This window comes from Siniperca chuatsi, linkage group LG3, assembly GCF_020085105.1.
Source record: "Siniperca chuatsi isolate FFG_IHB_CAS linkage group LG3, ASM2008510v1, whole genome shotgun sequence".
NCBI classification, from domain to species: domain Eukaryota; kingdom Metazoa; phylum Chordata; class Actinopteri; order Centrarchiformes; family Sinipercidae; genus Siniperca; species Siniperca chuatsi.
This window is the reverse complement of record NC_058044.1, coordinates 32,045,435-32,096,627: the sequence shown is the minus strand read 5'-3', so window position 1 is coordinate 32,096,627 and position 51,193 is coordinate 32,045,435. Positions and strand designations below refer to the sequence as shown.

The following is a 51,193-nucleotide window of genomic DNA, read 5'->3' as shown; positions in this document are numbered from 1 at the left end:
AATTCGCTCTTACACCCGGACCTGATGGTTTGCTGAACCTCGGCATGGTCTGCTCAACGCGAATCCACTGACAAAAGGACAAAATGTTTAGGCCTTAACATAAGCGCCTCCATTTCTCTTAAGATTCCAGGTTAGCAAACAGCTATCCAAGAGTAAAACAATCTCTCTTTCCACCCGCCTCTCGGACCGGAGACTAGAGGTACAAAGTGGCTAAGTGCAGAGAAGCTAACTTTGAGGAGAACAACAGATGGAGCAACCAGTTCCTCCATCTGCACAAACGGACTGCACAGCAAGGACTTTTCTTCAATTGGAACCAAAATTCTTCCCCGCCTGGTGGGGCTAGGTTTTAAAAAAAAAATCGTTTTTCCGATTAAAATCTTTTAAAATCCGAGATCGATCTTTTAATATATGCCTTTTCCCATGGATGCGTGAAGCTTTAATCGTGTTAGGGCTTGCGCTGGAATGAAGCGCTTGTGCAGAGAGAGAGAAAAACCCTGTGCATGGGTTTTGTTTCTATGACAAGCAGATTGACATTAGCTAGGTAGCTAAAAAGAGAAAATAAACACCCAGGTCAGAAAGTGGTGTTTACCCATATTTTTTTGATGTATGAGGCTGGAAAACTTGAAAGGAAATGGCGTTCCAACAAGCTGGAAGACTCTCGCTTAGTTTGGCAAGATAGTCTTAAAACATATAGGAAAGCCCTCTGTAATGCCAGAGCAGCCTACTACTCATCATTAATAGAGGAAAATAAAAACAACCCCAGGTTTCTTTTGACTACTGTAGATAAGCTGACAGAGAGTCACAGCTTTATTGAGCCATGTACTGTATTTCTATAGCCCTCAGTAGTAACAATTATATGAGCTTCTTTAATGACAAAATTTTAACTATCAGAGAAAAATTCATCACGTCCTGCCCACAACCGGTACCTATTTATCTTCAAACACAGGAACCTTAGAAACAGCTGTAAAACCTGACTTACATTTAGACTGCTTTGCTCCTATCGACCTCCTTCAACCAACTTCAACCCCAATTCCAACTGCTGCTGGAAGAAGTTTTACTCTTACTTAGTACTTCTTTACTGGATATGATCAATCTGTCTTTATTAACAGGCTATGTACCATAGTCCTTTAAAGTAGCTGTAATTAAACTTCTTAAAAAGTCCCCTCTTGATCCAGGGGTTTCAGTCAACTATACACCTATATCTAACCTTCCCTTTCTTTCTAAGAGCCTTGAGAAAGCAGTCGCCAATAGTTGTGTGACTTTCTAACAATAGTTTATTTGAGGATTTTCAGTCAGGATTTAGAGTGCATCATAGCACAGAGACAGCACTGGTGTAAATTACAAATGACCTTTAAATTGCAACAGACAGTGGGCTTGTCTCTGTACTTGTTGTTAGATCTTAGTGCCGCATTCGACACCATTGACCATCACATCCTATTACAGAGACTGGAACATTCAATAGGCATTAAAGGAATCGCACTAAGCTGGTTTAAATCCTATCTATCAGATCGATCTCGGTTTGTACATGTTAATGGTGAGTCCTCCGTGCATGCCAAAGTTAGTCACAGAGTTCCACAAGGTTCTGTGCTTGGACCGATTCTATTCACCTTATATATGCTTCCTTTAGGCAATATTATTAGGAAACACTCCATAAACTTTCATTGTTATGCAGATGATACCCAATTATATCTATCAAGCCAGATGAACCTAACCAGTTAGCTAAACTTCAAGCATACCTTAAGGACATAAAGACCTGGATGACCTGCAATTTTCTGATGTTAAACAAAAAATTTAAAAATTATTTTAAAACTGAAGTTATTGTACTTGGCCCCAAACACCTCTGAGACACATTATCTAAAGATATAGTTGCTCGAGATGGCATTGCCCTGGCCTCCAGCACCACCGTAAGGAACCTCAGAGTTATCTTTGACCAGGATCTATCCTTTAAAAAACTTCAGGGACTGCCTTCTTTCACCTACGTAACATTGCAAAAATCAGGCACATCCTGTCTCAAAATTATGCAGAAAAACTAGTGCATGCATTTGTTACTTCTAGGTTGGACTATTGCAATTCCTTATTATCAGGCTGCCCGAATAAGTCCCCTCCAGATGATCCAGAATGCTGCAGCACATGTACTGACAAGAACTAGGAAGAGAGATCATATTTCTCCAATATTAGCTTCTCTGCACTGGCTTCCTGTAAAATCCAGAATAGAATTTAAAATCCTTCTCCTCACCTGCAAAGCTCTTAATGGTCAGGCACCACTGTATCTTAAGGAGCTCATAATACCTTATTACCCCATTAGAACACTGCACTCCCAGGATGAAGGGTTACTTGTGGTTCCTAGAGTCTCCGAAAGTAGAATGGGAGCCAGAGCCTTTAGCTATCAAGCACCTCTCCTGTGGAATCAGGTCCCAGTTTGGGTTCAGGAGGCAGACATCATCTCCTCATTTAAGAGTAGGCTTAAGACTTTCCTCTTTGATCAAGCTTATAGTTAGGGCTGGCTTGGGTGAGTCCTGAACCATCCCTTGGTTATGCTGCTATATGCCTAGACCGCCGGGAGACTTCCCATAATGCACTTCTCTCCTCCTCTCGTTCTCCGTCTGTATGTTACTAACTGGACATCTCTCACATAGTTGGGTGCTTTCTTGTCTCTCTCCTCTCTCCTTCTGTCACTTTCAGCAGGTATTTCTACCTCCGGAGCTGCAGAGACTGGATCTTTGGTTGTGGCCCACCTGCTGCCCCTGTGTTCCTGCTCGACAGGTGCTACTACAGTTGTTGTTATTGGCTCTGTTACTATTATTGTCATTATTATTCCTATGGTGGAATTTTCATTGTACCCCTCTCTCTCTCTCGCGCTCTCTCAGCAGCGGATGGCCGCCCGATAACTTCTGTTATGAATTGGCATTATATAAATTAATAAATAAATAAATTGAAATTGGAATGTAGCCGGTTTCCCCCAAGCTGCAGTGGGACCCCAGCCACCAGTGTTAGTTGCTCCTCTCCAGGATCAGAAGGTGCACCAAGGGTGCAATACTAGAATACTTGGGGAAACTTTACAGATTTGGCTGCTTTCACGTGTTGTACTGCTAGCTTGATGAACTCTTTCTCTGAGCTAAAAACAGCACATAGATGCGCCGAACGTAAGGAGAAGGAAGTTCACACACAGTGTGTATATGTTAATGTATAACCACACGGTATTAAAGCGTGAATAACCCTAAAATTCTACCATTTTATTAGTCGAGTGAAAATCTGCCATTCAGGTATATAGGTTCACCTGACTGACTAAGCAGTAATCAAACAAACAATCTATGCACAATCTTTCTAACAATCTACCTTTTTTTCTTATAACGTGGAAATAACAGCACAACATTTAGAAATGCAATACTTTTTTTTTAATATTTATACATTTATTTATAATGTAATGGTTGGAGAAACACTGGGGCGATTGAGTGGAAATATCAGCTCTGTTATAGGTGATTTAAAGGGTCAATTCTTAATGTAAACATTAATATTTTTAATAATGCACCAAGTTAGAGGGTTCCTTGTACAATTTACAGCATTAGTTCTCTGAGAATCTCTTTCATATCCAAGCAAAATTGGTATTGTTACTAACATATCCCTAACGGAATCAATATTGAATCAAATCAAATTGAATCGTAAATTGAATCGAAACCTTGTGAATCGGAATCGAAACAATTCGGGAAATCAGTGAAGATATCTAGCTCTACCGCCTGGCTCATCCACATGGCCAGCTAACAGCAGCACGCCAAAGCTCTTCTTCCTTCACGGACTGGTATAGACTGGTAATGTTTTTTTCGTGAAGTGGGTGTGCGTATGTGCTTGTGGGTACTATATGGACTCAGTAGGGCATGGACAATATTGTGCTTTGCCCTTATTCCACTAGCAATAGAAGCCTATACGAAAAAGAACGTTAGTTACGTAGCTCAATTTATACACAAGGTGAGACCAAGGTGGAATCCATGTAGTAAGCGGGCGTGGACTAAAAGTCTTCAGTGCTGCCCGAGCAAGGGATAAACCCACCAGCGATAGCCTCAGAGGGCTATCCAAGTCCAAGTATGACACGATCCTGGGTTGGGTTTTAAACCACTGTGATTGGAAGAGAATAGTGAAACGCCCACCTATACTCATAGAATCTGGAGTTACGGTTCGTAACTAACGTTCAGTGTGTTGTCTAGTGAATTTAGTCATTCGTAAGGCTTATGCTCCTTCCTGACTGCCAAAGACTAAAAAATCTGTGAAAGTTGGTGGAAACAAAGTTTGTGTGGTTTGTCCAGTTTTGTAGGTTTCAGCTAGTCTTCAAGTTTGCCCCAAGCTTAAGAGTTTCCATTTTCCATATAGGAGCACTTGATAAGCAGATAGGATCATGTGAGATGCCTAAGACAGATACATTCCTGCTCAATATTTTAAATCATTTAAAAAATAACAAGGTTTAAATCACATCATCACATCACTTCTATAATCCATTTGAATGTCCCTGTTCGCACTTGACAACAGAATACAAATGCCATACCCCAATAAAATTTATTTTCAATTCAATTTTATTTATATAGCTTTTTTTATTCGGGCAGCCTGATAATAAGGAATTGCAATAGTCCAGCCTAGAAGTAGCAAAGGCATGGACTAGTTTTTCTGCATCATTTTGCGACACGATGTGCCTGATTTTTGCAATGTTAAGTAGGTGAAAGGCAGTCCTTGAAGTTTGTTTTATGTGAGAGTTAACGGATAAATCCTGATCAAAGATAACTCAGAGGTTCCTTACAGTGTTGCTGGAGGCCAGGGCAATGCCATCTAGAGTAACTATATCTTTAGATAATGTGTTAATAAAGTGAATAAGGTGTTTGGGGCCAAGTACAATAACTTCAGTTTAATATCAGAAAATTGCAGGTCATCCAGGTTTTTATGTCCTTATGGCATGCTTGAATGTTAGATAACTGGTTAGTTTCATCTGGCTTGATCGATAGCTACCGGCTTGACATCTTTCTGTTAATGCTGGTCATGTGCATTTTGAATAATAACCTGTTTACAGGCCAGAAAAGGCTGACAAACCTCACAGAAAAAAATAGATCAATAATATATCAGCAGTCAGCAAGGTTAGCTGCCTTTCAGTGTAATAATACCTTGTTTGTCGGAATTTATTATACTCTGTAAGACAAAACTTCAACAGTACTGTACGGATAGATTACTGGAGAACTGTGAATAGAATTCACTTATTATTAATCCAAAGAAGGCACAAGAAATCATTCTTGGTCTTCCAGTGAACTCTATCCTCCATCCGTTACTGTCCATAACACACAGATTGAACAAGTTTCCTCCTATAAATATTTAGGCATCTATGTGGCTGCTGCTTTATCATGGAGTACACATATAGATTATATCTGTAGCTGAGTACAACAACACATTTACTTTCTTAGGAGACTGAGTTCTGAGTTCCTGATTTCTTATTTTTTTGCATGTTTGTCACACTTAAATGTTTCAGATCATCAAACAAATTTAAATATTAGTCAAAGATAACACAAGTAAACACAAGTTTTTAAATGAAGGTTGTTATTATTAAGGAAAAACAAAATCCAAACCTACATGGCCCTGTGTGAAAAAGTGATTGCCCCCTAATCCTATAACTGGTTGGGCCACCCTTAGCAGCAACAACTGCAATCAAGTGTTTGAGATAACTTGCAATGAGTCTTTTACAGCGCTGTGGAGGAATTTTGGCCCACTCATCTTTGCAGAATTGTTGTAATTCAGCCACATTGGAGGGTTTTCGAGCCCAAGTTCGCTTCAGCTTGAGGTCACAAACAGATGGCAAAAGTTCAACTTTTGTCTCGTCAGTCCACAGTATTTTCCCAAAAGTCTTGGGGGATCATCAAAATGTTTTCTGGCAAAAATGAGACAAGCCTTAATGTTCATTTTGCTCAGCAGTGGTTTTTGTCTTGGAACTCTGCCATGCAGGCCATTTTTGCCCAGTCTCTTTCTTATGGTGGAGTCATGAACACTGACCTTAACTGAGGCAAGTGAGGCCTGCAGTTCTTTGATCTACGCTTCTTAATTAGGCTACTCTTGTTAAGCTAAAGCATCAGCCCTCATACCGCAAAGCGTCTTCGCTGAGCAGGGCGCAGGGCAGGTGTTTCTCTGGAGGGGAGAGGAGAAGCAGTGCCATTTCTCTGGGGCACTCGGTGGGCGATTGGTCCTGGTAAGCATCTGGGTTAGCTGATGGGTGCCTTGGTCCTGGAACAAAATGAAGACTTTGGAGTGGCCTAGTGGAGATAAGTTGAGCAAACTGTTTGCGAATGTTTATTCAACATCTGTTGCATAATAGCCAAACCTTATATGGATTCAGATGTGAGGCTGAAGAAGAAGAACAAAATAAAGACTTTGGAGTGGCCTAGTCAAAGTCCTGACCTGAATCCTATTGAGATGCTGTGGCATCACCTTTAAAAGGCAGTTCATGCTCGAAAACCCTCCAATGTGGCTGAATTACAACAATTCTGCAAAGATGAGTGGGCCAAAATTCCTCCACAGCGCTGTAAAAGACTCATTGCAAGTTATCACAAACGCTTTATTGCAGTTGTTGCTGCTAAGTGTGGCCCAAACAGTTATTAAGTTTAGGGGGCAATCACTTTTTCCCACAGGGCCATGTAGGTTTGGATTTTGTTTTTCCTTAATAATAACGACCTTCATTTAAAAACTACATTTTGTGTTTACTTTTGTTATCTTTGGCTAATATTTAAATTTGTTTGATGATCTGAAACATTTAAGTGTGACAAACATGCAAAATATATAAGGAAATCAGGAAGGGAGCAAACACTTTTCCACACCACTGTATGTGAAACTCTGTACATCTTGGGACGCAAGACAAATTTCAGAAATTATTGTGATAAAGTGAAATCAAATCAAAACTGACATGACTTATTTGTACCTAAATACTATAAATTCAAAGAAGCAATGGCAAACCTGCAGTAAACCTGTTTCCTGTGTTAGGATATGATCATCTTACATAACTCTTTCTGGCTCTGTTTCCTGTGATGAATGACCCACACACAAAAAAAATCTGGAGTGATCAGAGTAGATGTGAAAGTCAACAACCAACTGAATGTTACTGAATTTGTGTCATTTTTAAGAAACAGAATGAGAAAGTATATCACATGATTTGTCATTTATACGTGATCTGGAAGTATTAATACTACGTAAATCCAATGGGACACTAAGGTAAGATATCCGGTACAATCCACAACTGCTTTTACATAGAAAATCAGACTTGTTAGTCATCTGTTTTTTGACTGAATTTACCCTGTCATGAAATTTGTACTGTTACTGGTTTAAGAGTGTTATCTGTGTCTGTGTAGGTAAATGCAGCCCTGTTAAGCCTCGCTTTTGCATAATGTAGACTGAGGCACACATTTCTATCCATTTTACTGGCTAACCACCATTAGCAACTTTATCACTCCACTGGTCAAGCTAGATATGTAAAGATAACTATTTGCAAGCCCAAGTGGTGAGTATTTAATAATAATAATAATAATAATAATAATAATAATAATAATAATGATGATGATGATGATAATAATAATAATAAATTATATAGCACAGTACTTTACAAAGCAAAATAAAACTGGTAGACAAACAATGATAATGTCACAGCCTGTCATGTCCTCACCAGCCCATAATCACCCACACCTGTTCCTAATTACACTCCTGCCCTTAATCAGCCCCAATCACACCCAGGATAAATTCAGTCCACTCTCAGTGTCCAACCTCGTTTATGGATAGGACTCCATGCACCGGACCGTTCCTGTGTCTCTCCAGTTCCCCGTGTGTCCTCCGTGTCATCGCCAGTCCTCAGTGGCTTCTCCATTCCTCCTTGGTCTCTCCGGTCTCCTGTGGCTTCCCTCCGGTAACTTCCCCAGATCCACTCTACCTATCTCCACACTCTCCACTGCTGGCTGTCATCTTAATTAAAAACATTCCCATCCATCTCGGTGTCCTCTGCCTGTTAGTCCGTTACAGATAAAACAATAAAACAGTATAGCAGTTATTTGTTAAAAAAGGTGATTTTTTGCAGAGCATGCTTCAATTTTAACAGATGCCAAAGTATATTTCATAACAATTTAAATGACATTGTAATATCTCGAAGAGACCATTATTTAAAAAGGAATAAAACAATTATCTGTATTAATTTAAACATGTTAAATAAAGAGTCTGCTAAATCCCAATACTGTCCTGTGTGTAAAAAAGCTAAATATATTTTTACAGCCATCAGAAATCTTGTGAGAACAGGTTAGTTGTTGTCCATGTATGAGTTGGTGGAAAAGACTAGCAATAAACTAGGTTAATCTGATTGACAAGTTGCTCATATTTGATCAAATCAGGGAAGCCACTGGGAGGATCCTTTCCATAACATTTTACTACTGGCAATGGGTCAGCCACAGTTAGACAAATATGTGGAGTAGCAGGTAAACAAAATGTCTCTGAAAAATTTTATAGTGAATAAAATTAGTACCATTTTAGATGGGATACATTAAGGATGTCACATGTGGGTAGACCGAGAGACACAGAAAGAGGTAGAGGTGTGTTTCAAACTGCACTAATTAACTTGTGTTAATCAGCTGTGACTCCCCAGAGATCCAAGGTTGTGACTTCTGGCTGAATGAGTTAATTTCATAGACATAGTAAAAATAGCACTACACCCCCACCCCCCATTAGACTTAAGCGCTGCATTTGTTTTATTGGAATGTCTCAAACACTGGTTTGGCATCTCTGGTTCTGTTTTAAAGTGGTTTTTATTCCTACTTATTAGATAGATCTTTTAGTGTAGCCATTGGCAACTCACGGTCATCCTCTGTGAAGATGACCTGCAGGGCACTTCAGGTGTCTGTCCTCACTCTACATGTTACCCCTGGGGCATGTCATCAGAGGCATAATGTCAGCTTCCATTCCTACGCAGATGACACTCAATTGCATCTCTCCTTTAACCCCAATGATTTTTATCACATTAATACACTCAACAACTTCATCCTTGACCTTAAATACTGGATGGCCCACAACTTCTTGAAGCTAAATATATGACTGAGGTAATTATTATTGGACCTGGCACAGCTAACACTCATGCTTCACAACATCTGGGCTCAATGTCCCAAAATATAGCCCAAAACTACAAAAATCGTCAACCTCAGCATGAACAAGCATGTTAATACAGATGTCCTTGTTTTCTGCAGGTCAGGAGAATCTCCAAGATCAGTTCATTTCTATCCAGCAGAAATCTAGAGACTTTCATACATGCTTTTAATAACAGAGGAACCGAAGGCACACAGAACATGTTGAAAATGTCGATATCCAGCAACTCTGAAAGAAAGAAGCCTGCTAAAAAAAGGAGCCTGTTCACAGTCAGCTTGCTGAATTGTACCCCCTGATCATGACTGCTTTAGCCGCCCTAGGGATTGTGGTCGAGGTGGGTGCCTTGTTACTGTCTATAGGAAGCATTTAAAGTGTAACTGTCAAAGCCTATCATGTCCTCACCAGCCGGCAACCACATACACATCGCACTCCTCACCTGAGTACTAATCCAAAACACCTGTCACCTATCACACACCTGCACGTAATCAGCACTCCACTCCCCTATACAACCCCAGCCATCGCCTCAGTCAGTGTCCGGTCTCGTTAGTAATAGGACAGATCTCTGCCTCCAACCTATTCTACGTTAGACTCCTACCTCGCTTCATCAAAACATCCTCCCGGTCCCCGAGCTCCCGGTCCCGTGCTTCTCCAATCTCCCGTGTGTGGTTTCTACAGTCCCAGATCTCCAGTTCTGCTAATCAAAGGACGGTATCAGTATCATTTCCACACTGTCAGTTTGCATCTTGTACAATAAATCCTTCTGTCTCATCTTGGTGTCTCCGGCCTGCTCTGTCCGTAACAGTAACCTTATAGCTTGCAATGATTTTTTTTTTTCTCCTTTGAAGTGCTCATGTTTAAACTTGGTCGCCCTCCCCCGGTCACATTTGCTATTATTTATCGCCCCCCTAAACCAGCTGGCTCCTTCTTGTTGGAACTCCGAGTTTTTATCCAGTCTTGTGTTAAATTATGATAGAATTCTTCTTTGTGGTGATTTTAATATTCATGTTGATGACTCCTCTAATGCCCTTGCTGCTGATTTTATTTTTTTTATTTATTTTTTTTAAATATCACTAACTCTTAACTTTCAACATGTGTTTGGCCAAACTCATTCCCGTGGCCACACCTCAGACCTAGTCTTTAGTCTAGGCCTGAAAACCCCATCTGTGGAAATCAGGGACATGTTTGTATCTGATCACCTATGCATTGTTTTAACTGTGAATTAGAGGCTGCTAGTACTGTCTTATCCCGCTCTAAGTACACACGCGTCCTTAATGAGCATAGTGTCTCAAATTTCTGTGCAGTGTGTTTCCCGATTCCTCCAACACCAACGATTTGGTTGATTATTTTAACTACCTGTGTTCTTCAACCTTAGATCTCATAGCTCCTCTGAAAAATAGACCAAACTTAAGGACTAGAAAACAGCCATGGTTAAATAGCAGTATTCAAAGCTGTAAAAAGAAATGCAGAAGAGCACAACGCAGATGGAAGAAATCAGGTCTCCAGGTCCACTTTGTGGCCATGAAAGAGTTATTACGCCTTTATAATAGGATGGTGAAGGATGCAAGAACATACCATTTCTCTGCACTTATTTCTGCCCATCAGCACAACCCCAGATTCCTGTTTAAGACTGTGGATTAGTTAGTTAACCCTACCTCTCCTTGTGCCCCTGCTGATTGTGAAAAGTTTCTTTTGCACTTTCCTGGAAAGGTGGAGTTAATAAGATCTGATATCACCCCCAATCCTGCCTTTTTAGATGTGGATCACCCGCTCAGGGATTCTTTGAGCAATTTTTCTGCTTTTACGCTGCCTGAACTCGTAGACATCGTGTCGCTTACGAGAGTGTCCTCCAGCCCTCTGGACAAAATCCCAACTAGGTTTTTATTGGAAGTTATGGATTGTATTGTGCCCCTTTTACAAATGATTTTTGACAGCTCGCTGTCTGGTTCTCATCTTATCTGTCCAATAGGAAATTCTGTGTCAGCATTAATAACTTCATGTAATCCTTTTCCCATATCAAATACGGTGTGCCTCAAGGTTCAATTCTGGGACCAATACTGTTCTCCTTATACATGCTTCCTTTGGGTGATGTAATCCACAGACATAGTATTTCTTTTCATTGTTATGCGGATGACACACAGTTGTACCTCCCTGTCAAGCCCACTGACCTTAGTATGCTGAGTTCTCTGCAGGACTGCCTGTCTCCAATAAAAAATTGGATGTCAATAAATTTTCTTCAGCTCAACTCAAATAAAACTGAAATCCTTGTTATTGGGCCCCAAGATATCACTAAACAAATACTGCCATCTACTGGTAACCTGTCACAACATATCAAGCCTGTTGCAATAAATCTCGGTGTCCTTTTTGATAGCAATTTGTTTTGAGCAACATATCACTAAGCTTGTCCAATCATGTTTTTATCACCTCAAACATTGCAAAAATTCGATCTATTTTAAATTTTAGTGATGCAGAAACTCTTGTACATGCTTTTATCTCCTCACACCTTGATTATTGTAACAGCCTGTTCACTTGTCTTAATCAAAAAACTTTGACACGACTGCAGACTGTAAAGAATTCAGCTGCTAGGCTGTTAACCAGGACCAAGAAGTATGACCACATAACACCTGTTTTAGCTTCTTTACATTGGCTCCCTATTTGTTTTAGGATTGATTTTCAGATCTTATTGATTACTTTTAAGGCTCTTCATGGCCTGGCTCCAGACTATATTTTAGACCTTGTAATCCCTTATGAACCTTCACGTAGTTTGAGATCTTCGGGCAGAGGTCTCCTGTCTGTTCCTGAGTCCAGGTTGAAAACTAAGGGGGACAGAGCTTTTGCTATCAGGGTCCCGAGGCACTGGAACAACTTGCCTGAAGAAATTAAGTTGTCAGAGTCTTCGTTTAAGTCTCTTCTCAAAACACATTTTTATCTGAAAGCATATCCTGATTTTATCTGAACTGGCTGTTTATTTTATTGCTTTTGTCTATTTCTTTATATTTCGCCATTCACTGTGGTATTTTATTTCTCTTGTTGTGAAGCACTTTGTACTTTGTACTTTGTTTTGATAAGTACTCTATAAATAAGGTTTTATTATTATTATTATTATTCATTATTATGATTTGAGCAACAAAACCATTAACCAGTTTGTTGCTGTCCTGGCAGCAGCCCCATCACCCGAATAAAATGTAAGCATTGTACATTTCTGCAAACCACAGATGTTGAATCTCTAAATTTTAATAAATAGAATATGTATCATATCAACATTTGAATGAAACATATCAACATTTCTGGAAAGTTAGGTAGTTAAGATAACTTTTAAGAGCCAACTTTCATACTTTGAGAAGGAAGTGCGGATGGTGGCGAGATTGGTAGTCACATGGCTCGAGTTGCAAAACCAGCATCGACCACAGTTTGAGACCACTGCTTCCTGTTTCAACTGACAAAACTGGCTGTTTTTAGTGAGTCATCATTTTTTTAGTGTGTCGTCTGGATATTTGTAGCCATTTTTGTGGCCAAAAAAAAGTATTTTAACCAAAATCACGATCTTTTCCTGAGCCTAACTAAGTGGTTTTTGTGCCTAAACCTGACCTGACCTTAACCACAGCATTTGAAACGTACAGATTCAACTTTTGAAATAATGTACAGATTCAATGTATCGGTGGTTTGCAGAAAAGTAAAATGGCAACATTTTACTCTGGCGATTGGGTTGCCTGGCAGACCATGCTATATTTCTGGTCTATTTGAAGCCAAGGTTGAAGGAAATCTTTACTTTCTTTGAAAACTACTTCACATACCTAAAACCTAAGTCACAGGAAAGGGAGACAGCTGAAAACAAACAAAAAGTTTCTGAGTACTTGAGAAAATACATGCACATATTTAGTAGTTCTGGAGAAGGAAAGCATCTGAAAAAGCCAGCAACACCAATCTGTCTGTAAGGAGATAGTTATTTGGAAATAAAATGAGCAGACTCATTTGTTGGACTTCTGCAGTGCTTCAATGACAAAGGCTGGATGGAAATGGAGCTCATTCTCAATCACCATCTCTGGCTGAGTGGTGCAGCATGGAACAAGCCAGAGGTCCAGAGGAAGAAAAGTCAGAAAATGGTGACATTTTTATTAACTATGGTGGTAACCTAAAAATGCTAGTGTGTCCAGTTTACCTGGGTCATATTAGAAGCGGATACAGCTGGGAGAAAGTAGCTTTCTACTTTGGAGTCACCATGGAAGGTCCTGTGGCCTATAATATTCAGTATGAAAATGAGCAATGAGCACCTTTAACTTGCAAATGTAAACAGTAGTTTACGTGCACACATTTACATAAAGAGAGGATGGACCAAATAATATTGCCACATTAAAAATACCAAGGAAACTGCTAAATTATGAGCTCATTTTATAGTACAATGTACACCCTGAGATGAAAACACTGGATCTTGCAGATTAAAACCCCACATTCATAATCTTCTAGACCAAATGTCATTAGGTGTTGTGCTCTTTGAAGTGCCTTCTTCGGGATGTATTGTCTGGCTTTAGTGGTATATTGCCCACCACTGAAGGTGATCACCAGCTAAGAGGCTGAAAGGAACACTCAACATTGTGGGTTGACCTGCAGTTACCCTGGCTGCCTTCTTTTCACTGAGTCCAGATGATTTGGGATTGTAACCCTTTAAAACAGTCTGTTATTACAGAGTAAAGGAACATTAAGCAATGCTTAGTTTGTATCAGACATACTGTTTCTTTGATAATTTTTTATGACAAAACATTAACAGTTTTACTAAAAGCGAGTCTAGGTCTTAATTTATGGTGTTATGACTCTACTCAGAGTCACGATTTGTTTAATGTGTTTCATGTTCATTTTTAAAGTGTTAAGGTGCACAGAGGCTGGACCCAAAAACACGACTAGCACAGAGGAGTTGAAGTAGTTAGTTTCGGTTTATTGTAAAACACAAGGAGTAACCAGGTGTGTGGAAGTAGTCGCCGTGAGCAGGTGGACTGGGCGAAGACAGCGGGCTGGAAAGAGACCGGTGAGAGCAGGTCTGCGGAGCAGTGGAGGATCCGTGGTGAGATCTTTCTGGAAAGCCGGTGAGTAGCTTGGAGGCAGGTGAGAGGAATGAACCTGAACACTGGGAGTCAGAGAGCTAGTCAGGGGTTCAGAAAACATGCAGGCAAATCTTTCATGGAGGCACGTCAGAGGCCGCGGCGTGGTGGCACTAAGGTCCACAGACCATCTGGCGAAGACAGGTGAGAAGAGCCGGGTAGATATACTGCCAGGTGATGAGTGTGGATGGAGAGCAGGTGAGCAGCAGCAGATGAGTAACAGGTGTGTCAGTCTCTGATTGGAAGTTCACTGGAGGCCACGCCCCGCTAGCGCGCACACTCACGCACTTACACACACACACACGAGGGGAACCAACAAGGGACAAACAGACAGAGACACTAGGAATGGCACAGCTGTCTTATTGTTGAATATTTATAGAGCTGACATACTGTGATATTGAAATCAAATTCTTAGGTGTATACATTTGATGTCATGATGATATGATGTACTGTTAAATACAGGAGATCTTTTTGTCAATGCCTTTATGTCTTAAAAGTGAAATATTAATGACAAACTGAATGGGTTCTTGAGCATGAGATCTTTACCAGCATCTCAAATTTACATCATACAAACTATTCTATCAGGTTATAGCCATTGACTCGCTGTATACGGTTGTAAGCTAAGGTACGTTTACAGAACACACTGCAAACAAATTAACACCTGCACTGCTACTTATGAGTTTATCAGGAACTATGTTATTTAGACACTGTTCAAGAAATAGTTTTTGCATTGAGGCATTCTGATCTGATGAAGAATGTTATTCCAGTGTTCCATCCTAAAAGCTGTTTAACAAGTCAGTCTCTGCATCAGCCAGCTTTTAGAGGTTTGTTGTCAATATTATGTCAATGCAAAAAGGTATGGTTCACTGGTTTTGTGTTTCTAGAGTCTCCCTGATTGAACTGAGGGTTGAGTACTTGAATATGTCCTAATCTCAAAATGAGATTCCACTCTGATATTACGTTAATGTAATTGTTGGCATAATGTATAATGTATTCAACAACAGACAAAGTTAGCATTTCTGGCTAAGAAAGTCAAACATCTAGCACCTAAATAGCCAATATTTTTCTCAGGAGTTGATGGAGACCAAATAAGCTAAAAGGAGAATGAATATTGGACTTATATTAATCAGGTGACCAGAAAGACAACGAAATGACGGTAATGTTGCCCTGTGTCTGTTGGATGTATAAACGGGCAAGTGTTTGCTAACACGTAAAAAATAAAATATAATAATAAGGGCTCTGGGTTTGGGAGCTTGTTGTGTTGTTCCTCAACAAATGATGAAACTTTGAATGAGATAATGTGCAGTTAAATACTGTTTAGACACCCAGCTGTAAACATTTCAAAGTTGTGGTGGACAGTGAGCTGGAGGAAAATTTATTTGAGTGTCTTTCAGTGTGTAGCGGTTTGACCAAGTTTAAACCAGTAAACCAAAGTCAGTATCAAACCCCACAAAGGACACATGCATTCATACACATTGCCCCGGTTAGTTTTTCATAACACAAACGAATTTATCAATAATTTGCGAGGCGAGGTGGCAAAAAACAATCAATTCAAAGAAAGTTAGCCGCACGTTCAGTTCAGTTTTTTTAATGTTGTATTAGAGCAAGATAAAGAAAAACAGAGTTATAGTTCAGTTTTTAAAGAAAAACAAAACTCAACTTCGGGATTTCCGGGTTAACAACGAAACTCAAAACAAGGAAGTATTCCCAACTTCACTTCACTTCAGTTCATTCACAAACAAAAAAACCACACCCCCCCAAAACTTTGTCAAGAAGGAAAAGAGACACCACTAGTCACCAGGCCTACGCCGACTCACAGTTTACAAGGGATTATCAAACGGCTGTCAGGTCTCCAGAGACGTTTATTTGTCGGATCCTCGACAGATGCCTGGGATGATGGGATGAGGTGATTTGCCAGGTTCACGGGGATAAACACGCAAAGCGGGTAATCACAGCCATACCACTGACAGGACAGGTGGGTGTGTGGTGATCAGTAGGTGTCATATTCAGTCTAGAGTAAACCATTGCATTAAAGAGTATGATATACAAGTGAACATAAAAGGGATAAGTGGTGATTCAATAGTTAGGAGATATCTGTTTTTACAGTAGTGTCACGGAAAAATAATAATAATTAAACTTAATTTATAGAGCACTTATCAATACAAAGTAAAAAGTGCTTCACAACAAGAGAAATAAAATACCACAGTGAATTAAAATTAAAAGTATTACATCATTTTGACAGAATTCATCATAATTTTGATCATTCTCCAACAACACACTGAGACTGGGTGTAGAATTGACCACATCTAATCATCTGTTTTGCTCATTGTGTAAAAAATCAAGAAAGACATACTGGTGTTCATGCAGAGCTTCTTCATGGTACAGAAACTGAATGAATTTTTGTTATGTTAACTGTGAGCATGCTAACATGCTAAATGTTACATGATAAACCGCGTGTTAATGTCCAGTAGTAACATACATGTTAACCATGGATGATGAAAGTGAGCTGGATACAGCAAGACAACTTGATGAGTGGGTACCGTCTTGAATTCCAGTATGCAGTTCTCATAATACATCCATGATGTTAACATGCTATCTGTGGCCATGTATTATATGCCGTTAACATGCTAATGGTAGCTGTGCTTTGAGGTTCAGCTAAGGCTTTTTATCCATCAAATTATTTTGATTTCTCACGTGTAATAAGTATTACAGCCTCACGATGCTGCTAGCGCAAACTTTAGGATTCTGAATATTAGAACAGAAATATTGGCTACTGCTGACTTCAGTAGACTTCAGTATTGACATTGTCCCATAAAACAGTCACATCAGTCACATCCTAGCTTAAAATAACCCAAGTTAACACATGGCCTACTCAGTATCTACTCTATTGCAATGAAGGAATGAAGTGCAGCTATGATTAAATCTGTTCTAGAGGTATGTTTGTCCATCTCAGTCTTCTTCCAACATACATGGAAGCATGTGGAAGCATTCCTCCTTAGTAAAGATTTGTTGCTTCATTTCATTCTGTCATTGCAACAGGGCAAATGATTAGTGGAGCCTCATTCCTTCCTGATTTATTAGTACAGGGGCTGAAGAACGGATGAATGGTGTCAGAAAAAGTATCTGTGAATGTATAGATGAGAACTCTGGCCTCCACGTTGTAGAAGGACAGCAGTCCCTTATCATAGTCCACATAGATTCCAATCCGGGAGGGTCTGAGGTTGACTGTCAGGTTGGTTGTGGGTTCTGTTCGGAAGGCGTAGTCGGTCCGATCCCGCAGGCTGAGGAACCAGTAGCCATGGGCAGGGCTTATGGTGATTTTGCCCTTCCGATTGACGGACCAGCTGGCCACTCCCAGGTCCCAGTCAGTCTTTCCTCCCACCTCCACCTGGAAAATGTCAGTGTGCAAAGAGTTCAGACTTGCCACATATTAGGATGAGGTCAATATGTTGATTTGCCAGTATATGAGGTTTATATTGCATTAAATTTGGACATCACATAGTCAGGTTATGCACTTGTGATGGAATTTCCTCCCTTTGACCAAAGCTACATTAATAACAGCAAATTTGAATCTGTTCATTTAATTGTTTAGTTTAGTGTTTAGAGCACTACAAGTCAAATCATTGACAAAAAGAATAGAAAAAGAAATAGAGAGAATAGAGAGAGTAAAATGTCAAAAAACAAAAATAGAACTCCTCTTTGAATGAGGGCTATTTTATGAATGATAGAAATTGCCTGTGATTATTATCTATTATTATCAGATTATCTGATCTAATGTAATCTTAACTCTTGCCTATGGAAAAGCCTATGTCCTTTATAATAATACATATTACCTGTTCATGATAGACTTGCTGTATGTTTGTGTGCATTTCACTCTGTTGTAATTTGTACCTACATACATGTATTTTCCCAGTCTGACAGCAGATGGGTACTTTTGACTACGACCAAGTCAGGGAACAGTGACTGAAAACACTTGAGTGTTTGTGAATTCACAGCCATTGTGAATCATCTGGCCTTCCCTCCTGATTTACCAGCAAAGCAAATACTGATGAACATACGCTGAGTAACAAAAATTTTGAAAATCAGATTTGTTTTTTATACAAACAGTACAATTTCCCAAATGTTTGTATGATTTTTTTTAAGCCATATATTATTTCATATTCTACTTTTCTGTTTAAAGGCCTACTGCTTCTGTGATAGATACAGCAATGCAAAAATGCAATAGGGCAAATAAAATGTGCCAACAGCCTACAGATTAGCCTACCATGCCATCTTGCTATTGGCCGCTCCTTTTTTGTCACGTTGTCGCCATCTGTTGAACTGGATCAATGGAGCTGGTAATGGGGCTAATATTGTGGTAATGGATAGGTCTGTCCTACAGAGGCTACTGTACTACGGCTACATGAAAACAGGAAGTTGAATAAAATCAGAGCTCAAAGTACTGCAGTGTGTCCCCCTGGTATTGATAACACAAATATTAGGCCTAATTTAATACTTTATTTCTTAAAAGAGTGGATTAGAGTTGCTAAGAGTCTCTGCTTCTCTAACAATAAGCTACAATTATTGACAGTGTGAGAAATACAAACAGGGACAGCCCCCCTCTGTGAGGTCTTGATTGGCTACTCAGCCAATCACTCATGAATCCTATTGTTTAATTGGTCCGTCTGCGTCCTTTTTACACCCATTTACTTGTATTAGATGGTGAGATCAGGAGGAAGCTAGTGTTGAATTAGTGTGTATTGCATGGCTGGGACATTAGGAAAGAGAACACAAAATCAACACATTTTTGTGGTTAATTTCACACCGCATAACTTCATCTGAAGTAATATTAAAATGCATAAGAAGAGAAAAAGAATTAATTTGCTCATTCCAAAGCTTTCAGACTCTGAATTAAGCATTGCGGCTGGTGAGGCACTGTACGTGTGCCCTCCATTGACCAGACGCCACTGCCATTGACATGTACACACCTTCACAGTGTCCAACCTACCTCCCAGTAATGCCGCCCTGAGTTGAAGCCCTGGCGGGCCAGCACACACACCACCCGGTCAAAGCGTTCTGGGTTGTCTGGTACCAGCTGATGGCGGTCACCACAGTGCACCTGCTTCCCATCTGCTGAAATGATGATACGTGGGTGGGCTGTGTTGGGGTCTAAAGTGATGTCGGCTGACGGATTGAGAGAGAGTGATGGTTGGGGATTAATGGATGGTGGAACCAATGAAAATAACACTGCATATGACAACTGAGTGAAAATGACAACAAACTATAAAGGCAGAATTGTTTTTTAAAACCCTTACCTGCATATTCTTGAACCCTCCTTATCTCTGCAAAGAAAAGAGAATATATTTACTTTTTTATTTATTTTGCCATTTTTATTGATTCATTGAATTTAACAGGATCAAACTTGAAATAAACATCATTTTGTGCCATTAGCTTAGAATCTTACTTGGGTTGGGCCTGGGTACAGATTGGTCCAACGGGGATCGCTGGCCTGTTAATTAGGGAAAAGAACATCTCTTTTAAACTATTGTTAAGATCTTGTATTCTTCTGATATAATTATATTAGAAAGAGTACAGTCTAGATCTGCTCTGTAGGAAAAGTGCAATGAGATAACTTATGTATGAAATGGCGCGATATAAATAAAATTGAATTGAATTGAATTCTGCCTTTATCAGTGAACATACGATCATCAAAGCTCTGAAAGGCAAAAGACGTAGTAAAGCTTCTAGAACAAAAATACATGGGGTCTTTTTTGTCCTTTGACACTGTAACAGAAATGAAGATACTGTTACAGTACAGTTGGTCCATTTGGTTGTGAAGGCTTAGCAGAAAAGTTTGTAAAGACACAAAATTTAAGAAAAATTCATCTTTGGTCTTGATCATAGTAGAGTTTTAGTTGCTGTTTTAGTTCTTAGACGATAGAATGTTTCCGTTAAATTCAACATCTTTTCTTGACTATCCAGCTTGACTCTAGGTCTGAATGAAGACTTACAGACTTCTGGCAGTTTCCGCATCTCTTCCTGAAAGCGCTCCAGCGTTTGATTGACAGTCCTGAGAATCACCCCTGAGGTCAGCTCAGACACCACAGAGACACTGGACCAGTCTTTAGTTTGTTGAGGGGTGGACAGGGCAAGGAACATCTGGAGAGCGAGAAAGTGTCAAAAACAGATGTGTTTTTAGAGATTGTCCAACTGGTGAACATAGTGATGAGGAACATTATATCCAAATTTCTCTATCTGCTGGTCTGTAAACAGGCCTGTAAACAGAGAGTAATAAGAGTCCAGCTGAGACAAGACAAGGGTATAAATAATTGACTCTAAAACATGATCAGGGCTCTGGAAATGTATTATTATTATTATTAATACGCTTATAATACACAATTGAGAATGACTTCCGGATGGGAGCCGAAACGTCTTGATTCTGAAAACAGTGTCCAGATGACTACGACTGAAACCTTTTCTACGATATTATTATTAATGTGACTCCTGGGTGAACCAAGGGCCTCATGTATAAACGGTGCGCACGTATTAAAAGGTTGCGTATGCTGGTTTTCATGACATGAGAATGCACAGCCCGTCCAGCAAACTCTTGTCTGGCTCTGTCAGTTGGCAACGGCAAACTACTGTACTGTACTATGTCTATGAAGTAGTCTATGAAAAACCATAATTATGTCTGCTGATACACCATAATAGTCTGATCATTTATGTGGATAATGTTTAACATCAGAAAAGCCAAAACCCAACTGGCATCATCATTTCCAATTTATAGTTCCCCCAACACTGCTCCATAACTTGTCCTAAATATGAGGGTGTCAAATGAATGAAAAAAGCCACTCAGGAAATAGATACAGGCACCCCTCTCCAAATCCTCTATATTGCTGTGATGGTTTGTGCGCCCTCCGGCTCGCTTAAAGTAGGTCTGGCTTATTGAGTGCAATGAAAACCTAGTGAAACTAATTTCCCACAGATGACATACCTTACTCACTGTGCCAAAACCAAGATCGCCAGGAAACAGGAAACTCGAGCTTTTATCTGTTTATGTGGCATGGAGATGTTAACACGCGTCAGGGACTGTACAGTCGCCGAGGCGCACACATCCATCTGCCCTGGGAAGAAAACGCAGCGTCGTTGGGCAAATGCACTTGGAATAAGTCAAGTGTGATGCGTAGGGCGGCTGTGGCTTAATGTGGCCAATCTTCGGTGCCAATCGATCAGCGGTTCGATCCCCAGCTTCCCCCAGCCCGCATGTTGTGTTGGGCAAGATACTGAACGCCACATTGCTCCCGAAGGCTCTGCCATCAGTGTATGAATGTATGTGAATGGCGTGAATGCGTAAAGCGCTTTGAGTGGTCAGAAGACTAGAAAGGCGCTATATAATATAATATATATACAGTCCATTTACCATTTACCATAATTGATCCTGTGGATGATGTGTAGTTACGTCAAGAAGGTGTAGGCGATTAGGTGTGGCCTACAAAAGGATGCGTAAACATGATGGGGCCTACTTGATAAGCAATGGCTGCTTTGGCGCTGCTGGAGGACATCACAAATGGCAGAGTTCGGAGGGCGAGTGTGTTCAGGCACCACACGGATTTATTGGCCCAAGATGATGACTGGCTTATGAGCTGATTCAGATTCCCGTCCCAAGCTTTCCAAAGGGAGCTGGCTGACTGGTCGGGCCTATCACGGCAGGTAAATCTCTCTGTGTTTGGCAGTACACCAGAGTTTTAAAATCTGGTGTCTGTGGCGACATTCCCACGCTGGCGCACCGATAATGATGCGTTTTACGCCAACCAGCAATGATTGGTTTGCTGAGCCATATGGAGAGCTCTGCGATCCACCATAAAGAAAATGGTCCATTGGAAAGAATGTTTACTATTGAGAATTGTTTATTGTTTATTATTATTGTATAGTTTGTGTTAATATGCTTTGGCAATGTTGTATTGTATGCAGTCATGACAATAAAGCCACTTGAATTGAAATTAACAGCGATGATGCAACTCTCTCTCTCTACATGGCTCTGGAGTAACCATCGCGATGGAGTAGGCTAAAGCAACTGGGAGTATGGCGGAGCCTATTGCGGAAAAACCCAAGAAGCGTCCAAGAAAAGTGTCTGATGCTCCAGATAAAAAAAGGAACTCGCCATTCAGAGGAAGGATTACGGTCAAAAAAAGAAAGCGATCGACTGCGAGGACAAACACAGATAACCATTGGTGTAGCTTTAGCTTTTCCTTGTTGGAGAGCCCTGAGAGACGGGACTGAGGACAGACACAGATGTCGCGTCACTGCTCTTGGACAGGTTAGTATTTGCAAGTAGGCTATGTAGCTATTACATTCTCTCTACCTAAATAATGGATTATTGTCTTGGAACTGTAGAAAATGTCTCTGTATCTTTGTATCTCCCTGCCGTGGAGACGCTGGTCTCACATTCACGGTCCCCCTCTCCTCCTCCTCCTGAGTCGGGTTGGCTTGTGGTGATGTGTCCCTGGTGCCAGTTTCCACATTACAATCTGTGACAATAAATGGCATTACATTGTGTAAGTCAGTGTGTCCAGCCTGATTGTGGTAAACTGGACACTGTGACACTGACAGATGACAGATGTGACAGATGTATGGTTTGTTGTAATTGGTCTGTAAAATTCAGCTGCAAGGTTTGAGTCACGGTGCGTTTCAAGTACTTGCCAGGAGTAACAACACGCATATCTGAGTCACCCTCACGTGCTGGCAGGATGCCAAATAGTTGTCGGAGTTGTCTCCGACAACTGCAGCAGCCCTTTCTTCATGTGGCGTCAGCTCCGGCTTTCCTGCGCCCCCACCCGTGGCGGCGACACCCTGCCGATGCGCTGCGACTCGTCTTTTGACAACCACTTTGATGTCTGAACATTTTTAAAATTTCTGCCACATGTCCTCCACCTCAGGCCTCCACCTCAGTGATGAGCACCTCGATCTCGCATTCGTTGAAGTTTTTCTTTTTCGTGTGTTTTGCAGCAGGATTGGCCATTGTTATTTGGACAGTAGGTGACAGGAGGGGCATATTTATAGTCATTTACATAGGGAGGAGCCACGGTTTTATACGTGTGGAGATTTCTGTGCTTGCGTACATTTTGTGAGTACACCATCTTTCATTATGAAAGCTGCGCAGTCTTTTATACATGAGGCCTCAGGTCAGAGAGGATGCGCAGTTCAATGGGCATCATTAGATAGAAAGATAAAGTGTGTCTGCGTGTGTGTGTGTGTGTGTGTGTGTGTGTGTGTGTGTGTGTGTGTGCCTGTGAACCAAATAGCCCCAGGAACTAAAGTCAGAAACTAACTCAAGAACTAAAAGAAAAAAAAATTCCTGTTTGCATTTCCATTGCTTCCTAAGAATCTTGAAAATGAGTTATTATATACAAGAACGGTGACAACTTTGAGTAGAATTTTTTGCTTGCAATAAACAACAGTCATCGTGATGGTGCGATGTTTGAATGGATGTTCGAAAAAAGCTGTGTAGACGTGGAGTTGGAAAATGGAAACACCACAATGGCAAGACGCAGTGACAATCTGTATGTTTTGCGATTATCTTACTGCTTAGTATGTAAAACTTAAGAACATTACAAAAAATTCTCACCACAAGACGCTAGTGATAACCAGTGTTTGCTTTCTACAGTCTAAATGCATGGTTCCCAACCATCTGAACATTTGCAAGAATACAATATGATTTGGCAAATAATAATAATAAATATTATTAATTTGTAATTTCCTGGACGTTGGCATGGTCTCTGTGTGCTGCATCTTTCCTTATCACTCTATGTCGCGCACCAAAACAACTGGATTCTAATTTTCCTTAATAAAGGGATATGAGGAGGCATTTACAAGCAAATGTATTTATTTGAATAAAGTACACAATTTTTTTAAATTATTTCTGCTTCAAACTGTATTTATTTAATAAATATGTAATTATTTATATTTTAAACTACTTTAAATGGTATAAATGTATGAACGGTATGAACACATCTTTAAATAGAAGGGGACTTGGAGAGCGGAGACCTTAGTCCAGTGGGGTCCTCCCCCAAGGAAATTTGATGTTATTCGACTAATAAGTATTCATTTTCACATAACTTTAGACAATTATTATGACAGTATTTATTAAAAAACACACAGGTTGTAGATTTTCACATTACACTCTGACTTTAGCAAGAAAATAAGTGAAACTGATGAATTAAGCCTAATGTCCTGAAGTAATCCGTCACATTTTGAGTGATCGCACTGTGTGCCATTAAAAATAATAATCACATTATAACATTGGTTAAGCAAGGCTTATAGTGAAGGGATTTGATAGGATTGTATGTTTATCTTATCCATACCCTCATCGGCCCGGCTCTTATCATTACTAAAGAAATGTTGTTTTTTTAATTATAATTTTTAATAATGCACAAATTCAGAACAGGATCAGAATTGATTTCTATTTTAAATATAACTAAATATTGTTTCTTGAACAGCATCAGTAAAGTTCACAACAGAAAGTCACTATATACACTCAATAATATTTCACTGGAAACAAATCTAAAATGTCAGTCAAATAACTAGCAGAATTTGCCACATTTTAAGATTCTTGACAAACTAATATAAACTGTTCGACTACATACCATGGTTGTATAAAGAGAACATACAGATAGGTTTCGTTTTAGTTCATCCTCTGCTGCTCTGCTGTAGGCTGTGTGTGTGTGTGTGTGTGTGTGTGTGTGTGTGTGTGTGTGTGTAGGAGCTGAGCCTGCCCTCAGTCAAACACGCAGAGGAGAGGGCAGAGAGAAGCTAAAGCCTGGGACACAGTGTCCCTGGCGCGAGGGTCTGCGGGCCAAAAATCCCATCATCGGGCCTTTTGCGTAGGGCTGCAAGCTGTCGCGGAGCTTGGTCGTGCACCTCTGAATTTTTGGAACTAGGTGTGCGCCCTGGACCCTGATCATTTCAACATGGACACTGAAGCTAGCTGAGCAGGTTTTCCTCTACAAACACATCTACCACCCTTCTTTGAGAGATCACAGGGACAGCCACATGACTCTCAATTCAAGGAGAGAGATCGCCACCACACTGGCAAAAGATAAGTCATTTTGAAGGAAAGTGTAGAAAAGTATGAGGAACCGCCACGTTGGATAATGACATTCTTCCGATAACACTCATTGGCTTCTTGCTTATTCAAAGTATACTGCAACGAACAACGTGCCGAGCATAGATGCCTCTGCGCATGCTCGCAGCTGTGCGGAGGCCTGCACCAGGCGTCTCACGCAAGTATAAACAACGCTTAACGTTACTGCGTCACCTTCCTCATCCAACTCCTCTTCACCGTCGCTTGGGCTGAATTTTGTAATACTTTTTATTCACACACGTGCTCCTAAATACATTTTACGGTTCGCACATATTTATTTTTAGTTGCAAATGCGAGTGCAACGCTCGTACTGTCGAGCTCTGTATAATATACAAAAGTTTGACTTTTATTATTTTGACCAGGGTGCCATGACCTCAGCTGGAAACAATGTAGTGGGGAAACTCTGGTCTTAATGAATGTTGTAAACATGTTGTATCAGAACTTCCAAGAGCTTATTGACAGAAGAATGTGTGAGTATTGGAGCAGGGGCTTTTGGGGGTCAGTAAATCCAGCCGAGGAACCAAAACTGGAATTAGGTTCCTGCGGTTAAAATGTAAGTAAAAGTCCGGAGTTTGTAAAAAAGTTCCCAGGTTCCTGAAAAGCTGAGCACTGACTTTTAAATGTACACATTCATTTCTGAACACTCCCATGATCGCTGCTGCCAATACGTTTCTACTTTTAATGACTGAACTTAAAATTAATTTGTGGATTTCCTGGTGGATTAATTATTGGATGCATAACAAGTGGACATCTGCATATTTATCAGGTCTGTATTTTTGTATTATCTTGTCTCATTCTACCCATCCATTCATCTGTACCTTGAGAAAGTGTATGTAGTCTTCAGACAGAGCCAGCTGGCTCAGTGCTGTTCTCCTCTTTTTTAGCTCCGCTATCTCCTCCTCCAGCTCTCTCAGCAGGCTCTGAGCTCTGCGCTCAGCCGCTCGCCAACTCATCTCTATCACCTAACGGGAAAAATGTATGCCATGCAGCTTAGTAAATATACCTTATAATGCTGATTTCCATTAACAATCAGAGGACTTGTCTACTTTCATTTCAATTAAACAGAAACCGAAAATGCCTTGAGTTTTTGTTATACGTTTCTCTCCATACATCCTGTGTCAGTGTTATTTACCTCCAAGACTTCAGCTTGGCAGCGCTCCACACTGGAGATCAGCTTGGAAAACACACAAACAGTTCCATCTGTCTCTCTCTCAGCAGCAACCTAAATAAAAGACAAACAGCAATAGATGTGAGATGTTTAAAGGCACCCACTGGAAATGTGTCAAGTCGGCTACTTTTATAAGCTCATGAGCAAACTGTGGGGCAGGCTGGAGGATATTATACTGGCCAAGTGTGGGACAAACCACTAATAAAGAGTGCTAAGTAAGACAGTAAGTAAAGTTTATATAATATAAAAAAAGACCATGAAAACAGTAAAACAACAATAAAACATAGGCAGTAGCACCATAAGAAACAATCAAAAAATAAAACTACAAACATAAGCAACAACAGATAAAGCAGAGAATAGGACAGAGAGACCGCAGAGCGTTAGTCTGTGACTTAGTCACCACTTCAAAGGCACGATCACCTTTTGTTTTCAGTCGAGTGTGAGGGACGACCAGTGAGCCCTGGTCAGAAGACCTGAGCGACCTACTGGTTATGTAAGGGTGAATGGTTCTGAAACCAGATTGGAATTTATCTAAAATGTTGTGTTCTGTCAAGACGGCAGTGAGCTGTTTGGCAACAACTTTTTCTACATTTTTTAAATAAAAGGTTTCTTAGATATAGGCCTTTAGTTTTTGGGAAGGGATGGATCAAGGTTAGTTTTTTTCAGAAGAGGCTGAACAACTGCATGTTTAAAATAAGCTGGGACACGACCAGATTTCAGGGAGCTATTTATTATAGAGACCAGGCCTGGGCCAATAGAACCAAGTACATTTTTGAGCATGGAAGTTGGCAAAATGTCTACAGGACTTGACAAAGGTACTTCCCACCAGATCAATGAGGTCTTGCAGGGAAACAGTCCAAAACTGATGGCCGAGGTGGATAAGCAGAAAAGGGAGTGGACAAGGGGATGGTGCTAGCCCTGACATCTCTAATCTTATCCACAAAGTTACTGCAGTCATGATTTGAAAAGACAGGCACATCAGGAGGTGCAGAAGTGACAATATTGTCGATGGTGTCCAACAGGACTTTAGGGTTGCGTTTGCTGGAGGAAATTAGGTTTGCAAAGTAAGAAGCCCTCGCATCCTTAACCATGTTGTTAAACTCAGCTAAGAGGTCTTTGTAATAAAGACTGAATATGGAGCTTGGTGGCTCTCCACAGTTGCTATACTTTCCAACATTTACGCTGGAAACAACGAATAGTGTCATTTAACCAGGGGGATGGATTGACGGAGGGAACAAGCCTCACTTTGCTAGGAGCCACTTTATCCAAAGGAGTGGAGCAAAGTGTATTAAAGGAGTGGAGCAGACAAGCACCGTGCTTGTTTCAAACGCTGCGGAAAATTTCTCAGCTGAGAGGCCATTTATGATGTGAGAGCAACTTACACGTTTAAAAGACAATGGGATTATAAATGCCTTCCAACACTTACCATATTGATGATCATGTATGATTATGGTGTAGTTTCTTTCTCTCTTTGTCTCTCATGTGAAGAATAATCCTTAGTCGTAACAGGTCTTATGCACAGTGTAGTGCACTCCCAGATAAATCTGGATTTTGACATTATCTGTTTTTTTAATACATCTGTCCTAAGTGAGCCTGATCTCTCCAGTTGTCAGGATGGACAGTAGTGATGTGTCTGTTGCGAATGAGTCGGCTCCCGTCTCAGAGCCGATTTCTTTTTTTCTTTCTTTTGTAAATTAATACAAGACAGAATAATAGGATGATCCTATAACGTATTTGTTAAATATGATCCAGAAATGTTAGACTTTAGCCAAGCATGGTGAGACTTTTGTATGTTGCGCCGGTCGAATTATAAAGTGCAGTGGTACTAAATGAAGTCTTTTAGGAGCTCTTATCGCAGAGCTAAGCCAAATGATCTGGCTCACTAAAAAGAGCCGCAATTCCCATCACTGATAGACACTCTGGTGTGAATTAGACTGCTAATTCTCAGATGTGTCCACAGTCTTAAACCAGGACTGAATGCGAAGAATGATCCACCTTGGTAAAGACTGAAAACCCACCTGTATCTCTCGTAAGGAGTTGTGTATTTCCTCCATTTTCCTCTCTTTCTCACAGATGAGATCCTTCAGCTCAACCTCTGCAATACCTAACTGGGACTGGAGAAGATAGAAAACACACGTTTGTTTAGGATTACCCTAACTGTCTCTAGAAGTAATAACCACCTTATCCTAACCCTGAAGCATGTCACTATGCTAACACAAGTGTGTGGGATACACAAGCATTTATAGATTAGCATTTCCATGGCTGCAAAAAAGAGAGCATGAGATAGACAGTAACATCCTTATGTTTTAAATGGAACCATTTTCTTGTTCCACAATTTGTTTACAAAGAGAGAAAATACATTTGTCAAGATTTTGGCAGTTGCGTCTTTAACAGTGTTTTAATATATTGCCCCTATCTGTCAAATTTTGGACTGCACATTTTGCTACGCATGAGCGTGAACACCTCTTGTGTTGCTATTTGCATTATTGCACATGTTCCATATATAACATGCCTTACCAGAGGAGGCTGATGTAGGGGCCACTTTAGTTTTTGAGAGGCAAGAGGGAGATCAAAATATAAAAAAGAGTAATTGGTTGAAATAAACTATTACCAAATCTCAGTATCATTTATAAAATAATTTTTCCATCTTCTTTGGAAAAAATCCATTATTGAACTTCTGATTAAAATGCTTCAACAGCGACACCTGCAGGGCAGAGGGGAAAGGACAGTCTGTGTGAAGTGGGGGTGAGGGGCAGAGGAGGACGGGCTCTCTTGTATCAATTTAATGTACTTCATTTTTTTCATGCTAATCTGTTATTGGCCAAAACACAAAAATGATGCTCCAAGGGAGGACGTCCTCCCTAACCAATCAACAACCAGAATACAATATTGGCATGGCATTGGTCAATTATAATTTCCAAGTAAAGCAATAGATAGATTCATACAGTAGCAGCATATTAGAAAATAAATAACGTGCTCATACTTTTAAAGACACCACTAAGAAATTTGATTTTATTTAGGCCTTTTCAACAGAAATTGAAATTTCTGAAACAAATTGAAACAACTTTTTTTCCCCTTTTTTTAATCAAGCAGTAGCTAGCTAGCTACTTGTGTTAGCCAACGCAACAGTTAGCTTGTTGCAGCACCCTGAAGGACTGTTAAGCTAACGATGAGAATGGATTTGGACTGGGGGGCGCGTCAGCGGCAGGATGCCGACGGGGAGCGCAGCTCTGGGCCTCACTGCCTCAGCTGTCCGGGCTGGACCTACGCAGCCCGACGTACTGCTGCACTCCCCTCCCCCAGGACTGGATCCCGGAATAGGTGATGGACTGCTGCACGGGAGGATGTAGGATGCTGCTAGTTGGATTATTGCTACATTTGCGAGTGCTTATGTTAACCGGCCACGTTTGATTGTAGATAAATGAGACAACCATCGTGAAAATCGGTGCAGCCAGTTAGACAACTCTCCCTAACTGACTGACTGACATTTTTGACTGACACACACACACACACACACACAAATACCTTCTTGATGTGCCACTCCCTCTTAGCAGGGATGACAGCGTGTCCTCGGTGCTCTGCTGTATCCACACAGACGCTGCAGACGCAGGTGTTATCAGTACGACAGAAGAACTCTAGACCTCTCAGGTGGATGGGACACAGAGGCAGATTGGGGGAAGAGTCACTGGGACCACTCAGAGTGTACCTGTCGTAACATTCATTGAAGTTGCTGTCAGTTTTGCCGATATCACCGCTATTATTCAAATACAACAGTGCTTCAGCCATGTACATTTAGTACATGAAAGCATTTATGTTTGCTACTCTGAATACATGGATAATCTTAGCTGTTTTCACTGGAACAACACATTCACTGTGTGTATGTTTTTATTGGATATGGTAATAAAAAAAATTAAAAAAAACGGATATCAACACTCCTTAAAGGAGCATTAATGAGTTTTTTTAGACTTGGGGGCAGAACTGAAGAACTGGGTTTGTCACTACCAGTGACCACTTTCACATTACACGTATTCATTTGACCCATTGTTCATGTGAAAATAGTGATTAGAGGAGCTTTAAAGCTCAACATTTACTCATGTCATGAACCTAAACAAACATATCAATTTACTTCTTATATATTTAAGATTATGCTTAGGCTCTCGTACAAAAATTCAGGTCAGAGCCTAGACACCAAACATTAATGCTTTATTCTACATTTACATAATAATCTGTTCCACATGAGTTGGCTGAATTTAATATCTTTGGGTTTTGGACTGTTGGTCGGACAAAACAAAACATCTAAAGATGTCAATTGGGATGGGCATTTAATTTCTTCTTTTTGACATTTCACAGACTAAATGATTAATTAATTAATAATTAGCAGATATATCAATGATATTTATATAATTGTTAGTTGCAGCCCTACTCTGAATTAATACTGTTACGGTTAAAACAACAACAACAACAAAAAATTAAAGCTTAACGACATCAATGTGAAATTTACAGTTCTCAAACCCAAATTAAATCCCGAATATATTTGGTGGCCTCAAACCATCTAATTGAAAGAGCTATGCCAAAAATGACACCATGCATAGTGAAATGAATGAAACTAAAATTAAATTTGTTCAGAAATATTTTGGGTGACCTTTAAAGACCCTATGTGTAGGATTTGAAAGTTTCTAACTTTGGTGACTCCTAGTAGTAGTACAAACAATAAAATAAAAATGTGTTAGTTTCACAAGATCAGGAAATTCAGGCTTGGTTGGAACATTTACTCTGTTGGCCATGAGGTAATCATTTAAATGTTAAATATGTTAACAAACTCAAAATTAAAATAAAAAAAATCACTATTTGTCCAATACTTTGGACCAGAGATAGAAAAAGTGACCAAAATTAAATTTGTTGTGGATATTGATGGTCCCCACAGGATGAATCTGGATGTTTTTCTTTACTCCTTGACCTTTCTATCCGTGCCACCATCAGGCCAAAGTCTCCACTTAAATATCAAAACCTAATGTACTGATAGTCATTACATTTATTGCTCACATTCATGTTCCCCATGAGCAGGGGATGAATCCTTTTTATTCAATGACCCCATGACCTTTCCTCTAGCGCCACCCTCAGAACAAATGTTATTTTTACCCCCATTGGTAAGGTAAGGTTTGAAAATTTGAAAAATCACCCCTATGTTGTTGGTTCTGTCGGGCAATTTCATACTGCGTCTAGGGACCACTGGGAAGTCCTGCTCCCACATTCCACTTTTCCTTGTTTGCTTGTTGTTATTTGGCAAACCCAACATTAATACCATAAATTCCCAAATTTTTCAGCATAAAAAAAATGTGTGGTTCATTTATGGCATTATTATGCTACATTTACTCACTGACATTTCTTATCCTTTTTTTTTGGAGCGTTACATATGAGGTTGAATCAAATCCATTTTAATGTAGTCTAAGGAGTGTAGTCTGGTACCTGCGGGGAGGCGAGTAGGGTGGAGGCGGGTAATGTTGCTCATTGTTCTGAGCCTGGAAGGACAGGTGAGCATTGACTGGGCTGGGGCTTTGGGGGCAAGGGTCATTGGGATGGGGGAGGGTGGCGTAAGGCATCCCGGAAGTCTGCAGCCGCTGAAAACGAGTCATCATCTCAGCAAAGACACTCTCCGGCATCTCCCCCGGCCTCTGGGGCGGAGACAGGGCTGAGTGATAATGATGGTGAGGATGCGAGTTGGGATCCTCCACTCCTCCAGCTCTTCCATCCATTGGAATTCTAGTGTTGGCCATCTGCTTGAATTGTTCGGTGATTTCCTTCAGGGTTCGGTTGATTTGGAGCTCTGGTCGCTTGTGGAAGGACTCCTTGCAGAGGGGACACTGGTAGAACTTGGCGCCCCTTCCTCCTCCTCTTCCTCCATCCCAGTAGGAGGAGATGCAGTCCTGGCAGAAGCTGTGGCCACATGGTGTTGACACTGGGTTGTTGAACACCTCCAGACAGATCGAGCAGGTGAACTGGTCTTCAGACAGAAAGGTAGCAGGCAGCGCCATAGCCATCCAGTGTTAAGCTGTACAAGAGATAGTGTTGCCATTAAAAAGAAATACGTTTCAGGCATACCTATACCTTAAAGGGACAGTTTACTACTACCAAAATCAAAAATACATAGTTTTCCTCTTACCTGTAGTGCTATATATCCATCTAGATTGTAACTTTTCATGCATTTTTCAACTATTTTCTACTCATTCATAGTTTCTGCGAAAACTCCGTTCAAACCTTAATATGTTCCACATCTTTCATACAGTAACGATATTATTCAACTTTTAAAGCGAGCCATTCAATTTAGCGTCAGCTTTTCAACAAACCTTAAAATATTCCACATCTTTCATACGTTATTATTTGAAAACAGCAAGGTCTCTTTCCAGAAATCATGACCCGGTTTACTCAGAAAACCACGGACCTTGTTGTGAGCAGTTTCATGTATGTGAGCAGTTTTTTCAAATGTATTATTTGGCACTTTGAGCACCACAAACCGAGTGCCAAAAAAAGGCAGACATCTCCGCGGCTGATATCACCAAAACTCGGCAACTCACACCAAAACAATATAGCCCCTGCTTCTGTATGCACTCCGGTGTAAAATGTGCTGTACACACCCAAAAAGACTCGGGACAGGTCGAGGCAAGTCTCCAAAAATAAAATCCATCCGCCTGTCTGTGACATTTTTCTCTTTTGGAAGGCTGTGCAGTGATGTGCTTGGTGCACTACAGAACATATTTCGACACATTCAAAACATATTTTCACGATATGGGACCCCCCCCCCCAGCATTTTAATATTCTGACTTTATTATCAGAACTCTGACTTTAAAGGTCCAATGTGTAACATTTAGGAGTTATTGGCAGAAATGGAAAATAATATTCATAAGTATGTTTTCATTTTCCTGAAAATAAGAATCGTTATGTTTTCGTTACCTTAGAATGAGCCGTTTTTATCTACAGAGGGAGGGGGTCCCCTTTCCAACATGTTGCACTGCCATGTTTCTACAGGAGCCCAGAACGGACAAACCAATCACTGGCTCTAGACAGACCCTTTTGCGTTTTTCGCGAGTTTTGCGGCCACCGTAGTTTCTCCTACATGCTTGGAAGGGGAGGCTGAGGAGAGCGGTTTAATTTTCAGATGTGGCCCTAATCCTCTTCCATACATATCGATTACACAAATTCATTATTCTCTTTTGATTCTGCACTTTATACTTGTTTATGTACAATCTTTAAAGGCACAGTTCACCCCAAAATCAAAAAAATATATTTTTCCTCTTACCTGTACTGCGATTTAGCCATCTAGATTGTTTTGGTGTGAGTTGCTGAGTTTTGGAGTCTGCATTTTTTGAATATAATGGAACTGTATGGCACTCGGCTTGTGGTGCTCAAAGTGCCAAAAAAATATATTTGAAAAAATGTCTCTTTCCAGAAATCATGACCTGGTACTCAAGATAATCCACAGACCTTGTTTTGAGCAGTTTCATGTAGGAACTATTGTCTTTCTACCAATAGATTATTCATCTTTTGCCCCATCTGCCCGTCTGTTCACCTGTCTATCCGTATGTCTAATTGTTTGTTCTCTGTCTGTCCATCTGTCCGTCCGTCTGCCCGTTTGTCTGTCTGTGAATACCTCTCCCTGTCTGTCCATGTTTGAAAAATTCACTAACGGTTTGGAGGGAGAGGGTGGTAGGGGATCAAGGGGTAGGAGTAGCGACTTCACCTATGTTTGTAATATGTGCAAAAAACTTCAATACCTCAATTAAAAAAGACATAAGAAAAAGAAATATGTAATTAAGGATTATAAAACCATAATGATAGACATACTATATTCTTGATGCCCAATCTTTTTGTCATCTGCAAATTTTTGTGTTTTGGTTGTGAAAGATATGAATCTACATAAAACTTGTTGCATACAATGTAAATTTTCCATACTTGCAGGTATTGTAAGAAACAACTCAAACAGGTTTCTATGGTAATTTGAAATACTGCGCATTGTCATTCAGCAATACAAGTACACATCATGTACCAGGTAACACTGTGCTAACTGGCCTGTTTACTGTGCCTTATCAGAGAAACGGAGTAGGAGTTATCCTGAAAGAGGAGTTTGTGAGGAATGTTCTAGAGGTGAAAAGAGTATCAGACAGGTTGATGAGTCTGAAGCTGGGAATTTAATGGGTGATGTTCAATGTTGTGAGTGGTTATGCCCCACAGCTAGGATGTGAGAGAAGGAGAAATTCTGGAGTGAGTTAGATAAACAAAGAGCATATGAGGACTTGTATGCTAGGTTGGACACAAAGAGGGAGAGGTGGATTTGTACAGGTTGGCCAGATAAAGAGATAGAGATGGGAAGGATGTGCAGCAGGTTAGGGTGATTAAAGATAAGGATGGAAATGTATTGACAGGTGCCAGGAGTGTGATGGGAAGATGGAAGGAGTACTTTGAAGAGTTGATGAATGAGGAAAATGAAAGGGAACGAAGAGTAGAAGAGGTAACTGGTGTGGAGCAGGAAGTAGCAAAGATTAGCAAGAGTGAAGTGAGGAGGACGTTGAAGAGGATGAAGAGTGGAAAGGCAGTTGGTCCTGATGACATACCTGTGGAGGTATGGAAGTGTCTAGGAGAGGTGGCAGTAGAGTTTCTGACTAGTTTGTTTAACAAGATCTTGGAGAGTGAGAGGATGCCCGAGGAATGGAGGAGAAGTGTACTGGTGCCAATTTTTAAGAACAAGGGAGATGTGCAGAGCTGTGGCAACTACAGAGGAATAAAGCTGATGAGCCATACAATGAAGTTGTGGGAAAGAGTAGTGGAAGCTAGGCTAAGGGCAGAGGTGAGCATTTGTGAGCAGCAGTATGGTTTCATGCCTAGAAAGAGTACAACAGATGCAGTATTTGCTTTGAGGATGCTGATGGAGAAGTACAGAGAAGGTCATAGGGAGTTGCATTGTGTCTTCGTAGATTTAGAGAAAGCGTATGACAGGGTGCCGAGAGAGGAGCTGTGGTATTGTGTGAGGAAGTCTGGAGTGGCAGAGAAGTATGTTAGAGTGGTGCAGGACATGTATGAGAGCTGTAAGACTGTGGTGAGGTGTGCTGTAGGTGTGACAGAGGACTTCAAGGTGGAGGTGGGTCTGCATCAAGGATCGGCTCTGAGCCCCTTCTTGTTTGCTCTGGTGATGGACAGGCTGACAGATGAGGTTAGACAGGAATCTCCATGGACTATAATGTTTGCGGATGACATTGTGATTTGTAGTGAGAGCAGGGAGCAGGTGGAGGAAAATCTAGAGAGATGGAGGTCTGCTCTGGAAAACAGAGGAATGAAGCTCAGCCGCAGTAAGACAGAATACATGTGTGTCAATGAGAGGGACCCAGGTGGAACGGTGAGGTTACAGGGAGCAGAGGTGAAGAAGGTGCAGGACTTTAAGTACTTAGGGTCAACGGTTCAGAGCAATGGAGACTGTGGAAAAGAGGTGAAGAGGCGAGTGCAAGCAGGTTGGAACGGGTGGAGAAAAGTGTCAGGTGTGTTGTGTGATAAAAGAGTATCAGCAAGAATGAAAGGAAAGGTGTTGGAGACGGCGGTGAGACCAGCGATGTTGTACAGCTTAGAGACAGCGGCGCTGAAGGAAAGACAAGAGGCAGAGCTGGAGGTAGCAGAGCTTAAGATGTTGAGGTTCTCTTTGGGAGTGACGAGGACGGACAGGATCAGGAATGAGGACATCAGAGAGACAGCTCATGTTAGATGTTTCGGAGATAAAGTCAGAGAGGACAGATTGAGGTGGTTTGGACATGTTCAGAGGAGAGACTGTGAATATATTGGTAGAAGGATGCTGAGGTTGGAGCTGCCAGGCAGGAGGTCTAGAGGAAGACCAAAGAGGAGATTTATGGATGTAGTGAGAGAGGACATGAAGTTAATTGGTGTGAGTGAAGAGGACGCAGAGGACAGGGTTAGACATGAGTCGCTCAGACGACCCCTGAAAGGGAACAGCTGAAAGGAAAAGAAGAAGACTGTGCCTTATCAGAGGAACTTTGCAGACTTGTACAATCCATCCTCAAGACAGGATAAACTGTTGTGTAGTGTCTTGGCATCTACGAGGCCTTTAGTCCAGTTAACTGGACGTTATAAACAGGTTAATATTTCATCTTCTTCACTTGTACCCTTTAGCAACACACCTGCGCTGTTTTGTAGTAGTGTTTTGAGTCTGAATGCCCTATTAGAAGAGGATTCATCAAGTGAAGGAAAATCAGTTCATCCAAATCATTTTTTCAACTCTAGTGGTATCTAACATGCAGATAGTTTTGGTTTCACTTGTCCAGGTTTTGAGATAACCTTCTTTGAGATTTCTACCTTCACCCCAATACAATGGATGTCAATGGAATTTAGCTTGTGGTGCTCAACTGCAAACTGCCTAAATTGAAGGAAAGTGATGCACCCACAACATACACAGCAGCACTGTTAGAAACATTGGACTCCTGTCAGTATGTGAGTCTGTCTGAATGAGCGTGTGCCTCCTGCACTTAAACACTTACACACTAACATACACACTGAAAGAATACAGGTGAGTAGTTTCACAAGATCAGGAAATTCAGGCTTGGCTGGAACATTTAGATTCCATCTGTTGTCCATAAGGTCATCAGTAAAGTGTTAAATATGGCAACAAACTCAAAACCTGCAAGTCATCCACATTTCCTCTTCTCGTGTTCTTTGTTCTGCACTCAGAAATATTAGGTACCAGACAGTCTGGCGATATTTTATATTTTTCTTGCTGACCTTACTTTTCTAACAGACCAAAACCAACAATGATCCTAACAACAAGTATTGTCTGTGTATTCAAAGCCTGATGTATCTTCTTCCTCTGTGAGAGAGGCACAATGCAAAGACCACATAGAATTTTTTTTTATTTTTTGTGAATTTGTTGACAATAAGAAAGATACAGAATGACAGCCTGATCCTATAACATTGGCTAAATACAACACAACAGGTGTGTCACTATGTCTTTTTTACAGAAATACTCTTCAGAAGAACTTCAGTTACTAAACTGTAACTTGTGTAGAGGGAGAACTTCAGGGGAAATTCTGCTGAGAACAAAAATCAGTTGTTCCAAGGTCTATGTCTCCACCAAGGTATAAGGGACTCTCTCCCTAGGTTTTTGAGATATTTTGCTAAAATTAGAGTATTAAAGTAAAAGCAAAATGTTGCTCCACCACCAGCTACAATGTAAACAGGCCCCTAACGCTATTGACATAAGACAACATTTTACCACAGTGCCTGGTGCCTACCCCTGTATTATTCTTTCTCGTCACGTTTACATTACATTCATTTAGCAGACACTTTTGTTCAAAGCAAGTGTATTCAACCTCTATCGGAACAAGAGATAGGCTCGTAATGGGTATAATTTGTGATTTCTGCACTTTCACTGAAACCTATCTCCACTTATCCACCAACACCCATTAAATGGATTTTCGCATTATTTCACACACTACTCACAATCATATGCTTCTAATAATAAAACAATGATCTAACGCTAACAGTACTTAGCTGGACACATCACAAACACCGTGGTCAGCTCGAACCTTTTAACACCTGTGTGACACATGGACGTGTCTCCTGATAATGATGGAGCATTAAGTACCACTATTTACATACACTTACAATTGTCTGTTATCTTGCATACTTACTTTGAGATAACACAGTGTTGAAAGCCTTTTTGCTTATTGCAGGTGTACAACAGGCTGTTTAGTGCAGTGGCATTGACCGGATACTATCCAGAACTTCATAATATGGTAAGAGACAACACATGAGACACACAGATTCCTACTGAATGAGAGAGGAAGGCGTGTTTCTACCTTACCTTGGTTAAATATGCCTTACCTGTTCTGAGGATTGAAGTGATTTCAGAGAAGAGATTATTTCTGTCAGTGGCAGTAAACAGAAGCAATGTATTTCCAAGACTTTCTCAGTGCCGACTGTCATTCTCCCTCTCGACAGTCATTTCTCCTGTTAATCCTTGTGTCTGCTTGTCAGTTGTCGCCTTCCTGTTCTTTTTCCTTCCCTCCTTCTGTCATTGTGTTGTTAACCCCTCCCTCCTAACCGCAAAGTTTATCCCATCCAACCTGCTCAACAGGTGCAGCTGTGCAGGTATGCCTTTTTAAAACAATCTCTACCTCTCCCTCTCTCCCATACTTCTATAGCACACCGACACTCCTCTCTGCTCTTGACTTAAATAATTCATAAACAAACTTTACATGTGAAATGATGCAATTAAAGAATGTATTGTTAAAAAATCAAATGTGCCAAATAAGTCTTTGAATAAATAGGATTTAAAAAAAGCTTTTTATTTGTGTTTTTCTATTTACTAATGTATCTTTTTATTCTATTCCATCCATCATTTTCTCTTATTTTAACATTTACAGTGTCATCCTCACGCTCCACACTGATACACACAGGTGTTTTACCTTATTTTGCCTAATTAGACCTCTTCTCAGGACTGCATGGGTGACTAACAGTGTGTAAGATTATTAATAATACTAATACTATTAATGTGAACATCTGAAATTTACTGTGGTCACTGTGGTTGCCACATTTTGAGACACTGCTGTGGAGTAAAGTAGTATTGTTTATTAGAATTTGAGACAAAACACAAACTGTAAACTGTAATCTGATCTCGTAAAACGGGTTTGGGCGGACAGAGCACTTGTATAATTTTGGTCAGTGATAGAGGTTTGTGTCTGTTTTAGTTTTGTGTGTCTTTCACAGAGCAGTGGAGTGGTTTGAAGATCTGCAGTATCATCTCTGATCGCCACCTTCAGATTCCGAAGTGACTCAGAGAGCAAAAGCTGGAAATGAAGCACTTCTATGATGTGTGGCATGTTGCCAAAGGTACAATATCAGCTATTTTTTAAGCCAATTTTTGATGTTTTGTGACATAATAATTTACACATGGCTGTTCTCGCCCGTAACTCTTCATTTATATTAAAGGTGTCTCAAAGAAACTAGAGGCACTGTCAAAGGAGCGTGACTGCAGCAAGGTGAAAAACTGGCAGAAAAGTATGATTAATCAGATGTACTGGTCTGCCACCACCTCTGCCACAGGACAGGAGGCTGATGCAAAGTGGACATCTCTGATAAATCACGTCCAGGATGTCCACAGCCACAGAAATGTCCTGTTACCACAATGTCAGCATGCTGCACTGTTCAGTCTTCCAAGTGGTTCAAGTCTGGTAAGTTTGCATACATTTTTATACATTATTTAAGTCAATGAAATTATTTTAGGACTGTGCAAATTTCTTTCCATTTGGTAATACAGAGCTGTAGTCATCACTGACCTTGCCTACATACTTTGCATTTATTGCATAGTTTATACTTCTTTCTGGAGCGGAACCGCGTTTCCAATTCACTAAGCCTCGCCTCCAATGCTACAAATAAACTACATTTATTACGTGTACCATTATCACTAAAGGAGGCAGAGGAATAGCTAAACATTAGACACACCGAGCAGGAGAGAGCAGGAGAGGGGGAGGGGGAGAGAAGCCATCGCTAGCTGCTAAGCTAAAGAACGGTAGCTAGCAAAACTGAATAGCATGTAAACTGTGGGATTGGCGAGAAAGTCGTTAAAAGAAGGAGAGAGCTATGAGTGCTTGAGCAGAACTAGTGTATGTTTAAATGTATGGCAGATAGTCGCTATAACAAAATTAACTGTGATGAGCTAGAGCAGCAAATATACGCTACTAGTAACACACAAACACCGGTGACTGGAAATGAGACAATATGCTGGTCACAAATGGAAACATACAAATAAATGTACATGATACAAAGTGTCTGGCCTGCGGTAACCTGTATAGACACAAAGTGTGCAGGAAAATGTTTGTGTTGCTTGGCAACAGTCCAGTCCCCATTCAGTTGCGGAACTATTTGTGTTGGCGGAGCCAAATAAATGACTAAATAAACAAACACATCATAATCCGATATTGCTTATTACTGAATTCCAGCTCCTCCGCTCCGGCTGTCAGTTTGTGGCCCCAAGTGGAAAACAAAACAATATAGAAATGCTTTTGTACCTGCAGCTGTTGTGCTGCTAAACAAAGCTAGCACAAGATGGTGTACTTCAACCACAAATGGAACTTTTTTGACTGAGTTGGTGGGCCTGTGTGTGTAGAAGCACTTTGTCATGATTTTCTTAGGAGTTCTTATATTTCGATTCTATTTATGATACTGGTTTTAATGTATTTAGTTTTGAATCTGTATCACTGTGATGTCTTGTTTCTAAATCTGGAATGCTGAATCTCCTGTATGCACAACAAGTTTACCCTCAGGTACAAATAAAGAGACTTTGACCTTCTCCCACTGAAGCTCATCACAATTACGTGTAAAGAAACAGAAGAACCATTGACACTAAATGGTCATGCAAATAATGATTAATGCCAGTACTGTGTCATTTAAACTACGATTACACACTAGACAACCAAATGTTTTGTGACTTGTGGGATGTTCAGATGGTATAATGCTCTCTGGTGTAAGCTAAAATGCCCACCCATCTTAATTGTTCAATATATTGAGCTATAGTACACAAATGTTAACAGCTCTTTCTATATGCAACTATTGTTTCTTTCTAAATTACGTTACTTTTGTCTACATGTCATGTCTTTCAGGGAAAAGACGAAGTTATCTGGTGTCTTGGACTGGAAACAGAGGTTGATATACTGTCGATATAGTAGTAACTACCTCATTTTGAATTAATTTATTTGACAAGTATGTGCTCCCAAAGGTTTTCATTGCTTTTAAGGTGAAACTGTATGTGGCATGACATATGAATCCAGAGGACACATTTCAACCTAGAAATTCTCATATGTCACAACTTAGGCTATCCTTTTAACCTGTATTTTGTGTACACTGTATGTGTTTTTTATTTCATTTCCTGGCAGTGGCAAAGTGTGGGTTGACACCTGGATGACACCTGCACAACAATATACAGAGCCGAAAACCAGCCCATAATAACAATGTGACAGGTCCCAGAGTTGGTACCACAGCAGTTCAGCAGGAATGAAGACACAGTGTTCAGTTCATGTTCCAGATCTTATTTTCAAGTTCGCAATAAAAAAACTTAATTTACATTTCGGTCTATAACTGATTGTTCCACAATATCTCACATTTCTGGTGTACTTCATACAGTTTTCTACGTCAAGCCACATTCTATTACACATTATTACCTGTATAAAAGTGACTCAGGGCTACTATAATGATATAGTGCAAGTTACAGTAATACTCAACTATTGGGGCGGCTGTGGCTTAGTGGTAGAAGGTCGGCGGTTCGATCCCAGCTTCCCCCAGTCCACATGTCGAAGTGTCCTTGGCCATGACACTGACCCCAAATTGTGCCTTCGGTGTGTGAATGTGTGTGAATGATTAGTTAGTTTCTTTGAACTGATGAGAAGTTGCCATCAGTGTGTGACTGTGATATGTAGTGTGTGAAGCTTTGAGTAGTTGGAAGACTAGAAAGGCGCTATACAAGTACAGTACATTTACCATCAACTGCACTTAAAGCAGTTGATGGTAAACATCTTGCCGTCTGAAATGATTCTGGACTAAAACACTTAGTTAGGACCCAAATATCATTCACAGAGAAACAGCATACATTACAAAATGAACAATTTTCACAAACAAGTGCAGCTCTGTAGCATTTAAACTGTTTTTTTTTAGATAAGGCACTTAATATATTTTCTCTTTTCTCTTAAGCTATAAAGAGTGTAGAAGCCCAAACAAAACAGTGTGCCAAGTTAACTACACCAGCTGGAGTTCATATTTATATATTTATATTTCTGTTCTGGTGGTTTCATATTTCTTTTTCTTATATATAATTTATATCTTAACTGCACAAATTGTGTTCCAGATGTTTATAAAAAGATAGCTCCACAACTGAAGGTCCTCAGCCAATAAAGTGATGGCCAGTTAAGTTGTTTGTATTTGTTGTTCATAGCCTGCGCTCTGTGAGGACACCAGAGCATTACATCCCACATTATCTTGAGGACAAATAGAGTTCGTCCTCCCGTTTTAGCTCTGTTCCTTTGTTTGAGATTTGCGGGTCTGCACGCCACCCACGTGGCCGCCACCTTCCTTGCACCCCCCTCTCTTTTTGGAAAAAGTCCAAAGTGTGGGGGGAAAAGAGAAGTGAAGGGAAAAGCATACACCGGTGCTGTTGACCTGCAGGGTACCGGTGGAAATTGGACTACTGTTGGGCAAAGACGAAGAAGGAGAGGGGGAAGGTGTGTTTGTAGGCAGAGAGAGAAGAGGAAAGCTAAGAATGTAGGACTGACAGTAGGGACATTGAATGTTGGGACTATGACAGGGAAGGCTAGAGAGTTGATTGACATGATGCAGAGAAGGAAGGTGGACATACTGTGTGTCCAGGAGACCAGGTGGAAAGGTAGCAAGGCTAGAAGCTTAGGAGCAGGGTTCAAGTTGTTCTACCATGGGTCAGATAGGAAGAGAAACGGAGTAGGAGTTATCCTGAAAGAGGAATGTTCTAGAGGTGAAAAGAGTATCAGACAGGTTGATGAGTCTGAAGCTGGAAATTGAAGGGGTGATGTTCAATGTTGTGAGTGGTTATGCCCCACAGGTAGGATGTGAGTTAGAAGAGAAGTGATGCAGAGCATCCCCAGAGGTGAGAGAGTGGTGATTGGTGCAGATTTCAATGGGCATGTAGGTGAAGGGAACAGAGGTGATGAGAATGTGATGGGTAGGTTTGGTCTTCAGGACAGGAACGCAGGACAGATGGTGGTAGACTTTGCAAAGAGGATGGAAATGGCTGTAGTGAACACTTTCTTCCAGAAGAGGCAGGAACATAGGGTAACATATAAGAGCGGAGGTAGAAGCACTCAGGTGGACTACATCTTGTGTAGACGTGGTAATCTGAAAGAGACCAGTGACTGTAAAGTAGTGGTAGGGGAGAGTGTAGCCAGACAACACAGGATGGTAGTGTGTAAAATGACTCTGGTGGTGAGGAAGATGAAGAGGACAAAGGCAGAGCAGAGGACGAAGTGGTGGAAGTTGAAAAAGGAAGAGTGTCGTGTAGTTTTCAGGGAGGAGCTGAGACAGACTCCGGGTGGTCAGGAAGTGCTCCCAGATGACTGGACCACTACAGCTAATGTGATCAGGGAGACAGGTAGGAGGGTACTCGGTGTGTCATCTGGAAAGAGGAAAGTGGACAAGGAGACTTGGTGGTGGAACGAGGAGGTTCAGGAGTGTATACAGAGAAAGAGGTTAGCCAAGAAGAAGTGAAGAGGGTGCAGAGGACAGGGTTAGATGGAGGCACATGATTCGCTGTGACGACCCCTGAAAGGGAACAGCCGAAAGGAAAAGAAGAAGAAAGATTTTTTCAAATAAAATTGAGTGTTTATTTGACAATATAACGTAATAATTATACATTATTTCAGCGTTTAGTAAATGCCCCTAAAAGTAAGTTCAAGGGGCAAAAAATAGGCTAACTTCTGAAAAAAAGGCACAAGGAAGCCCTTTATAACGTGTTTCATTTATTTATTGGAGGATGTCGTAATACCCGGGGCCAACCTTTGTACTTGCTGTATTTTTTTCTGCATTTTCTTCTAAGAAAATTTAGCAAATTTCATAAGGTACTCATATTATTAGCTAGCACAGCTATACTAGATATTAGCGACATCGCTAGAAAACAATGTTATTGTCGTACGTGTATTATTATTACACAATATAAAATACATGTAGTATATGACCAGTAAAAACTCCATAGCGTTTGTCACCTGGGTAGGATTATGCACTGCTTTGTTTGAGGTAACACAAAAATAGTAATTAATATGTATGTAATAAGGGAGGAACTACTGGTTATTGATTATGTGCTATTCATATTGAAACAGGAACAATTATTTAAGAAAGTAGAGACTCACAGATCTATAGGAACTAATATGTAGAGCATAGAGTATACTCTGTTCTCAAGTAACTTAAAATTATACTATTTTTATTAATGTTACTGGTGTAACCCATGGGAAAACCAATTGTTACTAGAACATTTATAACTATTTCCCCTTACTGAGAATTCCTTTTAATTAATTAATAACGATATTCTTTATTTATTTTAGATTTAATTTCTTATTTAATTTTAGCTCAGAGGTCTAATTTTGCATCAGCAAGTGTTATATTGGAAAAAACCTTAACTACAAATAAGCTTACTGGTTCAAAGTGAAATAACGGATTGCTATTGGTGTAAAACAACCCAAGTCCCGCCTTCTTCACTCAGGCACAGTCTAGTGTGAAAACAAGCGGAGCATAGCAAGAGAGAAGCAGAGACGCTGAAATTATGAAGTGATGTTACTTGTACTTGTATGTAAACTATCACTCAACTATTGAAGCGACCCTGAGAACATCTGATTGTAAAGCCGGTGAGATGTGTTCTCTCCTGTTGGACCTGGCTGTGAGTCTGGCATTTTGAATCAGCTGAAGTTTATTGAGGTTTTGTTGTGTGAGGCAAGAAAAGAGTGCATTGCAGTAATCTAACCAGGATGGAATTAATGCATGAATTACTGTTTAAGTTCTTGGCAGATAAAAATGACCAGATTTTTGAAAATGTTCTCAATTGGAAAAAACATGATTGGACAACAGAGTTAATATGTTGGTCGAAATGAAGATTTAATCAATGTAAAGTAGTTTGCCTCAGCACAGACCTCACTGTCATTAAGAAAGAATGAATCAAAGACAATATCAAGAGAAAAACTAAAACTATTTTCCCCTTTTGTCCTTTATAGTTCTTTGGGTAGGTTAGTAGTTGGACCTGTAGGAGGAACTCACTGAACCATCATTTTAGTAGTCACCTTAGTGGTAACAGTTTTACACATTGATCTAATACAAGTAATAATAATAGCAAGGAAAATGAAACAGATTATTCCAACAAAAACATATGTTTGTACCTCATCATTGTTCACAACCATTCCAAAAGGTTGCTACTATCATTGGTGTGTACCTCATTAGTAATGTGTTTAATATGTGCAATAATATCAGAGAGGCTAGCGTTGTAATCTGGCACATAAGTACAACATCAGCCAACAGACAGGTACCCCCCCGGGATGCTAAGAGATAGTCTAAAGCTGCTTGATTCTGTAAGGCAACCAGACGGGCTGCAGCCAAGTCTGTTGATAGGAAAGACATACTTAATGAGGTAGTGTTAGCTACATCCTCTATCTCCGATTCAGCGATGACAACACTCCATAACTGGGAATGAGCAAGCTCCAACATGTCTGTGAGTGGGTATTTAGTACATCATGTTTGGATTTGGGTAGGCTTAATCCTGAAGGAACTGAAGTTATTAACTACTCACATTACTGGGACTACATGGCCTAGGCCACATACTCCTCTCCAACTCTTAGGAAGGTAGTCATATGCTTTTAGTCCATGTCCAGTATGTGACACCGCCACGTGTGAAAGGATGATTGATAATTATGTTTGGTCTAAAACATGAGAAATCCTTGCAAGATTAGGCTATGCTTATTTGTTCTTTCATGCAATCACTAATCAGTCAGGTTAACTGCAAATGTAAGGCTGGTCAGTTTATATTGTACTACTGGGTGTGGTCTCTTTAAGAGGCTTTGGACCTAGTGAACAGGAGGAGGACAGAAATGTTTGAGGAGAAGACAAAGGGAGGGGGAAGGCAGTAGTGGCAAGCCACCTGTCAAATAGCAGAGGAATGTCCCTGAATATTTGGACACATAAAAGCTTCTTTTTGTGGGTCGAAAATCACTTGTTAAAGAGGTAAAGTTTGATAAGTTGAGAACCACATCTATGGACGGTTGACAGTGGAATTGCTCCAGGCCCGGTTCAGGATTTCCCTTCCTTCACCTTCCTGCTATTTTTTGGAGTTATATTTTTGCATTTTGGAGAGGGATCAGGTATTTTGTTTTTCTTGTTTTGTCTTTGGACTGTTCCACTTGGAATATATGAAGATGACTCTTTTTGTTTTGTTTTTCTCTGTGGACATTTAAGAGGACACTTAGGTATTGAGGGGGCTAAATATTGATTGTTTGCTTAATAAATCTACTGCAGCTTATTTTTGCCTTTGAGATTTTTCCTGATTTAGTTTAAACTGGTGATGACAAACACACTAGCTGATTGTTATAAGTACATTCTTTTTCCATTGGTGGCCAATCTATCAATGTAAATGTCTAGTGTGCCACAAACCGTAGGCTGGAGATGATAGTCTGATGTCCAAATTCTAGAAGAATTCCCATATTAAGACCACCTCCAGTGCCTCTGATAGACCATTTTAATGGTCGTGGAACTTTACTGGCAGCGGGGGCACCAGTGCATGCCTGACACTTGCTTGTGGATGTTTTGCAGGGTAAGGGTCTCATCACAGGTGCAACTGTGCACAGTTCATGGGTGTAAGATGTATATGTATTTAGGTGCAGTAGACAACACGTGTCACAGTCAGAGATGGGCAAAGCCGTTGGGGGGAGGCCCTCATTGGTACTGTGGGGAGTGAATCCACACACGTAACCGTTGGTAGAATTGGGACTGTGATCAGCTACCATTCCAGTCAGGTTAAGATAAGTGTTTGTGGAAATAGTTAGGTCATGCGTGTGGGGATTTTATTGGGTCCAGTGTCTCGTCTCTGTTGAAGAATCGAGACTGCATTCAAGGATGGCCGAGCTATCCTTAACATACTCTTCTCTGGTGAGTCAGTGGCTACAGTTGTAAAAAGTGGGCTTTCCCTTGGTAAGTGCTGTCAGTGTCAAGGAGCCACAGAAGCAATAATCTGGTCACGAGGGTAGTCAGCAGCAGCAATGTTGGTGTCCTCCATCGGCATCGCCGGGCTGGATGTTGTGACAGTCAGTGTTGGCAGGAAGGGCCTAGGCAGCTGTCACCTGTGAACGAAGGGCTTTGACAGAATACTGCAAAAGTCATTGTTAGTGTCATCCATCAGGGCAATATCTAGATGGGAAAGCTGTGAAAGGGAGTGGCAGACGTTGACGTTTGCCTTTTTTCTGATAATACTTACTACTTAATACTTTTACTTCAGTAAGGTTTTGAATGCAGGACTTTTACTTGTAGTGGAGCATTTTAACAGAGTGGTATTGCTACTTTTACTGAAGTAAAGAATCTGAATACTTCTTCCACCACTGATTACGATACTGTATGGACCCAGGTCACTCACTGCTTAGCCAGCCGAAGTTGCAACAGCATTAGGGAACTATGCTAGGCTACAAAAACAATCCCAAATAGCTTATGGTAGTCTATTTGGCATTGACTGAGCAGCAGTAGAGGACATATGCTACTCCCAGCATACCGCTTCAGCTACACTCCCCTCTTGCTCACAGTTCCTCTGCTTCCCTGTCACACTGCTCCTCACATGGCCGGCCACCTCTCCTCCTTCCACCAGCTGCTGCATAATGGAGAGTAACGTTACTGCTGTCACCGTAGATGTTGAAGCACTGCCGCAGCCCCTGCAGCAAACATATGTGATTTGTGCACATCTGTCCGCATCTAGATTCTTCATTTTTTTGGCCTACAACTTCTCTGCACCCCCCTTCTTAAGTTTTTGCTTATCCAGCTTGACATTTGACCCCTAGTGTCGTCATAGAAAATGAACCAATGGGCCGCTGCCCCTGCTTTATGGGCTGGTCATTAGCAAAAAAAATATATATATATTGCTAGCGACTTGTGCCCAAGGTGCGTTGGCCCACCGGGAAAATGCCCGCAATGCCAGTCCAGTGCTGCATTACAATATAATAACTTTTGTATAGAGGAAAACTCAAACAGAGATAATTCCACTATGCAATAATACAAATGGGACAGACTGGTTACTTCTCCAATGTTATTATACTACCTACTGTACTACTTCAAGGCAAGACATTACGATATAATAATTTCATACAGGGGAAAGACTCTGAAGCAGGAGATAATTCTACTGTACAATACCATACCTGGTAAAAGTCACAGACTGGTTACTGGCCCTTTAATTATTAAACAACCTGCCTGCAAACTTTACCACATTGCAAAGATTGCAAAGCAAAACTTTCATGAGAGAACCATAAGGCCTATATGCATATATCTGGTCTTCTTTGATAGACTATGAATCCATTGTAAGTAAACCTATTTCTATTACCATTCCAGAGTTAATGGAGATGCAATAAAGAAAAAAAAGATTTTCATCCTTGCCTAGTATAAAATCTAAATTTCAAGGCAATCTAACCATCATAACAAGGGTCCAGTGAATATTAATGCAGCTGGATGTATTCTCCTACTGTTTGACTACAAATGTAACTGTAAATGCAATGAATACACTGAAATACAACATTTATGATACAATTTATAAAGATATAGTCAGGCGGTCTCCATGTTTTGGCCATGTTTACTGTTTACTGGGACTTTTACTTCAAAACACCATTTATTTCCATATAGCCATGTTACAAATAACATAAATGTCCCAAAAACACTGAAATATAGTAAACACAATGAATATTGATCAATATTCATATATGACTGAAACGCTCCATGCTATACAGGGAGACAAATGCACAATGCCCAGAGTCATGTATGACATGTCTATAGATGCCTCTCAGCCAGACCAACAGGATGAAATTGTTTTGGTTGATGTCAACTAGCTCAGATGGATATAATAGGAAGAAAATGGAATGGATGGTCTCCAGGTCTACGAGGCTGGAAAGGGCTTTAAAAGAGAGAGATAGGCTAGCAAGAGCGAGAAGTTGTTCGGATTGGCTTGATCCGGGCAAAACGTCTCTAAGCAGCCTAGTTGGAATGGGGTCTAAGAGACAGGTTGATGGCTTAGATGAATTAATCGTCGAAGTTAGTTGAAGAAGATCGACAGGAGCAAAGCAGCCAACACACACATCAGGCTCTACAGCTGTTTCCAAGGTTTCCTGTGTTCCTGACCACAATCCTGCAACACCATGTATAGGCCAAATGCTGCATTCTCTTCACAATGTCATTGGATTATAGAGGATATTGCTGTGTATGTCATATCATTCCACTGAGTTATGTGCATGAGGTGCTGATACCGAGTCCACTGTTCTGTCATCAGTTGCAGTTTCTGGATAATTAAGTAAGGAAGATGTCTGTCTAGTGTGAAAAGCTGAACTGGGGTTCAGTTTACTTCAGAGGAGATTGTTAAATGCAGCTTTAAACTCATCCGATGTGCGATTGATCCTGGGAATGTACACATAATGAAGAGAAAATAAATCTGATTCATTGTCTACGTCCAAAGCCTCCATTGACTCTAGCTCGTAGAAAATGGGTGCAAACACATCGCGGCAGTTTCTGTTCAAGTCCCAGAGTTCTGAATGAATCGTTCAATTTGTTGATTGTGTACAGAACTTCCAGTCACCACAGAATTGTCACCTCTGTGCGCTCTCATGTCTTCCCAAATACAGACATTGTTCCCTCCATGATCAGTTCTGATATGAAGGGGAGTTCACTGATGGCTGTACTGAAGAGGTCCATAACAGTTTCAGTCCAGTTGTTGTTGGAACACTGGAGAAACGTTAACATTCTTCTGTAACCATCCATTGCGCAACATACAAGTTATTTTCATCTAATCAGTTTGTGATTGCCATCTACGTGCCATATTTAGTTTGGAAAAGCCACAGCGTCTTTGTATTGTTGCTGTTCTCCTGGACTCCACACCAGCACCATCAACCATTTTTACACTCTGCACCACAATGTTTCTGGCACGTAAATGCCCATTAAGCATAACTTCTCCTACATGAGGATGTTCTGCTTTTATGTCACTTGTGGTTGTGTCCAATTCTTCAAACAATCAGAAATGTGCCAAAATTTTGTGTACCTTATGTTGTATTCCCACATGAGTTTGTATAATGTGGGTCTAGATATCCACAGGAGCGAAGTTACCTCAGAGATTGTTGACGCTAGCAGCAGCAAGCATTCTATGCCCTCTTTAGAAATTAGGATATGCCCATCTAAAAAAATAGAGGGGAAACGGACAGGACATTTACTAGTATAATGATACTTATCATTTTGCCATGCACATAATGTAATCATTATATGTCACCCATATTAATACACTTCACATTAAATTTACATAAACCTACTATGACCAGTGTTGAACTTGAATATTAACCAGAAATAACTTATCAGTGCTTATTTAGTTAAGTGATTCTAGACTCACTTCAAGTTGTCATATATAACCTCTTTTATTCTTTGCCTGGCAACAGCAGTGACCCTTCTTCTGGATGGGTTTCCCTTTCTGAGCTCCGTTTCTCAGTTAACTTAGGGTAACATCAACACTGTCTAGCTATATAACACAACTTCACTTACTGATCTCAGTGATATGTGACTGCTGGCAAAGCTGGAAGTGCCTGTGGGCACCACTGATGTGGAGACCTAAAACAAGAGCCCAAATTTTGAAAGTCAGATATGGTGGCAAAGCCCCAGTCCTCAACTTAATGTAGTGATTGATCGAGATAACTAAGCTATCTGGGAAAATTAGTCACATATTGACCACAGCAATGGCTTCATAGAGTGGTCAGTTTTGTTACCAGTAACCACTAACTATGTTATGGCTAACTTAGGTTACCTTTATGTTCTCACAGGGGATCACAAAACTTTAGCATCCCAGTCATACTGACAAATGTTAGCTAATGTTAGCTAGGTAGGTAGGTTAGCTAACAGTAACTCCCTCCAAAATGC

The 51,193-nt window shown here is 40.5% G+C and overlaps 1 protein-coding gene and 1 long non-coding RNA gene across 2 annotated transcripts in view; both read right to left on the bottom strand.

Annotated features, from left to right (window-relative positions):
* Window positions 1-15,794: 15,794 nt before the first annotated feature.
* btr01 (bloodthirsty-related gene family, member 1) lies at window positions 15,795-38,587 on the bottom strand. The gene is made up of 11 exons (XM_044189727.1): window positions 38,384-38,587; window positions 31,976-32,558; window positions 30,035-30,215; window positions 28,528-28,623; window positions 26,474-26,563; window positions 26,160-26,303; window positions 20,213-20,360; window positions 19,666-19,710; window positions 19,517-19,543; window positions 19,210-19,385; window positions 15,795-17,610 (listed from the first exon to the last, which is right to left on the bottom strand). Exons 2-11 carry the CDS (start codon window positions 32,545-32,547, stop codon window positions 17,242-17,244), a joined length of 1,848 nt encoding a protein of 615 aa, XP_044045662.1. The 5' UTR covers window positions 32,548-32,558; window positions 38,384-38,587; the 3' UTR covers window positions 15,795-17,241.
* A 10,181-nt stretch (window positions 38,588-48,768) lies between these two features.
* The window catches only part of LOC122873258, a 3,171-nt gene continuing 746 nt past the window's right edge, over window positions 48,769-51,193 (bottom strand). Inside the window, exons 2-3 of the long non-coding RNA XR_006377392.1 lie at window positions 50,822-50,887; window positions 48,769-50,463 (exon numbers count right to left, since the gene is read on the bottom strand). This is a non-coding gene — a long non-coding RNA (uncharacterized LOC122873258). The remainder of the gene's footprint in view (window positions 50,464-50,821; window positions 50,888-51,193) is intronic.

What these genes read in the sequence shown, in the direction of transcription:
- btr01 (XM_044189727.1), bottom strand. Translation starts at nt 32,547, where the DNA reads ATGGCTATGGCGCTGCCTGCTACCTTTCTGTCTGAAGACCAGTTCACC. An exon ending in GCCAAGCTGAAGTCTTGGAG is followed by an intron (nt 26,304 to 26,473) that starts GTAAATAACACT and finishes TTTTCCCGTTAG; the next exon opens with GTGATAGAGATGAGTTGGCG. An exon ending in TGTACCCAGGCCCAACCCAA is followed by an intron (nt 19,544 to 19,665) that starts GTAAGATTCTAA and finishes TTTTCTTTGCAG; the next exon opens with AGATAAGGAGGGTTCAAGAA.